This window comes from Sarcophilus harrisii, chromosome 4 (assembly GCF_902635505.1).
Source record: "Sarcophilus harrisii chromosome 4, mSarHar1.11, whole genome shotgun sequence".
NCBI classification, from domain to species: Eukaryota; Metazoa; Chordata; class Mammalia; order Dasyuromorphia; family Dasyuridae; genus Sarcophilus; species Sarcophilus harrisii.
Genome location: NC_045429.1, coordinates 261,787,427 through 261,859,515, shown reverse-complemented (window position 1 = coordinate 261,859,515; position 72,089 = coordinate 261,787,427). Strand labels below are relative to the sequence as shown.

Below are 72,089 nucleotides of genomic sequence, written 5' to 3'. Positions count from 1 at the left end.
TACAATGATATTCTGTAATCTACAGTGATAATACATAATATCAATATGACTAATATGAAAAGAGGTTATTTGGTCTTATCCTTACAGCATTGACATACATAACTAACTTCTACTTCATCCTATTTGACTTAATTCACCAATACAATCACCATTAAATCACAATAAACTGAGTAATTGCTGATAATTTGATTAGGGAGTATCAAAATTATCATCAGATGATTTACTATGGCTTTAGGTAAGTTGTTTCACTTTTTCAGATTGAAATGAGTTGGACTAGATAAACTTTAGCTTCTTTTCTACTTCCATCATTTCTTGGGGGTTTTTCATTCCTTCTAATTCAAGGTTTTCAGGATACTTCTGCTTCACTATGTCCCTTGAACTGTATTTTTTTTAATATGATACACACTTTATGATCAAATGCAACAACAAATCAGAGATGTTTTAAACTGAGGTTTTATTTTCTTGTTTTCTGAATTGATGGGTAGAGGCAAGGAAGTAGAAAGGAAAGAACACAGATCTAAAACTAATTATGGCTTTTTTAAAGAGAAGAAATAAGAACTCCAAGACATTTTTGTATCTAATACTAGTCTATTTAGAAGACTTGAAATTCAACTGAAATTAACCAAAACAATTAATTATTTCAGCAAAGTAGCAGGACACAAAATAAGCATATGTAAATCACTAGTTTTTCTATATTTAATTGGGACATTATTGGGTTTATATTCTTAAAAGGTTCTGCCAAAGTGTTAATATTGGGCTTATATACCAAATTGATCATAAAGGAGGGAAAGGGACCTGTATGTGCACGAATGTTTGTGGCAGCCCTCTTTGTAGTGGCCAGAAACTGGAAACTCAGTAGATGCCCGTCAATTGGAGAATGGCTGAATAAATTGTGTTATATGAATATTATGGAATATTATTGTTTGGTAAGAAATGACCAACAGGATGATTTCAGAAAGGCCTGGAGAGACTTACACAAACTGATGCTGAGTGAAATGAGCAGGGCCAGGAGATCATTATATACTTCAACAACAATACTATATGATGATCAATTCTGATGGACTTGGCCATCCTCAGCAATGAGATCAACCAAATCAGTTCCAATGGAGCAGTAATGAACTGAACCAGCTACACCCAGTGAAAGAACTCTGGGAGATGACTAAGAACCATTACATTGAATCCCCAATCCCTATATTTTTGCCTGCCTGCTTTTTGGATTTCCTTCATAGGCTAATTGTATAATATTTCAGAGTCCGATTCTTTTTGTACAGCAAAATAACGGTTTGGTCATGTATACTTATTGTGTATCTAATTGATACTTTAATATATTTAACATCTACTGGTCATCCTGCCATCTAGGGGAGGGGGTGGGTGGAAGGAGGGGAAAATTGGAACAAAAGGTTTGGCAATTGTCAATGCTGTAAAATCACCCATACATATAACTTGTAAATAAAAAACTATTAAAAAAAAAAAAAGGTTCTGCCAATTGCAAACCAGTTGGAGGTGTACTTTTCTTGATTTAGATCACTTATATGACTGTTAGACTATTTGCTATCTGCTTATTGCAAGGCAAAGAAAAGCTTTTGAATTGTCTACCAGTCCAGAACTATGAGTATAAAGGGCTCTGATGAAAAAATTTGATCTTTCTCTTTTTTTCATTCACAGTGGCTATTAATGGGAAAAATTAAACCAAAGTTGCCAAACTCCCACCCCATTCCCAAGATTAGAGCAGAAACAAATTAAAATATAATTAGAAGATATTTATCAAAATAAATAAAACTACAATATAACATGCATAATAATATTTTGTGGTTTTCCAAGTCAATATGCAGTTCAGAGGGATCTGTTTCTATTTGAATTTGACATCATACTGTAAATTACAGAATGGGGAGAGAAGCCTTCAGCTTTGATCTAGCCTAACCTCCCAAGGGGGTTGTCAACATTTGACCCTGTAAGTTTCTTCTTTTCCTGCTGTGTTTGTTCTCTCCTATGTTAGGTGAAGTGTTGGAGATTAAATGACTGTGAGTTGTTAAATTTTGGGAAAATCAGCAGTTTTTTAGCAACCAAACTCTATGAAAATCTAGACCTTAGAACTGACCTGTTTAATCCAAACCAGAAGTAGATGGAACCAGGGACAAAAGCATCATGCCCTGTAAGCAAGGGAAAAGTTCATCTATCAGCTATTCTGAACTAAGAGAACTTGCATGGCATGCCATCCTTTCCCTCCTTTCAATATTTCATTCATCATTTAAAGACCAATTCAAAGCCCATGTCTCCCATGAAATTTTTCCTGATCTAACCTGTCATTGATGACATTTCCTTCATAAACGCTTGATTTCTACCTCTTTTAGACCTAGTGCCTTATTTTCTAGTATAGTCTTTTTTTTTTTTTTTTCTTTTTTGTTTGTTTGGTTTTTTTGCTGCTGAGGCAATTGAGGTTAAATGATTTGCCCAGGGTCACAGTGTTAAGTGTCTGAGGTCAGATTTGAACTCAGGACCTCCTGACTTCAGGGCTTGGGATAGTCATTTTCTAAAAAGGTAGGGAACACAATAAATACATGGTGAGATTTGAAATTTGGGGCAGCCAGATGTGCAATGGATAGAGGCTGGCCTTAGAATCAGGAAGACTCATCTTCCTGAGTCCAAATCTGACCTCAGACATTTACTGTGATCGTAGGCAAGATGTGCCTCAGTGTCCTCATCTGTAAATATTATAGAGAAGACAATGGCAAACTGCTCCAGGATCTCTGACAAGAAAACTATAAATGGGGTCATTTAGAATTGGACACAAAACTGAAAATTATTGAACATCAATTTGAAATCAGGAAGAAGTTCAAGTACTCTAGATGCATGCTAGCTGTGTGATCCCAGGTAGTTCAAAGTCTCAGACAACCGTAAATTTATAAGGTACAGAAGAGATGGATATTTGCAATTTGACTTTGAAATAACTTTCATCTAAGAATTCCCAACTTGGGTAGGAATTTTGTTTCTCTCTCCTTCCACTAAGCAAAAAAAAAGTTTGTCAACATTTTACAATTCCTACTACTCTATAAGAGCTACTAGGGAGGAAAATTAATCTTACTTGATCTTCATCTATCTCTCAAAGCACAGTACTTTGCCTGTTGTAGGTGCCTAACAGATATAGATTTGAATACATGCAGATTTTGGAAAGTTTACTTTATTTTGCTCAAGACTGCACAGTTGTCCACTAGATGGCAGTCCTGAAACCTAAATGCAGTTCCACTGAATAGAAACGGAATTTGGATACTAAGAGAGACATTGTAGCATCTTTAACAACCAGAAATAGGGGTTTGGATTTGGAGGTTGGAGGTTGGTGGGAAAGGCCATCAGGTACTTGACAGTCATATAATCATTGAGTTGCGCCAAGGAGATGTTGTGAATAAAGTGAAATTTTCTTTTTAGGCCCCCTCACATCATCCTTTTCAACTCACTTCTATTGTAGGTTGTTCTTCCTCCAATTCTTGTAAACTACTTTATGTTCTGTTTCTGTTGGCTTTGCTTTCAATAAGCTCTCAGTAATCTACTACAAGGATCTGATAAAAAGAAGCTGGATGAGGTATTAGTTAATAATGACAAGGTATTGCTATTTCAATTTCTAGGAAGTATTTGAATTTTAAGGAGGTTACAATAGTACTAACAGCTCTCATTTGCTTCCTTAAAGGGCCTTTTTCTTACCCAATATTGTAAGGTACATAATACAAATATAGTTGAGGATGTTAGAGTATAGGTTGGATAACTTATACAAGGTCACTCAGCTAGTGAATGAAGAATGAAAAAAGTTGAAATCTGAAAGACGGAGCTCAATTATCACATAAATTTTTACTCATAGAGTTCACAAATATTGACAAGCTAGGGAATGAGATTTATTGGCTAGGTGACAGCACCTCTCAAATCATACATAAATTCTACCTACTCAAAGTCCTTTTCAACACTATTACATTATCAAGGGGAGGTTGGTTGGGAACTTTGTCTGATATTAAAAAATGGAAGGAGGTATGAAAAATTGCTTTCTCATAAATAAATGAGCATTAACACTATTTTATTTAATAATAAATAATATAGCAGGGACAGCTGGATGGTGCATTGAATAGAGCACTGAACTTAGAGTCAGGAAACCTTATTTCAAATCCAGCCTCAGACAGTTGCTAGTCATGTGAAACTGAACAAGTCATTTAACTTGTGTTTGGCTCAGTTTGCTCATCTGCAAAATGGCACCTACCTCCCAAAGTTATTATGAGTGTCAAATACAAAAATAATTATTAAGTGTTTAGCATAGTTCCAGACACATAGCTTACTTTATGATACTATGCTATATGAATGTTGTGGTTTAGTTTTTTTTTTTTTTTTTCAGTTGTGTCCAACTTTTTGTGATCCTTTTTAGGGATTTTCTTGGCAAAGATACCACACAACAGTTTGCCATTTCTTTCTCTAGTTCGTTTTCAGAAAAAGAACAGGGTTAAGTGATTTACTCAGAACTTCACAGTTAGTAGTATTGAGGCCAGATTCAAATTCTGGAAGATATGAGTTTTTCTGATTCTTAACCCAGTGCTCTCTCTCTCCACTGTACTAACTAGCTGCCTAATTTCTCATAGCTATTTTTATTATTGTTATTAATATACTTATGCTACTATTGAAGAGACATTCAAATTTCCATAGCCTCTGGCCATTATCCTAGGTTGTAGAAAGAAGTAAATTTAAGTTAGACAAAAAGAAAAAAACTTCCCTTATATTGAGCAATAATAATTGATCTGCTTTTCCATTGATGGCTTCTCTTCATTTAATTTTGATTTTTAAAAGATGTCATGCCTTGTTCAACAGAAGATATAGAAACAATGTGGATATAGTATTCAGGTGCCAGTTTATTATGTGTGTTCTAATTGGTTGCCTCAGTCTTCTAGTAAAGCTGGGTGAGTGGTAAATAAAAGTTAAAACTGCAAAAAGGAAAAAAAAAAAAGAAATAAAAGATGAAAAAAATGATGAAAAGATGAATTTCAAATGGACTTATATGAACTTATGCTTAATGAACTAAGTAGAATCAAGAGAACAATATACACAGTAACAGCAACACTGTGCAATAATCAACTGAGAATAATTTAGGTCTTTTCATCAATACAAAAATCCAAGAAAATCCCTAAAGACTTATGATGGAAAATGCTATCTACATTCAGAGAAAGAATTATGGAGTCTGAATGCAGGCGAACACATAATATTTTCACTTTTTTTTTTTTGTTTTTTCTTTTTCATTGCTTTTCTCTTTTATTCTGATCCTTCTTTTGGTACATGACTAATGTAGAACTATGTTTAGCTTAGGGACACCTGAATCAGCAACAACAGTGATGGTTTCCAGACCTCTCAGCTCCACAATGCCAAAAACAATTTAAAAGGTTGACAGGAAAGAGTTGATGCACCTCAGTGAGAATGGAGCACAGTCCAGCTCAGACTGGGCCAGCACAGCCCTAGCCTCAGCAAACCAAGAGTGTACCTTAAAGGCCCCTGAATTAAGTAGCAGCAGTGGTTGCTTCCAGAGCTCTCAGCCCACAGACAATAAAGGATTTGAACAATTGGTGAGAAGATTACAGGGATTTCTTTATTATACTTGAGGCCCATATTTGGATCTGGATCACAGTTCTGGGATGCAGATTGTGGCCACAGTGGAACAGAGACTCTCTTCACAGTTTCAGGGTAGAAAAAGCTGCTCATGGGGGACAGAGCCAAGATGGCAGAGAGGACACATACTTCTTTCTGAATTCTCCTACTACCCTCACATTAAGTACAAAATTCAGCCTCTGAAATACTGCTGGACCAGCAGAACCCACAAATATTGGGAGTGCAGCAAATTACGAGCAGAAGATAATTTCAAAGATCACCAAAAAAAGGTCTGTTTTGGTGGCAGGGGAGGAAGAGGCCAGGTGCAGACAGGGAGGCAGAGCTCAGAGGCCAGCGCAGGCCACTGGGTGCAGTCTCCATGGTCTGGTACAGACTCCATGCTGCTGAGAATCATGCAAGCCAGTAGATCAGCAGAGGAGTTATAAAACTTCCAACACAAACGCAAGTGAAAAAGAGTGAACCCCCAAGTGCTGGAGTCTCACAGGACCTGGCCATGCCCATCCAGCACTGGGAGTGATTCAGTGCAATCTCAGAACAGCCTCTGCCACTTCCTGGTGCCTATAGAGAAGGCCTGGAAAGCCTTCCTTGCCCTAAAAGCAGATCCCAAATTTTTAAACAAATAGCTTCTATAGTGAAAGAGAAGAACAGATTTCAAACCCTGAGGAGATTAAAAGTAGACTGTCTCCAAATGAAGCCCCAAAGGGGGATATGATCTGATCCCCACCACACAAGGCTCTCCTAGAAGAAAATAAAAAGGATCTTAAAAGAGAGTTAGAAGAAGAATGGGGAAAGGAAAGGAAAAGTTTGCAAGAAGGTTTGGAAAAGGCATATGACTCATTAAAAGACAGAGTGGAAAAAGAAAACAACTCCCTGAAAAAGAACTCCCAGGAAAACAGAATTTGTGAATTGGAAAAAGAAAATAACTCCTCAGGGGAAAAAAATTTTGGGAAATGGAAAAAAAATTCATAGAAAAAAACAAGTCATTTAAAAACTCAATTGGACAAATATGAAAAGAAGTAAAAAAAAAGTAAATAAAGGAAATAATTCATTAAAAATCAGAACTGAACAAATGGTAATGAATGATTCGATAAGACATCAAGAAGCAGTTAAGCAAAACAAAAACAAAAACACAAACAAACCAAAAGAAAAAAACCCAGAAAACAATGTAAAATACCTACTTGGGAAAACAACAGACCTGAAGATTATTGGAAAATTTAAACTCCAGGGAATATTGTGACTAAATTTCAGAACTATCAGACTAAGGACAAATACTCTGAGTATTCTCATCAGATTTGGCTCAAAGAGAAAATATTAGACATTTTGGTTTACAGAGAAACTTTTCTCACCTTATTGCAAAGTGAAAGGGGAAAATGAAAAGAGAAAGAGTAGGTTAAATAGAGGGGTTACAGAACTACTAGGGGGAAAGTATAATAAAGGGGGAGGGCTGTTTGAGGCAAATATATGCATCAAGTGGTATTCCATGGAAATTCATAAAGGAGAATTTAAGAGAGTTGCAAGAAGAAATAGGAACCAAAACTCTAATAGTAGGAGAACTCAACCTTACACTCTCAGAACTAAATAAATCAAACCACAAAATAAATAAGAAAGAAGTTAAAGAGGTGAAGAGACTACTAGAAAAGTTAGGTATGATAGATTTTTGGAGAAAATTGAATGGAGACAGAAAGGAGTACACATTCTTCTTGGAAGTTCATGGAACCTATACAAAAATTGACCATATATTAGGACATAATGACCTCAAAATCAAATGCAGAAAGGAAGAAATAGTAAATTTTCAGATCACAATGCAATAAAAATTACATTCAATAAAAAGCCAGGGGAAAATAGACCAAAAGGTAATTTGAAACTAAATATTCTCATCCTAAAGAACGAATGGGTGAAACAGCAAATCATAGATACAATTAATAATTTTATCCAAGAAAATGACAATAATGAGACAACATACCAAAATTTGTGGGATGCAGCCAAAGCGGTAATAAGGGGAAATTTTATATCTCTATAGGCTTACTTGCATAAAAGAGAGAAAGAGAAGATCAATGAATTGGGATTGAAACTAAAAAAGCTAGAAAAAGAGTAAATTTGAAATCCCCAATCAAATACTAAACTTGAAATTCTAAAATTAAAAGGAGAGATTAATAAAATTGAAAGTAAAACTATTGAATTGATAAATAAAACTAAGAGTTGGTTTTATGAAAAAAACAACAAAATAGATAAACCTTTGGTAAATTTGATTAGAAAAAGGAAAGAGGAAAATCAAATTGTTAGTCTTAAAAATGAAAAGGGAGAACTTTCCACTAATGAAGAGGAAATTAGAGCAATAATCAGGAGTTACTTTCCCCAACTTTATGCCAATAAATTTGATAACCTAAGTGAAATGGAGCAATACCTATAACAATAGGGAATGAAGGACTCCTACAAAATTCCTTTTATGACACAGACATGGTACTAATACTTAAACTAGGTAGGATGAAAACAGATAAAGAAAATTATAGATTAATGTCCCTAATGAATATTGATGCAAAAATATTAAATAAAATATTAATAAAGAGATTACAGAAAATCATCCCCAGGATAATACACCATGACCAAGTAGGATTTACACCTAGGAATGCAGGGCTGGTTCAATATTAGGAAAACAATTAACATAATTGACTATATCAATAACCAAATGAACAAAAACCATATAATTATATCAATAGATGCAGAAAAAGCATTTGATAAAATTCAACACCCATTCCTATTAAAAACACTAGATAATATAGGAATAAATAGACTCTTCTTTAAAATAGTAAGTAACATCTATTTAAAACTATCAGTAAACATTATATGTAATGGGGATAAACTGGAACCATTCCCAATAAGATCAGGAGTAAAACAAGGTTCCCCACTATCACCATTACTATTCAAGATTGTATTAGAAATGCTAGCTTTGGCAGTAAGAGATGAAAAGGAGATTAAAGGAATTAGAATAAGTAATGAAGAAACCAAAGTATCACTTTTTGCAGATTATATGATGGTATACTTACAGAACCCCAGAGAATCAACTAAAAAAGCTTTAGAAATAATCCCCAATTTTAGCAAAGTCGCAGGATACAAAATAAATCCACATAAATCATCAGCATTTTTATACATCACTAACCAAATCGAATAGCAATAGATACAAAGAAAAATTCCATTTAAAATAGCCATTGATAGTATAAAATATTTGGGAATATCTGCCAAGGGAAAGTCAGAAACTATATGAGCAAAACTACAAAACACTTTCCACACAAATAAAATCAGATCTAAACAAGTGGGAAAATATCAAGTGCTCTTGGATAGGTCAAGTGAATATAATAAAAATGACAATACTACTAAACCAATATAATTTAATGATATACCAATCAGACTCCCAAGAAACTATTTTACTGACCTTGAAAAAATAACAACAAAATTCATCTAGATGAACAAAAGATCAATAATTTCAAGGGAACTAATGAAAAAAAAAATCAAATGAAGGTTACCTAGCTGTACCAGATCTAAAACTATCTGTAAAATGGTATTAACAATAACATATAGTCTACAGAGAAGGTTATATGAGCATCAAACAAATATTTTGTAAGCCTTAAAGTTATCTAAAATTTTTGCTATCATTATTCATTAAGGTCTCTTTTGTACTGTAAAATATCAAGGATAGTATTGAACTTTTAATTTCATTGGTATAGGGCAGAGCTTCTTAAACTTTTTCCATTTATGACCCCTTTTTGCCAGAGAAATTTTTATGTGACTACAGGTATATAGGGACACAAAATTTACTGAGTTTTATGTTTTCATGACCCCCAGCACTCAGTTATAAAACCCCATATGGAAATGCAAACTACAGTTTAAGAGGTTGTGGTACTAATTTCCTTCCTGAGGAAAATCCTTCTTTCTATGCAGATTGGCTCCTTCTTTGAAACTCTTAGCTAGTTGCTAAATTGCCCAAGATTGTACAAACAGTACATGTGAAAGACAAAACTTGAAAGCAAATCTTTTTGACTTCTAAACCACCTTTCTATCATTATGCCACACTGCCTTTCAAGTATTACATAATATTTAAAATATTGAGAAAAATATGACAGTGACTTGATTTAAAGTCCTTAGTTTCACTGAAATCAAAAGACACAGTTTTTATAATAGAAAACCTAAAGTTCAAAGAGAGACCTTAATATCTTCTTGAAATTAAAGTTAGAGTGAACGTCCCTCTGTTAAATAGAAGTATTGTTCAGTTTATTGAAAACCAAATCTAAAAGGTAATCTGCACACCTTTTACCTAAAAAAAGAATGAAAGTGTCTTTGTTTAATTCAATTAAAAAAAGTAAACTTATGAGTTCACCTTTGACCAGATTGAAAGAAGAATATTTATAGGAAGTGGTTAAACAGGGAATAGAAGGAGGGGGGAGGGAAAGATATTTTTTCAAGGAGTGTGCCCAACATGAACATTTTTATAGTTCTGTTTTGTAAATCAAAAACCATTATCAAAGCTTAGTAATCTTGTATAAATATTTCTGTGGAAATTTGCTTTTTATCTCTTGATTACTATAAAATGTTATTGTTTGTCACTAGCCTCACTTTCTCCTCTGGAGCCATCTGGGTCCAGTGGACATCAGATATAGATTATCATGACTGGAGATGGCTTTGGATGCAGTAGGAGATGATGGGACAACTAGGGTGTAATAGATAGTGCACCAGGCCTGGAGTCAGGAAGATCTCAGTTCAAATCTGATCTCAGGGAAAAACAAGTTGAACATGACTGAAAATGACTCACAACAAAAACAACTACAACAAATATAGGAAATTGCTGGGATCTATTGCAATTCCACTTAGCTACATCAAACTGCACAGACTGTTATTATTAAATTGTCAGAATTTGACTAAAAAAATAACCAGAGAAAAGAGTTTTTTTCTTCTATAGTTAGTACCCTGAAAGTAAAAAAATAACAGTCCCTGAATCATACAACAGAAGGCATTCTGAATAGTGAGAGAAATAATTCATTTGGACCCCCTACTCTATTCCAATTAGTATTAATCAATTTGATAAAATCATATCAAAGTTCTGTTCCAGAACTGTGAGCTGCAGATTATAAATTCACTTACTTAATTATAGGAAGTTAGTTAAAGGCCCTCCATCCTTGTTTTGTTTTGCCATGACCAAGCCCAATATGGCAGAGATGACAACTATATGGAAAGTCCCCCAAAGTTTATTTTTATGTCCAGACCAATCCCTTGTCCAATAAGAGCAGATTACCATTTTATGACCACTTGGGTCATTGATAGCTTGTACCATTTCCTCCTACCTAACCTAAAGAGAAACCTGTTCATTTTGCTTCATCCAGCTGTAATCCTGCTGATATATTATTTTGCTTATTCAGTGGAATTATTCTGTATTTGGTATAGCTGTTCCAGAATCTCCATAATTGAGTGCTAGATTGAGATTCAGGAAGGCTTAAATCCAAATTCTAGTATGAATACTCCCAAATTGTGAGATCTTGGTTGATCATTACTCTGATATGATTCAACACAATAATATTCTGTATATCACATTTATATATCACAATCTGTTCATTCATTTCCCAATTTATGGACATTCTCTCAGATTCCCATTCTTTGCTACCTATACAAAAGGTACCATGCTTTTGTGTATTCTTAAGAATTTGCTTTGCTTAGAATTAATCCTTTCCTTAATCTACCTTCTCTCTAATTCCTCCTCCCTCTTAAACCCTTTTTCTCCTATTTTCTGTTGAGTGAAATGGATTTCTGTAACCAATTTTTATTAAACAGTCCAAATGAGATTGAAGTTCAAGTATTAAAAATTTCTTCCATTCCTTCCTTGTTTGTTTAGATGTCTGCTACTACAACCAGATTATGGAAGATAATTTTCCCTTCTCCTCAGTATATTCTTTTCTCTCTTTCCATTCCTTGAAATCACTGACATAACAAAGTCATTCTCAGCCTTCCCAGTTGATACATGTATCATCTTCCAATATTATAATATAAGAAATTTATTCTTATTTAATTCTTTACCATATTTTTCTACATTCCTTTTTTTTTTTGAAATTCAAATTTTCTAGTAACTCTGGTCTTTTCATAAGGATACTTGGAAGTATTCTATTTCACTTTTTTTTCCTCTGAAGTAATAAACTCTATACTTTTTCTTCTGGAATATCATATTCTAAGGTCTCTTTTCTTTTAAAGTGGTGGCTACTAAACCATGTGTGTGATTCTGATTATGGTTTCTCATAATTGCATTCTTTTTTCCCTCTATCATCTTGCAGTATTTTTTCTTTGACCCGAAAGCTCTGAATTTTGATTATAATGTTTGTAAGAGTTTTAAGAAATTTGGACTGTTGTAAGATATCATGAAATATGACGTCTAAACTCTTTCTTACGGCTTTCAGATAATCCAGTGATTCTTATTTTTTTTCCCTCTTCAATATGTTTTCCAGATCAATCATCATTTCCATGAGATAGCTTATTGAATTCTTTTATTTCATTTTCTAGTCTTTAGACTTTGTATTTCTTGTTGCTTCATGAAATCTTGGGTTTCTATTTGATACATTTTAATTTTCAGAGAGTTTTTTGGTTGGACCAAATACTTTTTTTTTTTTTTACTTCTTATGCCAAGTTCTTAATTCCCTTTCCAATTCTTTCTTTAACAATTTAATTTTTTCCAATTTTTTTCTCATGTGTGTGTGTGTATATATATATAAAATATATATATATAATGTGTATGTAAATGTACGTATGTATATATTTCTTAAAGAAAAAAAACCCAAATACTTCATCTCTTCTAAAAATTCTAGTTTGAGTTTTTGTCTAAGATGTCTTTTTCTCTGAAACATAGTTTATAATTGTTTCGGAATTATTCTCTTCTATTTTTGTGTCTTGAGCATCCCTGCCACCCAAATAGCTCTTTATGGTAGGTTTTTGTTATTTTGTTTGTTGGCATTCTTGTTTTTACTGCTGCTATTGGTTTGCTTCTTCATTCTTCCAGTCTACTTCAGATTTAACATTAGAAATAATTTGCCATACTTCTGGAGGGAAACTGGTTCTGTTGCTGCCTTTTTGCGTATTTTGAATGTTATTCTAGGATCTGGGATAGGTTAGAAACATGTAAACTTTCAGTGCTCCCACTGTTGCATAATCCAGTGCAAAGTTTGATGGTTACCCTCTGGTCTGAACTCTGCAAGTTCCTCAACTGGATTTGGGTATGTGCCAGAATAGACAGCTTCTGGATTCTACTTTTATGAGCTAATTAAAAAACTTTGTTCATTCAAAGTGACAGAACTGTAAACTCCCCTTTGATCTAGAATTCTTGTCTTACTGCTCTGCAGTTTAGCTAGATGCTTTAGTGAGACCCACCTCTGCTCTGCTCTGAACTGCTGTTGCTGCCTTCTGAACTTCCTTCTTTCTTCAAAGGAATTATTTCCCCTACTTAGAAACACCATCCCAGTGTGAAGATCCCTGTCTTATTCCACTTGATTCTGTGACCCAGAACTAGATAGTGGGTGACTAAGATGACAATTTGTATCCATTTCCCATCACAATATCCTGGTTTTGGTCTGGTAGTGCTTTAGTACCAGTTTGGAACCTTTTCTTGTCTTAGTGCACAACTTCTCCCAGGGCTCTGGAGTATTTCCACAGTATTCCTAACCACCCAGTTACCAGTTTCTCATCTCTCCATCCATCTCCTTTGGTGAACTAGAAAGGACAAAGGACTCAATTTGTCAGGATTTTCACACCAAGATTCAATGTTGGGGATTTCTCTAATTTAATTAGGAGTTTGTAGATAGAAACTCAGTGAACAATTGGCTTTCACACTGCTATTTTGCTCTACCCTCATCCCAGAGTTTCAGTTTAAATGGGTTTTATACTGATATTTACTGTATTAGAAATTAAAGCACAAATTTTTAAATATTTATTTGTTAAAAATAATCATACCAAACTCATTATTTAACATACTTTTATGAAAACAAATTTCCAAAACAAAAACATGTTATTATTGATTTACACATTTTTTGCAAATCTTTATAATGTCTGGCTTAATAGAAGATTACTAGATTTTCATATCTGTTCCTTCAATCTATGGTGACGTTATTTTGATTGAAATCTATGAAAAAAACAGCCTCATAGAAATAGTTGTAAAAGAGAATAATATTTTAATGAGCAAATGAGGTCTTAGGGCTATTATGAAAATAGTGTCAACCTCATGGTCCCCCTGAAAAATTCTTAGGGACTCCTATGGATTAGTAGTTTCAACTCTAAAAACTGCTGCTCTAAGAAATTCAGACTTAGAAAATGAGACTATGCATCAAAATTGCCATGAGATTTTCTTTAGTATGAAAACAAGGTTCTGCAAGAAAAAGAATTGGTTGTTAAATTTTCAGTGTAAACATTTTGCATCTGAAAAATTGACAAATTCTATAAATCAGGATTTGATTTATTGTTTTCTTAATTATCTAAACCAAAAAAAAGTGACTGAGAAAATATTAATGATTCAGATTAAACTTTAAAAATTATTTTGAATATATATGTATATTTTTAAACATTTACCAACACATTCCTGCATGAGGAATGGAGATGATGGGACAATAAAGACTAGTCTTATCAACTCTGCCTAATTCATCATATCACCTTAAGACACAGCATTTATGATACCTGATTTAATTGATTTAATAAGTCTGTAATATTTGGAATATCCATGTAATATCCATGAACTCTGCAAACCATTATTAAGACTCTCTCCTTTTTTTATAAGGTGATATAACAAAATGTTATCAAGACTCTCATTTTATAAAGAAATATCTTTTTATTTTCAAAACACATGCATAGATAATTTTCAACATTCAACCTTGCAAAACCTTCCATTCCAATTTTTTCTCCTTCCCCTCCTCCCGCTCTCTCCCCTAAAAGTAAATAAGCCAATATATGTTAAAACATGTGCAATTCTTCTATGCATATTTTCACAATTAACATGTTGCAGAAGAAAAATAGATAATTTTGATTATATTAAGTTTAAAAGGTTTTGCATAAACAAAACTAATACAGACAAGATCAGAGGGGAAGCAATAAACTGGGAAAACATTTTTACATTCAAAGGTTCTGATAAATGCCTTATTTCTAAAATATATAGAAAATTGACTCAAATTTATAAGAATTCAAGCCTTTCTCCAGTTGATAAATGGTCAAAGGATATGAACAATGTTCAGACAAAGAAATTGAAACTATTTCTAGCCAGATGAAAAGATGTTCCAAGTCATTATTAATCAGAAAAATGCAAATTAAGACAACTCTGAGATACCTCTATACATCTGTCAGATTGGCTAGAATGACAGGGAAAAATAATGCGCAATGTTGGAGGGGATGTGGGAAAACAAGGACACTGATACATTGTTGATGGAATTGTGAATACATTCAGCCATTCTGGAGAGTGATTTGGAACTATGCCCAAAACGTTATCAAACTGTGCATACCCTTTGATCCAGCAGTGTTACTACTGGGCTTATATCCCAAAGACATTTTAAAGAAGGGAAAAGGACCTGTATGTGTAAGAATGTTTGTGGCAGCCTTCTTTGTAGTGGCCAGAAACTGGAAACTGAGTGGATGCCCATCAATTGGAGAATGGCTGAATAAATTGTGGTATATGAATATTATGGAATATTATTGTCCTGTAAGAAATGCCCAGCAGGATGATTTCAGAAAGGCCTGGAAAGAAGTACATGAAGTGATGCTGAGTGAAATGAGCAGGACCAGGAGATCATTATATACTTCAACAACAGTACTATATGATGATCAATTCTGATAGACGTGGCCCTTTTCAACAATGAGATGAACCAAATCAGTCCCAATAGAACAGTAATGAACTGAACCAGCTACACCCAGGGAAAGAACTCTGGGGGATGACTATGAACCACTACATAGAATTCCCAATCCCTCTATTTATGTCCACTTGCATTTTTTGATTTCCTTCACAGGCTAATTGTACACTATTTCGAAGTCTGATTCTTTTTGTACAGCAAAATAACTGTTTGGACATGAATAAATATATGGTATTTAACTTATATTTTAACATATAACATGTATTGCTCAACCTGCCATCTGGGGGAAGGGGTAGGGAGAAGGAGGTGAAAAGTTGGAACAAAAGGTTTTACAATTGTCAATGCTGAAAAATTACCTATGCATATATCTTGTAAATAAAAAGCTATAATAAAAAAATTAATTTTTACAGTCATGAGGTCAGTAAATATTTGTTTAATACTCTATTCCAGGTCTTACTATAAACATTTTGGGTTATTAATCCATTTTGGATTATACAATAATCAATTCTGCTCGATGTGGTTCTTTTCAACAATGTGGTGATTCAGGCCAATTCCAATAGTCTTGTCATGAAGAAAGTCATCTGCATCCAGAGAGAGAACTGTGGGGACTGAGTGTGGATCACAACATAGTATTTTCACTCTTTTTGTTGTTGTTTTTTTGATTTTTGATTTTTTTTCATTATTTTTCCTTTTTGATATGATTTTTCTTATGCAGCACAATAATTGTGGAAATATGTAGAGAAGAATTCTACATGTTTAACATTGCTATCTAGGGGAGGGAATAGGGGTAATGGAGGGAGAAACATTTGGAACACAAGGTTTTGCAAGATGAATGTTGAAAATCATCTATGCATATATTTTGAAAATAAAAATCTTTAATTAAAAAAGAAAAAACAGATCAAAAAGGGAAAAATGAGAAAGAAAACAAACTGCAAGAAAACAACAAAAAAGTGAAAATACAATATTGTGATCCATACTCAGTTCTAACAGTCCTCTCTCTGGGTTCTGCATTTCTTTATAAAGAAATAACTCTCCATTTCTTCAGGAAGAACTATCTGTTTTTAAAAGTTGTTAATAGGATTTTATTTTTCCAAATACATGAAAAGATACTTTCCAACATTTACCTTTGTAAAACCTAGTGTTCCAAAAACTTTCCCTCTCTCCTTCCTTTCCCCTTCCCAAAACAGCAAGCAATCTGATATAGATTAAATGTGCAATTCTTCTAAACATATTTCTATATTCATCATGCTGCACAAGAAAAAAGATTAAAAGAGAAAAAAGCATGAGAAAGAAAAAAACAAACAACAATAATAATAAAAAGTGAAAATACTATGCTTTGATCCATATTCAGTCTCACTCGTTATTTCTCTGGATGTAAATGACACATTTCATCACAGTCTATTGGAATTGCCTTGAATCACCACACTGAAAAATTGAAAATTGACGAGACCAAGTCCATTCCAGTTGATCATCACATAATCTTGTTACAGTGTACAATATTCTCTTGGTTCTGTCATTTCACTCAGCATCAGTTCATGCAACTCTTTCCAGGCTTTTCTAAAATCAACTTGCACATCTTTTCTTATAGAATTATAATATTCCATTACATTCATATACCATAATTTAGTCAGTCATTTCCTAACTAAGGGGCATCTACTCAACTTCCAATTCGTTGCCATTACAAAAAGGGCAGCTATATACATTTTTGCACATGTGGCTCTTTTTTCTTCTATTATGATCTCTTTGGGATACCAAGAAAAACTATTGGATCAAAGGGTATGGTCAGTTTTATAGTCCTTTGGGAATAGTTCCAAATTATTCTTTGGAATGGTTGGATCAAGAAATATCTACTCTTTACAGAAGTATTTCTTTATTTAAAAGAAAAAAAGAATGCTAACAGTTTTCTAGATCTCTTTATAAAAACAGGTCTTAAATTTTCTACAATTCATGGACATCCCAGATATTTGCAGGCTTATTGAATATAGGGATTGATCAAGGGTTGACCATGTATAGCTTGATCATTAGTATAACATATTCATATTTTACTTTGTAAATTTCTTGAAGGAGTTAAATACCTTTGGAGAAATGGGCTTGTATATCTTGGAAACACATTTTTTTTTTTTTTTTTTTTTTTTTTTGAGGCAGTATCCTATTATTGTATTCTCTGTGTGTATTGCTGGGAAAGCCCCAAAGCCAGCAGGAGTCCTGTGGTAAGTATGTGGGACAGGTCAGGTGCAAGATCCCCTTCCCAATTAACTAATCAGAGACATCATCGGGTACAAAGAAAAAGCATTTATTTAATCCCTGCAGGGAGAGGCCCAGACATGCCCGAGAGCCATCCCAATTCCCACCATGTGCTCCTGGAACCTAACCAGCTTCTGGCTGTCCAAGGTTTAAAAGCAAGACTCGAGCCTTCTCATTGGATGGACCAAAAGGACTTAATCATCCTTGGCCAATGGTCACAAATGCTGGCTGCCTCCCACAGATCATTTCACTACCTGCAACTTCCTGTATCTCCAGGTTCAAAATTCGTTCTTCCAGAGAGCAAATGACCTTCTCAAGATCCCAGTCTGGGAACAGGGATCATGTAACTCAATATGAGAAATACTTTATCCAATCAGTCCCATTCATAGGTGAGGATTGAGAAGGGAGGATTTAGCAGGAAGGATGAAGAAAGGAGTCCACTTTATTGATCAACTCCAAGCATTTATATACCATTGGGTTACATAAGCAAAGGTATACACAGAGAAGTCCTCAGGAATTTCTTTGTTCTAGAGATACAACACATGGTGATCTATACCTTAAGTCTCTGGTTTATGACCAGTGGTCCTTGACAAGATCTTAGCATGTTTATGGTTCCAAGGACATCCTGTAACTGCAATTATTCAAACATTCTGGTGGCAACTTTCAAACTTATCCTGTCATTAAATATGTTCATATTGACCTCAGGATATAGGTAGGGGTTATCTAATAATATTCAAAGATACTTTCACTGTTCCAAAGGCACTTTTGGTGTTTATAAATCCAGGAGACAGCAAAGGCTGTCATGTCCCCTAACTTTTCAGAAAACTGCCAGCCCACAAAGGGGATGGGGAGCTAGCCAGGACATAGTTAGCAGGGTTTCCAGGAGGACAAAAGGATTTTCTCTTCAGTCCTCCCACTATCCATGGCCCTCAACATCCTATAAGACAAAAAAATAGACTGTCAACCAACATGTTTATATGTTCTAGTTCTGTCTCTATTTGTGACACTAATTTGCTACAAAATAGGCATATTATTATTTTTCTTTCTTTTTTTGTAATTTTTAAAATTTTAAACAAATATAAAATTAGAAAAGAGAAAAAAATCTTTACCATGTTGCAGAACATGAGAGGATTCAATATAAAGCAACAAATTTCCATTTCAAGAAAACCTATATAATAAACATTACAAAGTGTTTTCCGTTACCCAGCTTTTTTTCTTTGTAGATTTTTTGTTCTCTGCTGTGAACTTTTTACTTCATTTTTCCTGTTCCTTCTCCCTTCTTCCACCCTAAAGAAATCTACAATTAAACGCTTATATATAAATATACATAAATTATAAACATACATATATATATATACACATATATACACATATAACTCATATATATGTAAGACTGTACTATGTATATTTCCTCTTGTCATTTCTTTCTTTGGAAGTGGATAGTAGCTTCCTTTATAGGTTCAAATCTTTCCATATTTTTCTAAATAAACCAGTTCATCATTTCCTAACCCATAGCAATGTTCCAATATAATCACATCTTAGCTGAGAGATTGTTTATGAAAATTTTCTCCCAGTGCGTTCCTTCTATTCTTGACTACATTGGTTTCACTTATTTAAATCAACCAGCTCATCATTTCCTATCCCATAGAAATGTTCCAACATAATCAATGCATTCTTTTTATTCTTGACTACATTAGTTTTACTTATACAAGAAAAAAATTTAGTTTAAAATAATAAAAATTATCCATTTTATACTTAAATAATGCTCTTACCTTATTGCTGATATTACTGAGTCTTTTATACCTTTTTTCCTTTATTTTTTTAATTCCTTTTTACTTTTCCAAATAAACTTTTCTAACTCAATAAAATAATCTTATTTATTTAATTGGAATGGCATTGAATAAATAGATTAGTTAGGTAAAAATAACATTTAAAAATTATTTTGTCTTTATCTATCCATGAATAATAAATATTATTCCATGATAGGGAAAATTATTTTGCCTCTCAAGATCTCAGTTTCCTTATCTAGAAAATGAATAGGTTGAGGTGAAGTTGATAGAATGCCAGACCTGAAGTTAGAAGGATCTGAGTTTGAAGTTGATCTGAGTTCAAATTTGACTCCCTAGCTGTGTGACCCTGGGCAAGTCATTTAAGATCAATTGCTTCAGTTCCCATTCCCCCCCCCAAAAAAAAACAACTGAATAGGTTGAGCTAGATTATCTCAGGATAAGTTTTTTCTAGTTTTAACATTCTGATTCTGAACTTTAGAGGTAATACCTGAGGGGATAATTATAATTTTAACTTGGTCCCCATAGAGCATTGATTTAATATTATAATTTGATAGGAAAATAATTCATTTTTTAAAATTGTAATTATACCATCTGAGCCCTCCTTCACAGGTTTGAGGTATCTTATGGATCAGTATCCACCCAAATCATAGATTATGAGCCCCCACCATATGCCTACTTTTACCAGTTAACATGGAGACATAAAAGCAAAGGCATAGCAAATGAAACAGCACAGCAAATAAATAACAAGAAAATAAAACATCTCTTCCCCTTCTCCTCGACCTTTTACACATAAAGACTATACAATAATTTTTGCTGATGGTTGAATTAGAATTGGTTTTAGTCACAATTGATATCTGACTAATTATACAGATGATTTTACTTGAAAATTCCCCTTATTAAGTTCTAACTGGCTTCATAGTTTTCCTGTGTATTCTTTCCTTTTTTTCTATTGAGCATTGTGAAAAATGCTAAGGGTTTTCTCCTGAATCAGACCTCTGTCTATGTTCTGGATGAGTAAAGGCAGAAGCACAGAGCTGTCATGGAGCTGCATGGTGAGGGAAGAGGGAAATCTGGTTCTCTCATTATCATCATTTAATTGTGATGCAACTTCCTGTTGCACATGTTGCTGACTAATAGAAATCTGCAAGCCTCACCTGAAATCTTGCCTGAAGCCAGGATGAAACAGTTGATTGTATAAGGGATGAGCCTATGAAAATAACCTCTAATCATGGATCTATTTAATTCTAAAGTAAAATCTGAATGAAATCTTATTTAAGTAAGGGTTCTTACAAGGCAATAGTAAGGGCCTAATGAGAATGTCAGATCCAAGAATTTGACAGGCAAATTTATTCTTTGATTCAGTTTAAACAATTTTCAAATGCCTACCAGGCACTGTGCTAAGCACAGATACAAAGATGTAAATAAAACAATGCATCCAAAATTTAATTATTCTACTGGAGGGAGAGGAGAAAAAATCTTATAACATCAATCATTCATGCATAAATTAAGAAATTACTATGTCAAATTCTGGGATTCAAAGACATAAAAGAAACAATCCTTATGGTCAAGAACCTTACATCCTATCTTGGGATACACACATACAAAATAACTACAAGATATGAGATGGAGCATTAGCAGGGAAAAGAAAAAGTGAAATAGGAAATGACCTTAAGTGGGTAGTAGTCACTTAATTAATGTTTGAAGGAAATTAGACATTTCAAGATATGAAAAGAAACTGCATTCCAGGTATGCATGATAGCCCTTATAAAAGCATAGGGGCAGCTAGATACCACAATGGATAGAGCATCTTGCCTGAAATGAGGAGGATCTGTATTCAAATGCAACTTCAGATACTTACTAGCTGTGTCTTCCTGGGCAAATCACTTAACCCTGATTACTAAAGAAAATAATAGAGACATGGAGATGGAAGATTTTCAGTGATTAATGAGAAGAAAATCTTTTGATTGGATTGAAGAATGAATAAATAAATAAATATAGCATTTATTAAGTGCTTATTATGTGTAAAATACTAATCTAAGCATTGAAGAGTATAAATTTAAAAAATTTTAGTAAGAGATCCTGTTCTCAAGAAGCTTACATGGAAAAAAAATAAATGAAAATTGTGTATAATAAGTAATGTAAAGGTACTTCAGAACCATTTGTAAAGAGATCTAAATGTCAATCAGAGAAGATTTTATTTTATCCTATAAGTCAGAGACAGTCCTAGAGTTATTGGGCAAGGAGAGATGTAGAGATTTGTTTTAGGCATATCATTTTGGCGATTGTGGAGATACTGGAAAAAGTAAAAGACGACATGTAAAAAGACCAGTAAGGGAACTATTAAATTAGTCAAGAGGAAAAGTTACAAGAGTGTAGAGGTTGAGGTTTGCTGGTAAATGCTTGACAACTATTTTTCTGGAAAAAGAAAATTATATAATGACACAATTTTACAGTTAATTTGTATTATTAACATTTTTCCATCACTTTCTTAATAAAATAGAGGATAGCATTTAAAGCAGCAAAGAAAGAAATTAGGCAAAAATTATAGAATTATTCAAGATGGAAGGGAATACAGATTGATGAGATTATTAGGGAAGTTTTCACAGACTTAAACTTGAATTGAGTCTTGAAGGTAACTAAGTAATTTGACAGGTGGAGATGAATGAAGAGAGAGTACATTCCAAGTAAGGGATGGGAAGGACAGATTGGGGAGGAACACATGAAAGCAGTAGATAGAATGCTAAATTTAAGAATCAGCACCCAGTTTGGCTGGAATGTAGAGTTTGTGAGGAAAAGTAATGTGAAATAAAACTAGAGAGGCAGATTGGAGTAAAACTGTAGGTTTAAATGCTTGACTGGGGAGTTTATATTTTGGCATAGAGGCAACAAAGTTCTAATGAAAGGTTTGAGCAGATATATGTGGGATATGGTCAGATCTATGCCTTAGAAGCCCATTTTAGCAGCTCTTTTGAGAATGGGAGAAGAAAGAAAGTCTGTTGGCAGAGAGCCTTACCTTTAAATCTCTCTCTCTCTCTCTCTCTCTCTCTCTCTCTCTTTCTCTCTCTTTTTTAATTAAAGCTTTTTATTTTCAAAACATATTCATGGATAATTTTTCAACAATAACCCTTGCTAAACTTTGTTCTAATTTTTCTACCTCTTTCCCCCACCTCCTCCCTTAGATGGCAAGTAATCCTTACGCCAAAGTTCCCTTTTAATGGGGTGACCAGTTCCTCCAATTGTCCTATTTCGTAATTCTGCCTTAGGTTATGACCGTCCCCTCTTAATGGTTGAGATAAAGGTTTTATAGACATTCCTTAATGTCATTAGAATATCAGTAACCTCCCTCTATCAGATTATCCCCACCTAGGTCCCTCCCTTCTGTCATTGTTCTTGTTATTCCATAAAAGGCTCGCTGCCCCAATACTCAGGGCTAGATTCTTTGATATGATAGTCTAGTCTAGCCCTAGGATCAACATGGATGCATTGGTCCCAGTATTTCTCTCCATTTAATAAATTATTGAATTGGTCTCTAATCTCTGTCTTGCTTAGTTTCTTCGGCATTACAATCCAATATATGTTAAACATGGTAAAATATATATATGTTAAATCCAATATATGCATACATATTTATACAATTATCTTTCTGCACACGTAAAATAAGATCAAAAAGGAAAAAATAAGAAAGAAAATAAAATGCAAGCATACAACAACAAAAAGAGTGAAAATGCTATATTGTGATTCATATTCAGTTCCCACAGTTCTCTCTCTGAGTGCACAAGGCTGTCTTCCTCACAAGACCAATGGCACTGTCCTGAATCACGTCATTGTTGAAGAGAGCCACGTCCACCAGAATTGATCATCGTTCTTTTTGTACAGCAAAATAACTGTTTGGACATGTATACTTATTTTGTATTTAATTTATACTTTAACACATTTAACATGTATTGGTCAACCTGCCATCTGGGGGAGGGGGTGGGAGGAAGGAGGGGAAAAATTGGACAAAAGGTTTGGCAATTGTCAATGTTATAAAATTATCCATGCATATAATTTCTAAATAAAAAGCTATAATAATAATAAAAAAGAATTGATCATCGTATAATCTTGCTGTTGCTGTGTACAGCGATCTCCTGGTTCTGCTCATTTCACTTAGCATCATTTCATGTAAGTCTCACCAGGGCTCTCTGAAATCATCCTTCTAATCATTTCTTCTTTTTTTTTTTAATCATTTCTTATAGAACAATAATATTCCATAACATTCATATACTATAATTTATTCAGCCATTCTCCAGTTGATGGGTTTCCACACAGTTTCCAGTTTCTTGTCACTACAAAAAGGGCTGCCACAAACATTTTTTGCACATGTGGGTTATAGGGTAAATATTCTTATTCTCACTTTACATATGAGGAAAATGGAATTATAAGAAGTTAATTAATTCATCCAAACTCATACAGGTTGTTAGTAAAAGAATTGAGTTTCAAATCTCAATCCTTCAACTTCAAATCTAACCTTTCCATTGTAACTCACTGATTCTGTTTCCCCTTAGTTACATAGTATCCATAGTAGGACAACCTACATACTACACTGCTCCTCCAAAAGAAGACTTTTAGCTGGTTAGCTACATCATTCATAAAAAATCTGTGTGAAGATATCAATCCTAGTCTCCTTGCTGGTCCTCTAATAAGGCATTCCATATTTTAACTTCATTCTTCTATATTTAGAATTCTCTGTCTTCTCACCTGTACCTCCTAGATTTTCTGGCTTTCTTCAAAGTTCAGCTAAAATTCCACTTTCTACTTGAAACTACTACCTCCTCTCTATTGATTATCTCTAATTTATTCTAAATAATCTTTTTTTTTTTTTTAAATTAAAGCTTTTTATTTATAAAACATATACATGGGTAATTTTTCAATATTGATGCTTTCAAAGTTTTCTATTCCAAATTATCATCTCTTTCCCCCATGCCCTCTCCTAGATGGCAGGTAGTCCAATACATGTTAAATATGTTAAAATCTTATGTTAAATCCAATATCTACATACATATTTATACAGTTATCTTGCTGCACAAGAAAAATCAGATCCAAAAGGAAAAAAAAAACCTCAGAAAGAGAACAAAATGCAAGCAAACAACAATAGAAAGAATGAGAATGCTATGTTTAGTCCATACTCAACTCCCATAGTCCTCTCTTTGGGTATAGATGGCTCTCTTCATCACAATTGGAATTGATTTGAATCATCTCATTGTTGAAAAGAGCCACATCCATATTCTGAATAATCTTTTTTGTACATTTGTTTGTTGTCTTCCCCATTAGACCTTGAGAACCTTGGGACTTGGAGAACAGTGACCATCATTTGCCTATCTTCATATCCCCAGAACTTAGCTCAGTGCTTGGCACATAGTTAGTACTTAATAAGTGTTTATTAAGTGACAGGATGATAAAATATTTAGGGCTTTCTCTCTGAGCACTAGTGACATAACACAAGTAACAGAAAAAAAATTAACTTTTTCCTCTGTAATATCAGGAAGTTGGACTTTGTGATTTCTAGGTTGTCTTCTAGCCAACTCAGTCTTACAACTTCCAAATCATTTTGAATTCCTCATGTTCTTTTACCCACTGCTCCCCAAATCCAAGTTATTTCCAAGGCCTGCTAGTTTCACCTTTGCCATATCTCTGGAATATGAACCTTTCTTTCCCCTAGTACTGCCACCATTCTAGTGCAGGCTCTCAAATCCTCATACCTCAATTACTACAATGACCTGTTGCTGAGTCTCCTCCTCATATCTTTTCTCATCCCAATATATTCTATATTATTCAGCCACTAAAGTGATTTTCCTAAAACAAAAGTCTGATCATGATGATGTTGTCCTTGGTCCTTAGTAGCCAGATGGGCCATAGGGAGAAGCATTGACAGGAAAAGGCCTTTGTTGAATTTAAGTGGATGTTCCTTATCATGGGCCCTAGTTGAATTTCCAGTTACTTTTTGAGGCAAGAACGCAGAGGTGTTGATAGGACTGTTTTATCCTTAAGTGGGTCTTTGTTGCAGTGGGACGTCATTATTTTAACCCCCTAGATAATGTATCCAATCTGCAGGCCAAGTATAGATGTCAACTCTAACGGTTATTCTTTTCCTTTTTGAGACCTTTTCTTCCTTCTTTTTATTTTTTTATTTTATTAAAAACTGCCCACCTTATGGCAGCAAGTTCCCTAGGAACTTAACTGCTTTATGGCATTTTCCCCCTTGTTAATTGTGAGTCCCACTAGGGAACTTAGCTCATGAATTATCCCTTTTTAATGGCTAAATTCTCTTTTGAAACTTAACCTGCTGCCAACAGCATGATTTAGAGATGAGAACCTACAGATTCTTCTGAGACACCTTGTGACACTGGCCTGAAACTCCAATATATTTTTAGGGTTCAACCCTGTACTCCATCAAAGTCACCTCTTTACTCAATAAACTCTAGTTGCTTCATATTGCCTCCAGGTGCAAATACAAAAATTGCTCTCTTTGGCACACAGAGATCTTCATAGTTTGGGCCCTCTTACCTTTCCAGTCGTTTCACACTTTACTGCCTAACATGTACTATTTGATTCAATGACACTGGTCTCCTGGCAGTTGCCCAAACAAGACACTCTTGGCTCTGAGCATTTTCTCTAGCTTTCCTGCTTCTCTGGAATGCTCTCCTTCTTACACCCAAACTATTCCTACCTAGTTTTCTTTAAGTTCCAACTAAAATCCCATCTCCTACATAAAGTTTTTCTCAACCACTCAAGTTCACTGTCTTTCCTGTTAATTATTTCATATTTATCCTATATATAGGTTGCTTTGTATATGATGTTTATATGCTGTCTCCCCCACTGGATTATAAAATATTTCAAGACAGTGGCTATCTTTTGCCTCTTTTTGTATCTATAGTGGTTAGCAAAATATTATTTAATAAATGTAGGTGCTTAATAAATATTTAATCAATGAATAAATTTAATTTCTGTTTCACAAATCAAAAATGAAATTGTTTCACATATATTATTTTTCCCTGTCCAAATAGATAGTAAATCTTTGAAGATAAAAATCATATACCCAGCCTCCTTCTCTACTACTCTGTCCATAGTGAATGCTCAATAATGATTATAAAATGACTAATTGAATCTGAAAAGAAAGTATCTAGGTAAATGAGCATCACCTCTTTAAAGAACTCAGGTCCATTTGACTTCAGTGATAGAAAAGTATTAATAAGCTATTCAATGAGTCTAGTTAAAAGAGTAGGTAGACTAAGAAGTTTATTCTGAATGAATAACTGAATGGCCCATTCTTTTGCCAGAGTAAACAGACAGTTCATCAATATGGTATATCAGGGTATATCAGCTTAACCCACAATTCTATGTGGGTTCTATGTAGTGTACCTAGACCTCAGGAGTTCCTGCTGCCAAACACCTTCCTCAGTCAAAATGATCATTTAAGGCATAGTGCTAGTAAATGTTTAACAAACTTCCCCTCATTCACATCAAAAAAAAAAAGTTTGTTTAACATACTTTTAAATTTAATCTTCCTTCTTAACATTTTCTCCATCACTTTTTAAAGTGATGAAAACCAGAACAATACCAGAACAAGAAGTTTAAGTTTGAAGAAAACCAGAACAATAAATAAAGTCCAGAATGGTAGTATTTGCTGATATTTGAGGTGTAAATGTTGAAGCTGAAAATTTAACTAGAATTAACTGGTTCAATTTGGCTCCAGGAAATCCGTGAGTAATGGTAATGAGTGTCTTTGCTAAAGCAATTTTCTAAACCTCTTGATACAATGCTTGATACAAATCTGGGCATATTTAAGCAGGAAAAATACTCACAAAATGCTTTATCATGGTCTTATTTTTAGTATTTAATTAGACAAAAGAAGCTTCAAACACCTGGCATTTACTACATTTACCCCATACCCCACTTTTGAAAAGCATACTGATCCCTCATGATTAGGTCCTCAGACATTTATCAAGTGACAACTATCTGCTTGAACAGACAAGTCAATTTATTCTCTAACTGTAATACTGGAGAAACTGAGGCAAGATAGAGATTAGAGAGTTTTTAATGTTTTATTTGTAAGGGAGAGATTTACTAGTACCAAATGGATCTATGGCTTGGTCCCAGGGCTGAATGAGACTATCGTCTCCAAGAATCCAACACCAATGTGAGTTCTCAATGACATGTATATGCAGGTGGCTCAGCTACAGGGGTAGACTGAAGCAGGGGCAGAGGCAGAACGCTGAGAGTGGGATCGAGACTATCAGTCTGGACATTCTGATAAATTGGGATTACAGAATGGGGAGAAGCACCTGATATTCTAAAATATAAGATCTTTATCCTATCAAACATTCTGATGATGGCATGATTAGGAGGGAGGAGTGATGTTGCAGGATTGAGCATTATAATTAGGAACTGAGACAGAACTATTTAGGGAAACTAAATCAGAACAATTAGGGAAACTGATTCAGGACAATAAAAGGGAACTGTGGCACAATATAACCAAGCAAATTACTTTAAAGTGAGAAATTCTGACTAGCCAGGAGAGGAAGGAATGCCACAGGAACTGTGGCACAATATAACCATGCAAATTACTTTAAAGTGAGAAATTCTGACTAGCCAAGAGAGTATTTGGGAAGTCTGTTCAAGGCCTTTAGTATGAAATGGTTCTTTAAAATTAATTCTAGGGAGCAGAAGTTAGCACAGTGGACAGGGCATTCACACTGGAGTCAGGAGGACCTGAGTGAAAATCTAGCTTTAGACACTAGCTGTGTGAGACCCCAGGCAAGTATTTTAATCCTGACTGTCTCCAAGAAGATAATAAAAAAAAAAAAAATAATAATAATTCTAGAGTAGATAAGCAACACTGGGAGCCTGCCCAGCCAAACTAATGGGGATAATGGAGGATGTGGGCAGGGTTTTTATAGATCTGAGAGAGAAAATTATAGTCACTATAAGGTAGTGGGATTGACATCTTTTCTATCTTCTCCAGAGTTTCTGGAGTCAGATATATCTCCTTCAACATAACTACTTTGCATCTTCACTTCAAGTGGGCAAGACATAGAAGCAGGAAGTACACTTTAGAACTACTTATCTGCAAGTTTTATAAAACATTCGGTAAGTGTTCCAGCCTTGAATAATAAAAGCTCTTACAACCCTATCAGTGCCCCCTCCTGTTCCTAACTAACCCTACGGAGACCTGTTAAAGCTTCTCCAGGTTTGCCTAGAAAATAAAGGGGAATTCAGCTAAGGCCAATGGCAAAAAAGGTCCACTTAAATTGCACTTCAGCAAAGGCCTTCTCCTGTCAGTGTTCCTTCCTCCCTGTAACCCACCTAGATTCCAAGGACTGCCTTCAGACTTCCTTCAGAAGATTTACTTTGATTTTTCTGTCAATTTTCTATGAATTTTTGTTGCAAGGGACCTCTCTCATACTACAACTTTTGTATAGGACAGAGATAAAGATAAGAATTATACCTCTGATTTCATTGATATAGGATAATCCCAAGGAAGAAAATTCTCTCTACCAATGCAGGTTGGAATGCTCTCTGTGACTTATAAATTTTAGATATTTATCCTGAGCACTGCAAAAATTGTCCATTGTCTCCTTTGATCCAATAGTACCCTTACTGGGTCTGTATCCCAAGGAAATCATAAAGAAGGAAAAAGGACCCACATGTACAAAAATGTTTGTAGCTATTCTTTTTGTGGTAACAAAGAATTGGAAAAGAAGTGAATGCCCATCAATTGGGAGATGGTTAAAGAAACACTGGTATATGAAGATAATGAAATATAAAAAATGATGAATCTTAGGGGGGGCTTCTGTTCTAACAATAAATCAGTAATACTAAATCTTCTGGCTTTGGTTCTGGCTTTAGGGTCTGTCTCAGGAAATTCCTATGCCCAATCTGTCTGATTCTGAATAGACCACTCTTCAATCATTGCAGACTGATAATCTAATCAGTGATAACCAAATTTCAGAGACCACTCCTCTAGGCCATAGATTTAGCATGTCAATAATAGAAAGCTGGATAAATGTCTCCTTGCTTCTGTTTCTCTGCTGAATTCTCTTAGAATTTAATCGGCTTGTAATTGGTATTACAATTACAGTAAATTTTGCCCCTTGACAAGGAAATGGGTTCAAGCTTGCAAATTCTTTTGAGCCACCTCTAGACACTGGTTTGTGACTTCAAACTTTTGGGGCTTTCTTCCCAACCTCAACAAACTGATGCCGAGGGAAACAAGCAGAACCAGGAATACATTGTACACACTAACAGGAAGAATATACTAAGATCAACTATGAAAGACTTGGTTCTTCTTAGCGATTCAGTGATCCAAAGCTATCCCAAAAGACTTTGGACAGAAAATGCCATCTGCATCCAGAAAAAGATCTAAGGAGACTGAATGTTAAATCAACACATGCTATGTTCATTTTTTTTTTTTGCTTTTTTTCTTTTTCTTTTTTTCTTTCCCATGTTTCCCCCTTTTGCTCTGATTTTTCCCTCCCAAAATGATTCATAAAGCAATATGTATTAAAAATAAATAAACTTGCTACAATTAAACAAAAAAAGAATTGTCCATTGTCACACAATTCTTTTATGTATCAGAAGTGAGCTAGGGAGTTCAGGTTTTCCTTTCTTCAAAGCCCATTCTTTCCTATGTCTCTCTGCCTCTCAAAACAGGAGTGAGGGAGGGTAGATAACAGGGAAAAGGACAGAGAAAGAGAGCCAGAGAGCAGAGTCATAGTGAAGAGGGGTTCCTCTCACCCTAAGCACACCATAGGTTCCCTGGAAACCTGATTCTAAATAATTCTGAGATAATCTGCTTTAGGTTGCATTCTCCTCTAATTGCCATTGTGGTCAATGAAAAACCACTTATATTTAAGCAGATCCCTCAATCCAAGCCCACCAGAGATTTTATTATCTCAGGAATCCTCACAACATTCCTAGGGGTGGAGGTGGAGGAGAAAGAGTCTGAATTGCATTTTACAGATAAGAAAATATAATCACATCTCACACTGAGTCTTGAGCAATGTTTCTGCATTAGCTCACTTTAGTCCAAATTTCTACTATTTAAGTCTTATATTTCTAGATAGTGTCTTTGCTGCAAAATATTTCCTGTACAATGAAATTAATCCAAAGCACAGTCTTCCTCCCAATATGTCCCTTCTCTCTAGTCCTTTGTATTCATCAGGTTTGAAATTCCTCCCATTACATTTGTTTTGAGTTTGATGTGTCTCTTTCAGAAGATAATCTTTAAACTATATACAAAGGAAGGGAGTATAGGTCTCTGGTTATCTCTAAAGCCTTCTCTGAGACTAGTTAATGTTCCACCAGCACATTAGTTGAGATTAGTTTGTCAGAACAGCAAAAAGGTTAAAAAGCTTTGAACTAAGGGAATGATATATAAGGGGGATCTTGGGATAGGGGGAAAAAAAAAAAACAAAAACAAACCAGCAAGGATAAATTTTAAGTAGAGAATGTGGGTTTCACTTAAGTAGGACTTTTTAGACTAAGTGCCAAGGCAGTCTACCCAGCCTTAGAATGCTCAGGTACAAGAAATAAACCTAGCATCATAGTGAATGGGACAATACTTAGCCAGATAATAGCTCAAGGGAGATTAATTTTTTCCTTCTAAACATTTCTGCCTAGTCAAAACCTTTCCTGGATTACTATAGACAAGTCATTTGGTTCTTTAGATTTCAACTTCTTTTCATATGTAAACAGATGTCCCTTCCCACTCTAAAAGGAAATCTTAGGATTCTCCTCTCTTTCTTCACCTCTTCTATTGCCACTGTTAGAAAATAAGAGGGGAAAAAATGCCACTGGAAGAATTAGTTTATAATTTACTTTAAAACGTTAATCCATACATGTCACCTCTATAAAGAATGGATTCAGTATAGATTTTATAATAATAAACACCACCCAACTAAAATGAGCATGAGATTCTAAAGAAAATTTAAATGGTTGAGTTTTTTACCTAGAAATTCCAGAAGCAGGGCAAATAGAAATATAATGATGAAAAAAAAATAATTTGCTAAAAAGTTTTAACATTTTATCTTGGTGATTCAAGGTGTAGAAGTGGAAGGACAGTTAGGCAAGAGAAGTAGAAAAGAGCAAAAAAACCGTTTGTGAGTTTTTCGGCTTTTCTTTGTTCTTTCATTTTTAAGGTTAACTAGCAAAGAATTGCTTTGACTTGAGGAAATTCTAGTCCTGGTGTTCCTTATGGTTCAGAGGTCCTAAGTAATTCTTTCATGAAACTTTTTTAGGGCATTTTGTCTGTGTTCGATGCAGAGAGAGGCAAAAGTTCACTCTTGTGCTTTGGAGAACTATTGAAGTAACAGACTAGGAATAGTTTCGGGAGGTTGGGAGAGAAATGAGAGTTGAGAGGAAAGGGAGAAAGGGGAGGGAAGAGATAAGAAAAGAGAGGGATGGGTGGGAAAAGGAGGGGCGAAGGAAGGATGGGCCAGAGAATCAGAGGACTGGGAAGATAAAGAATAATGGACAAAGAAAAAAAAAGGCATTGAAAAGGAATACCCGGAAACTAGAATGAATTATCTATGATCTGTTAAATACATATATATATATATATGTATTTATATATACATTCATTGCATATATACACATACATACATACATATACACACGAGTTTATTAGAGGATTTTTTTCTTGAAAAGAGTTGGGGAGGGGAAGATGATGATAGAGGTGTTTCAGAGGGCGGGGCAGGGAGGAGGCGGGGAGAACAAAGGTAAATTTGTGCCAGTTTCAACATTTTGCCCAAGGCTCCTCTGCCTAAATACAGACCTGTAATATATTCACCTCTATTAGCGCCGTTAAACTGTTTAAATATTTGGTGAATGAATTAGAATACCCCTCCCCCAAGTGTGGCTAAAAGTCATTTGGAGCCAGGTTGATTCACCTAATCCACTGACTTGTGATGATGAGGTGGAAGTCAGGACTGTGGAACCCACTTGAATTTCAGAACAAGTTGAGTCTTGAGACTTCCTTTGCTTTTGTCCAACTCAGTTCACCCTTCAGAGTCATTCAGCAGAAGCGGAAGCCCGTTGAAACTCCAGCATAAGTTCGGACTCAAGAAGGGAAAGATGCAACCTCAGCAGCTAAAGAATAAAGAAGAGGAGAAATCATGGACCATCATTCCAAGGTCAGAGAAAAGGTGCTCTTTCTTCTCGACCCGGAGCGGTGGCTCGGGATTCACAGAGACTACGGGACCAGAGAGAATGTGAGCGGTGGGGACGGGAAAAATGGAGAAATTGAGCAGGAGCTGCACTGCCCTCCTCCCGATTCTGAGAGAGAGCCAGTCCCGGAGAGCAGTTTAGAAGGCCCATTAGGAACAGAAGTCAGGAACTTGCCGCCCAAACCCCCCAAATCTGTGCTTGTGCGGGTTTTAGATTACCAAGTAAAGCAGGAGATTTGCCAAACCGCGTGGCTGAAAGGGAAAATGACTCTGAAAACAGAGGAGCGCTCCGTGACTTCTGTTAGTTTCTGGACCTACAAGCCATAGAGACAATTCCCTAAAACTACCTGAAAAAAGATAAGGGGGGAACTATGGAATCTACCGTATGTTTGGGTTTCAAAGAAAGTCATATTGTTTCAATATGTTTCAAAGAAAGTCATATTGTGCCTAAACCCTGGAAGGAGAGACTCCTAAAGTCGTTATTCCTTGAGGAAAAAGAAAACGGGGACTGTGTGGTGATGAAAATTTCCTAGAAAAAAGACTTTGTATTTTGGAAACCTAACACTCATCAGCTCCCAATTAACTGACCAAAAGGTTCGTTTTACAATGCTAAAACTACACAGCCGGAAGACGGAAGAGGTTATAGAAATCTTTATAATACTGTAATCAAAATGTTCTCTTCCTTTTGTGACTATGATATTTGATACTGTGACAACCTTGGGAAGTTAAAGTATTACTGAGGAAGGAATTAGCTTCCCTGTGCTTAGCGGTAAGTGGAAGTTCTGATTAAAAAAAAAAAAAGAAGAAAAGAAAAAACTTGTTACTCTTTCTAATTAAAAGCTTCCCACTGATCTCTTGCGCTCCTTTCTCTGCGAAATTAAATTAACGAAGAAATGACAAGGTTTTCCGTTGCTCATAACTGATGCAGTTCCATACAAAAACGAAAGACTTGCTTGAGAAAGTGCCAAAGAATTGAATGGAAGAGAGAGGACAAAGACAGAGCAGTAAGTATTATTCTTTCCTGTCACTCTCCAATTTCTGGGTACGCAAGTTTTCTGTTCCTTTGTCACTTCTGAGCGTCGTGGAAAAAAAAAAAAAAGGAAATCAAATGACAGCATTTTGGTAGAAGCAATCCCCTCCATGAGGGCTTCCCCAAAGAATTGTCAACGACTTTTTTTTTTTTTTTTAATGAGTACCTATTATGTGGCAGGTACTATAATAGGTCCTGGAGATTCAAAAACAAAAATAAAACGACTCCCTTAAAGAAGCTTATCTTCTCTCAGAGGAGAAAACATGTACACACAAAATTTTTAAAAGGTGATTTGAGGGGATTTAGCGGTGAGTAAATAGGGCATTTACAGCTGAGGGGTCCCACTTAGTCTAGTCATCTTTGGAGGAGGTGAAAGTAATCCTTCTAGAACACTCCCATCCAAAGATTTTTATATTGATGTTAAAACACAGTACAAATACACTTATAAAGGAAATGTAATGTGCAATTTAATAAAATGAGTGGCTTATGTAGCTATTTTTTAAAAATACAGTGAACAGCCAAAAGTGAATTGATGGTATTTTCTTTCCTTTGCTTGGTGTTGAAATGATTGAATTTCATTTAATAGCTTTTGTTTTTAGATATTGTGTTTATTTTAGTAGGTGATTAAATGTCCTATTTATTGACTATTATCATGAATATAATTAAATCTGGTTTTCTGAATACCTTAAGAATAACTAATCTTTTCTAGCTAAAAACTGATCTCAATTTAACCAGCATTTTTAAAGTGCCTTACTTGTGTAGACTTGTGTTTAAGTGCTGGAATAGATAAGGAATGTAAATGTTCTTATCCTTTCCAAAACCTCTCTTGATGTTCAAATGTTCTCATTTATAACTTAAGTAGGCTGAACTAGATATGTCAGACATAACATTTTGTGAGTTAAAATATTAAATAAACCAAATGTAATCTTAGTTTTAAAAAGAACTGATTTATATACTGCTTCAAAATTTACAAAGTATTTTACATGCCCCTATGAGATAGAGAGGTACTGTTATTTCTATTTTATAAAGATGAGGCACAGAAAGATTGTCATTTATTAATATTTACAATGCTTGTAATTATTAAATTTGGGCTATGAACCCTGATCTTCCTGACTCCAAACTAAGCATTATACATTATACTTTTATAGACCTTTGAGGCACTTCACTTCTGGAACCTCAGGTTCATTTGTAAAATAAATTGTTCAGATTAGATTTTCTTTGTCTTCCTTTTAGTTTTGAACTATAATCCTAAATAAGCAGTTGAGCAATGTTTTATTTTAAATTATTTATATGCATTTGATGTTCATGAACACGTAGAACTATTATTGACTGTAGAACTGGAGGAGGCCTTAAAAATCACCTAATCCAGGCCTCTTTAGTCTGGTAAGGCATGACTACAATCCTATGTTAAAGGTGAGGCAAGAGAGGCCCTGAGAGATTAAATGACGTAAAGTTATACAACTAATAAAGTGGCTATTTATGGAACCTATAGTACATTGTGTCTTTGTAGCCAGAGCCTAAACACAAACATGATTTAAGAATGATGGGGTGGTGATGTGATAGCATTAAGATTTAATGTACAGTGCTTAATTTTTAAGCTGAGTACCTGGTTTCAAATCACAATTCCACCATTTAGTGCCTTTGTGAGAATGATCTTGGGCAAATCATTTCCTTTCTCCAGTCCTCTTTCTTCATCTGTAAAATAGGGGAATTGGATGACTATAAGTTCCTTCCAGCTTGAAATCTATGATTCCAAGATAATATGCTATATAAATCTAAAATGACTAACAATTGGTAGTCTAACACACCTTTAGGTTTTTTATCCCAAGCTAATACAGTGAACAAGAAAACTGCCAACATTTTCTAGTACAAGTAGCTCAAAATAAGCTAATGAGTTAGCAGTCCTCTACTTAAACAGAAGTCAATCCCTTCCTTTTGCTAATGATGGACTTTCTATCACTTTGCTCCTTATGCACTTTCCAGGTTTTTCTACCACTAGACCTTCTATCTTTGTTTCCCTTCTCATCCATATCTCATTTTTATGTGTGGTCTTCCCTTTTTAGAGTTTAATATCCTTGATTGCCATCATTATAAATTTATCCTTGATTGCTTACTTTTGTATCCCAGGCACATAGCCCAGTTCCTGGCACATAATAAGTACTTAATAAATACTTTTTTATCCATTCATATATCAGAAGTCTAAAACCCTCAAATCCTCTAGAAACCAAAGGCTTTCATAGAGGTTTCATCCTCATTTCTTGAAAGGTTTTTGCATTGATTCTAAATGGTTCTCCCAAAGGATTTCTAAAGCCTGAAGAGATGATGAAGTTAAAACTATTTAAACAATCCCTAAATGTTTTAATTTTGAATATTGTAAAAATTGATATATCTAACCCAAACAAACCAAAGTTCTTTGAGGGGAGACTCTTAAATAAATTTTGATAATTTAAAGGAGTCTTCAGTCCAAAAAGTCTGAAAACTAATGTTCTGAATCGAACCCCAGATATATAGGTTTATAAAATAGGTATACAAATCAAACATTTACTTTTTGATAATGTATCATACTTTTGTTACCCCCACGTTCAATTGTGAGATCCTATATGAGGTCTCAAACCACCTAGCTCTAAATTATAGATATATAGATCAGTGGTGTAGAAATAGGCAGCATATTGACTTAGTAAGGCCTTCTAAATTCCCATTCTCAAGTGTTTCCAGTGCTATATCCAAAATGTGTACCTCAGTTATCTTTTCTGTTGAAGCCTCATATTGACTGTCTCTGGATCATTCTAAGGAATTTAGCTCTACTTTTCAGACTTTTCATTATGTGGGGGGAAAAAAATTATTTATTTCATTCTGCTTCTTTTCATCCAGCAAGTATCTATCTGACTAATCCATCTGGGCTTCTTAATTAGATCCAACTAGACCTTTTTATTCGTTTAAATATTTCCTTCACATGTGCACTTAAAAGACCTTCTACTATACAGTGTGCTGCAAGATAGACAAATAATTTAGTTAGATTTGATACTTTCACAAAACTAGACATTTTGGGAAAATCCTTTTGTTTCAGTAGGGTTCAGCCTATAACTGATGTGAGTGATGCAGACACCAAATAATGGTTGGGGTTTGGTCATGTGAAGAATTCCCAATAGCCATTTTTTTGGCAAAAGGTAGATTTATTTAAGGAAGAGATTACAGACAAAATGAAAGGATGCAATAGACAACTGAAGGATAAGTATGAAATAGATTGGGAGAGCATAGAAATAAAAGTTCCTCAGCACTCCATGAGGTTGGAGCAGACCCTTAGCTGGCAGGCTGATTAGTTAGTTGTAAGGGCTTAATTAGTTAGTTGTAAAGAGAAGTGAATTGAGAAGCATAGTGGAGTTAGAGGAGATACCACAGTGACAAGGGGAAAGGGGCAGAGTGCCAGTGACCCAAAGGAAGGCAGCAACCATAGGATGGCCCATAAGTAGATTTTATAGGAAAAAATTGAACTTCAGGTACATGCTGGGATTTCCGATAGGGGGAGGCATATTCAAGATCCCTAGAGAGGTTGGGTCTTAGGAGTCTGACATAGCTTGGATTTCTGTCTAGATAAACCTTCTCAAAGGGTGGGACCATGAGTGTAAATTATTCTCTATCAGAGCCTTCTCCCTGCCTGTCTCTGAGATCAATTCTTCAGTTTCTCTTTGACCAAAACACCATTCAGGACCTAGTTTCAGCCAGAGTGGGGAAATTTAAAAATGTCCTTTTGCCTTTCTTCTCCCTCCCCTACCAGTAATTCTGGTTGAATGGCAGATTTGGACTTCTGTCTTGGGTTTGGTGACTATTTGTCATGCCTATGGGTTATAGGACATGGAGACTTACACTCAACCTTTGTTGAGGTGATAAAAAGAGGTGATAAAAGAGTGATAAAAAAGGTGATAAAAGAGTTCAGATCTTTTATTGTGTCCTTCAATATATCCTGGTTAGCCCAGAGGCCTATCTCTCTGCTTGGTTCCAAGAGATCTTGCAGCTTTGTCATTTATCGCCTCCAGCTCTACTCTGACTCGTGGCTTCTCAATCTCCAAGTGAGGTGAGTAGGCTTCTGTATCTCCCAGAGTGCTCTGGGGGAACTTGCAAAAATACCTAATTTATAAGACTGTATACAAAGCTTTACTAGAGATGTTATTATTCTCCAATTTAACTATAACCATTTCTTAGGGAATCTTTACTGAAATCTTAGAGAATATTAACTTCCTAAGAACTATCACTTTTGTCCTTTTTCTTCAATGTCTTATACCTGGTAGGTACATTAATCATCTTTTGTTGCGTTAAAATCCATATAAATCTTGGGCTCAATACCTGCCAAACTTCAGAAACCAGTTTGCTTTTCTTGAGGCCTTTATAATTAAGGGATGAACCATATCTGGGCTTGATAGATTAGATCAATAGTGTAGACATGGGTAACACATTGACTTAGTAAACTATAAATTAACATGATTTGTATTATTTTATGTTAAATTTATATATTTTATAATTATATTTGTATTTTATATCTTTTATAATACCATAATTTTATTTTATTTTTATTTTGTAATTTTTTTTTTGTTGTTAAATATTTCACAGTTCATTTTTGGCCCCTTGTACCAGAAGTTTGACATCTTTAGACCTTTTTGTGGTCCAGTGTTTATTTGAACATTAGATGTGACAGAAATAATACTGTATTGTTGAATCTTATTCCTTTCTTTATCTTTTTATTGACTGACTGACTGTGTTGCCACATTCTCTGTAATATAATGAGGATACATACATACACATATGTATATATATATATAATATATGTATATGCATACATACACATACATAAAAAGATACCATACAGTTTAAAGTACTATACAAACTATAAAGTATATGTAAAAAGTTAATAGAACTAAGAAAAAGAAGAGATTAGAAAACACTTGGTGATATTATTGATGTGGTGTAACTCCTAGGGAGGAGGTTCCATTAACTCTAAGGCCACCTGACTTTGGGAATACTGTAGTTCCACAAACAATGCTGATTGTCTGACAACAATCTGTTGGGCAGTAATAACAAAGTCTGAGACGATAATTAGGTGTGTCCCAGACCACTCCCCAATTGTACCTCTAAAACATAAGATTAGCATATCAGTGACTTGAAGTACCTGATCTCTAACTTTTTCCTATAAATTTATCTTCTTGCTCCTGGTTCTTTGCTAAATTCTTTTGGAACTTAGCCTACTTTAACTGGTATTTTAATTATAGTAAACTTTGGTCTATCACTTGAAGATGGCTCTGATCCTGCAAATTCTTTTGAGCCACCTTGTATCACTGGCCTGGAATCACAACTTTTTTGAGATCTCCTTGAACCCCAACAATTAATTAGTGAAAAAGCCTATAAAAAAAAAAAAAAAGATTGACAACCTCTTAAAGCAAAATAACTTTTGGAATTTTAAGATAAAATACAAATGTAAGGATTATGTCAGTCTAGAGGTGAACCTATCTCATAAATAATAGTTTATGATTAACTAAAGTATAGTGCCCCAGAGCTTGGAGATGAGGAAATGAAAGCATAATGCCACAGACTTTAATACAGTGTTCGGCACATTGAAGGTGCTACTCCTTGACTGATAACTGCATAGAATGGCACAGACTCAGAAACTTTGGTCAGGGAAAAGTTGCAAGTTTATTGAAGAAAGAAAATTTCCATATACCTTCCCACAGGTGAGTCATATCTTGCCAGAGCAGCACTGGGGATTTTGGGGAAAAGAAAATAGGTGAGGTGTAGTAGTCATTTGAATTTTTAGATAAGAAACAAATGCTTATAACTGTTAAACACCTTGTTATCTTTGTAATTACATTTCATTGAACAGTGTACAAAGGAACAAACTACACAGGCACATTAATTTTTGTAGGTGAAGAAAGTAGTAGTAAACCATTTGAATGACTTTGGAAAGAGGAAGAATTTAAGAGTGTCTAAGTTTGGATTTGAAGGATTTAAGATATAGCCAAAATGATCTCCAATGAAATCTTACATTCAGATACTTACTTGCAAAATAGACTATTAATGGAAATTTAATCTCCAATTCTCAAGGTTGAATGTAAAAACTATACTTATTCCATCTTCAAAGTTGTATTTTGGAGCATCTGCACTATTTTCAAGAGAATCATTATTGGCAATTTGTACAAAGGCAAAGACTGAGTTATAAACTAGAAAATCCAGTCTGGGGCTTAATCAGATTCTTCATCAGACATTCAGTTCTAGAGCCACCTGCAAGTTATTTAAACTCTTTGAATCTCAGTTTCTTATCTATCAACAAATAATGATCATTAAACACCTACTTCTAAGGTTGGTATGAGGAACAAATAAGAGAATACCTGTAAAGTGCTTTGGCACTATAAAAATGTCATTATAATTATGATCACCAGTTTATATCCTTTAAGAAAAATAGTGAGTCAAAATATCTGCCTGATAAGTAAATGGTAATTGGGGGTGGAGGGACAGAAGCATTTTGGGGTGGTATAGCTTCTGGTTAATCATCTTAATTTCATATTTTTAGGGCTCAAATGATACCTGATCAAAATTTAAATGATTTAATAACACTATAATAATTGTGATGAGTGGAGACATGTTGAATTTTGTATGTATGTAGAAAAAACAAAAAGAAATGGATTTTGAAAGTGTCCAAAAAAAGGAGTTGAGCAACTCATAGTGATGAGTTCAGATTACATGCCTATAGCAAATGCTAAGGATCTGGTTTTTGTTCTCTAAAGAGATTATCTTTGAAAAGAGGTTAGCTTATTTCTCTCTCCCTCTCCCCCACCTCTCTCTCTATCTCTGTCTCTGTCTGTCTCTTTGCCTTCCCCACCCCACTCCCCTTTTTATTTCTTCATGCAGTTTTACTTAATTAAATTGGAAGTCAAGAAAGATAATTTTTTGCTTATTGACATTATTTCAAAATTTTTCTTGGACTACGCTGGATTTGAAGTAATATATAAGTAGAGAAATTTAGTTGGAAGGTAGATAGAAATTTGGGACATGTTAAGTGATTCAATACACCTCTTGTATGTAGTAATAATAATTATTGGTGTTTGTATAATTAGTAAATTTTGCAGATCAAGGCAATACTTTCATCACAAAGACTGATAGTTCTTTATCCTTCATTACTTATAGTAATAAGTCCAATGAGCTGTGTCTAATGAATGGTATAATCCACATTTGAAAGTGGATTTCTTTCAACAACGTATATTTGGAGATGTTTGTGGGTCTATCAAGGGCAGAGTGTGATTCAGTTATCTTTGTGTGACCATCGAAGGATTTGATTCCAGGAAACTTTTCTGATATTTGGGAGTAATTTGAAAACTTCTATCTTTGAAACAAACCAAAAAAATCTGAAGCAATAAGTGACTACTTGAACAGCTAATGCTCTGGGCTTTTGCTTTTACTGCTTTGCCTCTGATATGAACCTCAGAGACAGATGCATCAGAAAAGTTTCATCATACCTCAACTAGAAAGAGATGACTAGATGAGAAAATCCTTTTGGTGGACCAAAAGGAGTGTCTAAACCAGATGATGCTATAGACAAATGAGATTCAAAGGTCATTTGACCCATCACTCACTATAGCAGAAGAAGGGAAGGCAGCACAGAGAAGAAAAAACAAAACAAAACAAAACAAAACAAAAAAAACCAGGAGCCATTTGAAGGAGTCCAAGAAAGACTCCTAGGAATATGGCACAGCACAGATCTTGTGGGGTTTTGGCCGTGATGTGAATCCACTGTCTGCAGTGATATCCAGATCCATAGTAGAGACTCCAGGAGATGGGTGGAAAGTGAATTTTTGAAGGAGACTGGTAAAAAACAGGAATAGCTCCATTTTGACTAGGGACTCTCCTGCACACATCCTTTGACCTACAAGAACAAATGTGGCTTATAGCAAAATTAGCATTCATTTAAAAAACCAAAACAGAATAAAGTAACATAAAATGCTTCCTATATACCATATGACCTTAAGGAAGGAGGTACTTTATCTTGATCCTTACTTTCCCATAAGTAAATAATCTAGAGAGATGGTCAAACTTCTTGGAAGATACTGAGATTCTAAAGAAAGAGGGGAAATCCATGTCATCATGGAAGTAACTATAAGTTTTTACTCAAGGCCTGGTCTTTGACAGCAGGAGGACAGTGGTAGATGTCTCTGCTGCACATAGACCAGACCAGATATTATATTGAAACAAAACAAAAAAAAGGCTTAAGTATCAAGAAACAGCTCATAGTTCCATGGGTGGGTATATGTAAATTTTCCCATGGTTACTATATTACTGTTTATAATAACTAATGACATATGTCAAGTTCTCTTGTTTTCAGCATATAGTAAATATTTGTACATATCTGCCTATTTCTGGTTCAGTTTACGTACCATTTCTTACAGGAAGCCTTTCTTGATCTTCTTGTAACACTCTCTCTCTTAAAATTACTTTTGCTGCTTTTTTTTCATATACTGTATATTTTCTTACTTTTGTCCATGCTGAATCTTCACCAACCTCCATATTCCTGAATTCCAGCCTTCTGAACTATTGGACCTACTCTCCATTCGTTATATCATTTTTTTGAGTTAAAATAATAAAATAAATGAAAAGATCTCTGGGAGTTGTGGAAATCGAAGGCCTAAAACAGTACATTTAAATACAAAGCTGAAACAATGAAAAGCACTAAGAAAACTCAACCAACCAAAAATGTGAGAGAGTAATAGAAATTAATGAACAACTACTCCATGGAATACGATAGAGAAGACTATAATATAAGGTATCATCATTTTAAGATATCATTTTATACATAACAGGAGAAAAGAAAGCATAAGAAATAATTTTCCATCAAGAAAAATAATTAAATGATTGGTAAAGAATGTAAATTATTGAGAATGTAAGGTATTGACTATCACAATTATTAATCAGTTATTTGATAAGTATTAAGTGCTTTCTGTTCCAGGCATTATGCTAAATATTGGGTATAAACCGAGAGGCAAAAGACAAAAGCTCCAAAAACAATTAAGTACAAACTTACTATATATAGAATAAATTGGTAATAATTAACAGAAGGCTAGCACTATAATTAAAGAAGATTAGAAAAGGCTTCCTGCAGATGAGATTTAGTTGAGACTTGAAGGAAGTCAGGCAATTCAAAAGGCAGAAATGAGAGGAGAAAAATACTTTCAGTTATGCGGGACAGCCAGTGATATAGGTTATAGGGTGATGTTTCATTTGTACGTGATGAGCTTGATGCTTTAAGTGCACAGAGGAAAAAAAAAACAACCACACCTTATTTAATAACAAAGCAAAAAAAAAATTGATAAAATATGACTCAGTTTTCAAGCACACAAATTGATATATAGAATTGATAGATGGCTGGAACTTCAGGTCCTTCAGTTTATTAGTCTGTGTTTTAAAACTTAAAGAGAGTAAAATTAAAAAAAAAATACACCTGTTTGGAAATTAAGGGATGATTAAATAAAGATCTGATTTCATATAAGAAAGATTTATTGAGTTTTTACTTCATAAGTGAACGATTAGTTATAAAATACCAGAAGACTGATTTAAATAACTAAAAATGAGTAGTGAGATTATTGGGTCACATGAACCACAATATAAAAGACTAGGCATTTTCTTTGATCTCCGAGACCTCTCAAACCCATTTTAAAACACATTATCCACCAAAGATAAAATAACTATCTATTTCTATGATGTAGGATGTGCAGAATCCCCAAATCCATGATATAGGATACTCAAAAAAGGGTTTTTAAAAATCCCCCTTAACTCAGGAATCGATGGCCCTGAGCTTACTCATTATCCCTCCCTTAGTTCCTGTACTATTTTTATTGGTTGTAAGGCTGCATTTGCACACTCAAGTGTACAACACAAGCTTATCTTCTTTTCCTTTTTGTAGTGCCCTTAGAAACCTGGTTCCATGTTGTGGAAATTTGCTCTGGTCTCAACAGTCATCTTGGCTAAGCCTTCAGGAGCAAAAGTCAGATGGTTTTGCAAACCAGGAAGCACTTTCCCCAGCTCTGCTTTCATCCAGTCCACCAGAGAACTGAGGAAGATGGAGTGGGAACAGATCACTAGGACAATATACAGTATATGTTGGAAGCTGTGTAATATTCCACAAATCTTAAGGGAAGAGCACAGCATCCAGCCTGGGGCCAGTTCTGAGCATCCAAAAGTTCCTTGGACCAGAGATTTAGGCTGGTGAACATGAAATGTTCACCATAAGAAGAAGCTGAGACATTTTGAGATCTAGCCCCAAAGGAAATCACAATCAGAGGGGAGGAAGGGAGTGATAAGGAAAATAGGAAGGTGAAAGAGATTGGAAAGTACCAAAAATTTCATAAGGAAAAAAATGCAAAGACCTTGGACCTAAACAGATGAATCAACAGGAAAACAGTAGCAGAGCGAAATATTGAGTCCAGATCTCGTAAATAATTTCAGGCATCTATGCCTGCAACATGAAGGAAAATTAGCCAACTCTTAATGAGACAAAGGATCCTGTGGAATTTGAGGAGAACATAAAGCTACAATATACTTTTCCTGAATGATTTAAAAGAGCAATTAGAATTATGAGAGGAAAATATGAACAGCACAGTAAAAATAATAAGAATAAAATAATTTGTCTGTAGTGGCAAGTCTCAACAAAGAAACAAAAGAGAGACCAATATATTGGAGATGCAAATATATAGAAGTCAGGCAGTTCCTCAGGCTATTTGGAGAAAGACTTCTAATTACAAAGAAAAAGACATTCCAATAAGGCAAGACTGTTGCATCCACCAGGAAAATTTGACAATGGAAAAATGTGTTCCAAAGAGTAAGAGAGTTCAGGATACACTTCAGGATGATCAATGAAAGGTTAAGTGCCTTGCCTAGAGTCCCATAGCTAGTTTGTATCTTGAAGTCAGATTTGAACTCTTGTCTTCCTGATTCCAGGCCTAGCACTTTATCCACTTTCACAGATTAGCCCAGCCACATGGTAGGACCCTCTCCTATCACTTTTCCAAATACCTTTTGAGGATGATTCTAAGTTAAAGGAACTTAGTAAATCCTTTGTCCTCTGAGACTAGAAGAGTATTTGTCTAGCTAGAGAATTCTAATGATCAGCAGGGGATGAGAAGTGGCTTTATGGGGTGCAGATGTTCCTGAATGAAAAGTTTTACTATAACTTTAGGACAGTGGTCCTTTTTTTATTTTTTAATCCTCATTTCTTTCTTTCTTTCTTTTTTTTTTTTTTTAAATAATAGCTTTTTATTTTTCAAATACATGCAAAGATAGTTTTCAACATTTACCCTTGCAAAACCTTATGTTCCATATTTTTCTCCCCCCTAGGTGGTGGTTGTTCTTTGGGAAAGTGATATTTTTGGGGCTGTATGGAGTGAGTGAACCAGCCCAGATGGTTGGGTGGTTGATTGGCTGTTGTCCTTTGTTCTCTAAGTTGACCAAAATGACATCATTATGTTAGAGTTGAGTTACAGTGTGTCCAACTGTGGCTGATCAGACCAATACAAGCTTGAAATGCTCTGCCACAGATTGGACAGAAATAGTCCCTAGGAACATTAAGAGTGATGTCTCACTTTGTGCATCTTGCTTTTCTTCTGAGCTAATTCAATTTTCTGCTTTGCTCATAGAGCACTGCATCTTTTCTGGGGGCATGCTATGCTGGGAAGTTTTGTGCCAGTGTCTCCCATGTCAAACAATCCAGCCCAGATAATGAATAGGTGTCCACATACCCCATGAGAGAAGTGTGGAGTGACATAAAACATAAGAAATGGATAAAAATGTTGATCTGTCTCTGAGTTTTTAGAATGTACCTTATTATAGATAAAATGTGACAAATATAGTACATTTGTTTCTTAAGCTTTACAGTTATAATAATTTGTCCATCATACACTTCTGAAACATGATTGGCACAACAGAAGTAGCTTGGTATAATGAAGAGGTCTGGACTTGAAGTCAAGATGGTTTCATCTTTGGATGCTAGTGGCTTTGGATAAATTGTAGAACTACTTTTGGTACTCAAATTCAAGACAATGTTGTACAAAGTACTTTTGTAATCATCAAAGTGATTTTTTTCCCCAGCTCATATTTTCATAATTTTTCTTGATTAATAAAAACACTTTTCTTTTCCCCTTAATTCTCCCATTGAAATAATTTAATATCTTTTTTCAGACCATGCAGAAATCACCATGGAAAGTAGGAAGACAAACAAGGCTTCTTCACTCCTGCTTCCAGACTCTGTAAACTCTGATCTACTCTATGTGTGGTGATCATTGCTGTAGCCAGCACTGTTCTCTGAGGATGGGAAGGAACCCAGAGCAAACTCAGCTGCTGCCATCATCTGACTGCTATGCTTGATTTCACAACCTTATTATAATTATAATTTATTTTTCTTGGTATATGCTCTCTGTGAACATAATAGCAATACAAGCCTGACCTGGATCTACACAGTCACCTGTGAACATCTCCGTACACCAAATATATATTCTATACACCAAATTGGGGGCTTCCTAGCAGCTAATGTCTCTGTGTACTTACTCCACTAAAGCCTAGGACATAAAATGAAATTCCAATGAAAGGAATTTAGTGATCTTTATCACATGAAACAATGAACTCTCCACTACTGCATTCCTGCCTTACTTGTTCTGAAAAAGAATAGAAACAACCCAGGATATAGTCAGAGGCTAAAGGTTTACTCCTGGCTCTTTTGTGATCAAAGAACAGCTAATTGCTGCATCTATCAAACTTCTATTCACCCACCAATGTTCTTCTTTTGTATTTAGTTAGTATCCCAACTCTTCTACAAGAAATTCCCATGCTAATAGTGTTCTTGTCACTCAGTTATTCATGAAAATATCCAAGAAGAGCTCGCTGGGTCATTGTCTATCTTCCTAGTCTTGTAGTTTCGCATCACCTTATATCTACTTGTTACCTAAATTATCTATGGGTCCTAAATGGAAATCTTCTAATTCTAAAATCTCCACTTCTACCTGTTTTATATATTTGTTTCAGTCAGAGACTGACCTATACACATTCTCCAACCTAGGGTTAGAGGTGTGTATGTAGAGGGGGTGACAGGTACACTTGGATAATTTCACTAATGATCAAGGAGAGGATGAAAATATTTCTAATCATCACTTATCTGAAACTTCCAAACAGGGAATATAATTTTTTCCCCGTGAAAGTGGCAAATATCCCGATACTGAGATGGTAGGAAATAACTAGGGATGCTTTGTCAAAAGCAGTTGATATCTTGATTTTGTTAAAAAAAAAAATGTCCTTTAAAATTTTTTTATTACAAAGCAAGATTCACTGGGTAGAAGAAAGGGGAGGAACTATTTGAAAATGAATGTGATGTAAAAATAAAAATCAACAAAAAATATTTAAAACTTAGTTTCTTGGTATTGGATAGACGTTACCTTCACATAGCATGGATTTGTAACAGAGCAGGTTATCTCCATAAATTTCATTGATGATGTCTATTTAGCATCTTGGATTTCTGGGATTTCAAGTTAAGTGATATTCTCTCAAGCACTGAGCATAGTACCTCTTATTAAATGTTTGTTCCCACTTCTTTCTCACCTCCCAGTAGACAGATGCATGATTATGTCTGGAGTTGTCTGATTCTGATGTCATTAAAGGAGTTTTAGTACTTAAGGTGTTTATTGGTAGTTTAGCTTCATCTAGTTCTCATTTCAATTTAGACTCCAACTCTTAGTTTGGGGCTTCCACTGAAGAGAGGCATTTCATTAATCAGTGAATTTATCAATAACTGGAGGAGACTAATCTCATGGACAAATAAATTCTCTGAAGAAGATCAAATCAGAATTCTGGCAGATCCAATTAAAAAACATGATTTAGACTGAGTAACCTCACCCCTAGTCCCCTCCCCACCTTAGAAAATAATACTTATCTTAATTCAATACGTGATAAGCTAAATGGGACTACTTGTTCAAAAATAGAGAACTGAACTAACAGAAAGTAGGAAATCTGAAAATTTGGAGAGTTTCCAGTTCATACCACAGGTGTGGTATGAAATTAGTTTGGTAAGATTGTTCTTTGGGCACCTTCATTCCTGTTTTATTTGTACTGTGATAGTGCTATTAACTCAGAATAGACATAACTACCATTTTTGTATCCACCCATTTTTCATTCAGAAATTAGCTTTACAATGCTTGCTGCCTCAGGTCAACTTTTTAAAACATTTTCAATAGACAGCAAAGCTGCCCAGCTGTGGGAGATGGGAAAAAGAACTCATGGGGTGTCATAGGCAAGTGTAATCCATTTCATTAAGGTGTAAAGTGTTCACCCACAGAATTATTTTTTAAAATGGAAAATTTATTAACTATTAAAACATAAAGGACACTTTTATTTATATCTAATATTATTTTTAATTAATTAAAATTTTCTTTTAAATTTCTTTTAAAAGAAAGACAAAAATTCTCCATTTTTAAAAGATTTAAATATATGAAAAGCCTATGCTTGTTCTGCATAGGTAGTGATGAGACTTGGGAAATCTACCTTCTGATATCTTAATTTATTTGCTGACAAGGAATTAAAATCAGTTGGTTTTTTTTGTGACTGAACAATGAATGATAATAACTACCTTAGTTTATCTCATACATTTGTTTTGTGGGATCAAATTAAATAAAATATGTAAAGTATGTAAATGGACATGACTATAATTATAATTAATCACTAATCCTACACTTTCCCAAACTTAATTCATCAATCTGTCTTCTGATCTCATTATCCAACTGAAATTGCTCTTTCCAAAGTTGCCAATGACTTCTTGATTGTCAAATGCAATGGTCTTTTCTTGGTCTACCTCTTTCCTTAAATTCTTTATGGCATTTGACACAATTGATCACCTCTTGTATATTCTCTCCTTTTGGGATTTTTATTACACCCTTTCTGTTCCTATTTGTTTAATCATTCCTTAGTCTCCTTTACTATTTCTGCATTTGTGTCATGTCTATTATCTATGGTTCCCCCTACCCCCAAAGTGGCTGTCCTAGGTCTCTTCTCTTTTTTGTCCTATATGTACTATTGGTCATCTTGTTATCTTCCATGGGCTGGGTTATTTATGCAGATGTTTCCCAGATCAATATATGCAGATTAAATCTTTTTCCTGGACTACAATACCATACTGACAACTTTTTGAACTTCTCAAATTGAATGTCCCATAGATGTCTCAAACTCAACATGTCCAAAACAACTCATTTTCTTTCCTTCTTCACAATTTCCTTATTATTGCATATATATCCAATTAGTTGCCAAGATTTGTCAATTGTATACTCACAGCATCTCTCACTTACATTCTCTTCTCTCCACTCATACAGCCACAATATTAATTCTTTCCCTCAGAGCCTGTTGCTTGGACTATTGTAAAAATAGCTCTCCAACTGTCCCTTCTACCTCTCCCCATTCTAATTTACCCTTCAGTCAATTGCCAAATTACTTTTCCTAAATCACTGGTCAAATCATGTCTCCACTTGTTCACCTTTTGCCTCCAGAATCAAACCTTCTTTATAAAATGATCCTTTCTTATATTGTCCCAGTGTTTTAAACACTTTACTCCTTTCCAGGCAGTCTATGATCCAGTTACCTTGGCCTAGTTGATCCTTGCACAAAACATTCCATTTTATGTCTATAATCCCTTTGCAATGACTGTTTCAAGTTCCTGGTATATTCTCAACTCTGCCTTTGTTTCCCTCTCTATTTAGGACCCAACACAAATCCTTTTATAGGTCTTTTTCTCTGAGATTGCCTTTTATTTTTCCTGAATACATATTTTGTGTACTGAATTATTTACATGTTGTTTGCCTTATTTGTAGGTGAACCTTTTGAGGAAAAGGCCTATTCTTAGCACCAAATAATAAATTTTTGTTGATGGATTGATACTACAGGAAGGTGAAGGATAGATAATGGCTTTCCTGTTAGGTTCAAGAAAACGTTTAAATCAGTGCAATTTAAATTGGTTAAATAGGAAATAGGCAATTCATTTTGCCTATAAATATTTATATTTCCTTTAACCTTTACACTAATTACAATTTTAAAAAATTAGTAGTTATAATCGCACAGTTTTCACAAACGAATTGTAATCACAATTGCATGTGATTAATCCTAAGCACAAGGAATGGATCAATATATGTTTCTGTTTTTTTTTTTGTTTGTTTGTTTGACTCTGAGCTGCATTCCAATTGTAAATTTGTGACCATTTGTGACTCGGTGATAACTCTGAAAAAAGGAATAATATTTAAGAGTATAAGCTTCCTATTTTAACCAGTCTATTGTGTGAAAGTAATATCACTGATTCTAAAAAATAAATATGAAGAATAAAACCTCGATTAGCATATTTCAAAATGAGTATCCATTGAGAGACAAATATCACATTGTTCTATTGACATAGCAAATACACTCAAGGTGTGTTTAAAACACCTGGAGGATTAGAACCATGACTCCTTCCAGCTATAACATTATGAGCTAGGAATTGTATTGGCTGCCTCACAAGACTGAGTGAATCTGTGCTTTGTCTCTACTGCTGCTACCAATTAGGAAAGAAGAAAGAAAGGAAGATGGAATTGAGGACTCTGCCAAGAATGATGGCCAAAGGAAGCCTAAGAATGTGGTTTACAATGTTTTGTTTTGTTTTGTTTTTCCCCCACCTCATCTTCTGAGTAGTGAAGGCTAATTATGATTCGATCAAATTACAGTTTTTGATTTTCCTCTTTCATTTTGCAAATATTTGTAGAAGATACATCATGTGTCAAGCACTAAAGCTATGTGGGTACAAAGATGAAAACTGATATAGTCCCTGATATCAGGAAAGATTAAAGAATAATTGGAGACATATCACATAAAAATAAAATAGTACAAATAGAATGTGATGAGTGAGAAGCACTGTGGTGTACTAGAAAGTACATCAGATTAGGAATCAGAAAATCTAAATTTCAATATTGGTTAATATACTTAATTAGTTTTGTGACTTTATCCTCAGTTTCCACATTTAGAAAATTAAGGGGTTGTCCTGAATCAGGGGTTCTTAACATAAGGCTTATAAACTCTCTAACATACATATGTGTATGTGTTTGTGTGTGTATAATATACACACACACACACATATATATATATTTGATAAAATTTACTTCAGTATAATTATTTCATAATCCTAAGGAATCCATAAGCTTCACTAGATAGCTGAAAGCATCCATGACACACAAAAAAATTAAGAAGTCTGTCCCAGTTGATTATAGGTTCCTTTCATTTTAAAAAAATGAAGAATCTAAGTAGCTTAATGGAGATACAAAGTTGTAGGGCATTGAGAAATGCAACTTCTGTCTTGGGAGAGGAATAAGGCAATGGTTGGTGATATGAACTAGGCCTTACAGGAAGGAAAGATTTCAATACAGTAAGATAGGATTTATACAGCTGGAGTTATGATGAACAATTAGAATTAGTTTTGGCACTATGTACATTTCTGATGAAGGAAAGAAAAGGTTTTCCTAATAAAATATCTTTTTTCAGGTATAGAAAAAGAAAGGAAATATTAAAATCATGAAGAACTCAGGATTAACCCTATGTACAGGCAAGAATTGGCTTCCACCTGCCCAGGCTTATTTAACCCTCATTTATTTTCTAAGTATGGCTTTGCTATCCATCCACTTGACACCGTGTCTACTGTACAATTTAGCTATCCCTTAATACCAAAATAGAAGAAAAAAGTGGAAAGTGTATGATAAACTTTGTTCACATTTAATTATTGCTAGCACCAACTTTAGCTTGATTATGTAATTATCAAGTTAAATAATAGATAGCATAATACAAAAAAAGTAAATTGTTGGAAAGTCCAATGACCAAATGGTTTCCAAATTTCCCAACTCTGATGTTACTTTGGCTTCCCCACTGAATCCTAGAAATGAAGGATTATATGTTACCTGCTGAAAAAGGAAGGAAGGCACCTCTCTTGACAAATTTTCCTTCCACATTGAGGAAATGCTGGGGATTGAAGGTGTGAGGTTTTTCCCACTGGGTTTGGTCTTGAAGTACTGAGGTTAATAAGATAATGGTCTCAGTTCCCTAGAAATAAAATAGTCATTAATAATAATCATGAAGAAGTAGTAAAAAGCTTCTACATGTTCTTTCCTAGAATGTGACTCTTGATGGTTCATATCAGGGCTCATGACCTTTGAGAAGTAGCATACCAAATTTCTCTTTATTCATCTCTAAGCACTCTTCTACCTTGTGCCCCAAAGTAGGTATCTCTATCTCTTTTCAACTTCTTTTAATATGTTACCTCCCATTATAATGTAAATTTCTTGAGGACAAGCATTGTCTTTCCTAGTATTTGTATTTGTATTCCCAGAGATTAGCACAGTGCCTGGCACATAGAAAGTGTTTCATAAATGTTCGTTGAGTGACCTAGAGGAAATGGCAACAGAACCATGGTAACTTTTTGTCATCTTTTCAGTAAACCATTCATTGAAAACAAATTGTTTTTTGAAAAAAGACAAATATTGGATTTTACTTTCTTGCATCTTTTAATAGATTAAAAAAAAATCATATCAGTCTACCTATTTGGAATCCTCATGGGCATATGCAATAAGATATGGGTCTAAATCACTTTCCTGGAAATAAAAAAAAAATTAATTGTGAATTGAATAATCAGCAACAATCATTGACCCTCTAAGATATGAAGAATAGGAAAGAGAAATGTAGGGAAAGTTATCAATTTTGAGTTCAGTTTCTTTACCAAAAAATGTATATAAGCTTAACTAGATATTAACAAATTGCTGTTTGAAACTCCATCTGCATCTCCCTAATTTTCCCTTTAAGTACCTTTTAAAAGTGTTTTATTGATGTTCTTTCAAAAAAGATTTTTTAAAGTATATATCATGTTGAGAACATTGTCCAGGCATATGAAGCTTTGATAAGATTACAGAATTTGAGCCTTTTTTAAAATTTTTTTTTATTTTATTTTTTTTGAGCCTTTTTCATATATATATATATATGTGTGTGTGTGTGTGTGTGTGTGTATGTATGTATGTATATATATGTATATATATTTATACATATATGTATATATCTATATGTATGTAGCCATTTAGTCCAAAGATTCATTTTACAGATGAGAAAATTAAAATGTATCAATTAGCCTTTATTAAGTTCCTATTATGTATGTGCAAGCAGATGTACAGTTAAGTGGTGTAGTAGCTAGAATATTGGGCTTGGAAGCAGAAAGACTCATCTTCATGAGTTTTAAAAAATGAGCTGGAGAAAGAAATGGCAAACCATTCTAGTATCAAGAAAACCCCAAACAGAGTCAAGAAGAGTCAGATAAAACTGAAATGATTAAATAATAATAAAAATATGTATGCATTATGGAGATATAGAAAAGATAAAAAAGGTTGTAACAAGTACTTACTATATGCTAAGCATTTTCACATTTTTTTCCCCACTTAATTCTTACATCAATCCTGGAAGATATTTTGTTAGATTATATAATTAATTATTATATAGATATAGATTATTAGGTTATTATTATAGATGATTATCCCCATTTTACAATTGAGGCAGACAGAAGTTAAAAACAACAGCAACAAATTACCCAGATTCACATAGCTAATAAGTGTCTAAGGTTGGATTTGTATTCAGATCTTGGCTACTATTGTCCACATTTTACAAATGGGAAAACAAGCATACAGTGATTGTTACTGGTCCAAGGTCACACAGCTAGGGTGTCTGAGGTAGAATTTGAACTCGTCTTTCTGACTCCAGTTAATTAGCAGAGGCAGGATTATATGGATAGTAAACAACATCCAAGTATGTCTGTTTGGGATGCTCAGATGAAAATCTGAGCTCAGACTGGAACAGAAGGATGAAAGTAGACTGGATTGCCTTCAGGAAATTTCAAAGCTTCTTGGTGAGTGTAGGCAGACTGTAACATATAACCAGTGAGGAACTCTGCAATATATGATAGGGAGAAGATATGGGCTGGTCATAGGCAAAGGCAAGAAATGAGCAGTGGGTAGCCAGAGTGCTCCATTGTTACCCCACATTACAGGGAGAAATTAAAGAAAGTTTTCAGTGCATTGACTGTGCTCCTGTGACAAAATTGTGAGATGAATTAATAATCATATGAGATATTGGACACAAATAGGCAATCTGTAATAGGGGAAGGAACAGATCTATTTTAGTATTCAAATTGTAATTCGAAGACTCCATAGTCTTGCATCATTGAAAAAATTTGAATTTTTTTTATCGTGAAAATACATGAGCTGATATGGATGAAATAATTTAATCTCAGGAAAAAGAAGCCAAGAAATTTCGAAGTGTTATTAGAGCCAGGTGCACTAATGCAAATAAATCTACTAAGTATGCATATTGTCATGGATTAGCCCAAAGAGATATCTCCCATCCAGTGAGTTATTTCAAAGCCATGTGGCATGACAAGTGGGTAAAGGCAACAGGAGAGGCTGGATGTCAGGGAATGTGTTAAAGTTTTAGACATGTCATTCCTGTTGCTGTTTTAACAGCAATTTCATTGTAGGAGCCATTTTGCTACAATTCCTCTGTTTGTCCATGGGAATAAGGGAGAGGAAAAAACAAAAACAAAGACAAAATTCTGAATGTAAGGAATCGAAAGTGGCTCTGTTTCCATGGATCAGGTTGAAAATAAACATGGAGATGGACAGACTTGAATGAATATTATGATATAGACTTAAGTGGAAAAGAGAAGTAGAATAAATAACATTATTAGAGTAATGTAAATGGAAACAATTCCTAAATACAGCCAAACCAATTTTAGTCCCAAAGAACATATAACAAAGCATATTTCTCTCCCCACATAGAAGAAGTAGGAAGTTATGAATGTTGAATGTGGTCACTATTTTGCTTATTAGTTTTCTTTGTTATATAGAAGTGTTCATTTGGGAGGTATATTAAGGAATGTAACTGTTATGTAAAAAAAAAAAAATACAACAAAATCATCAATAAACACTTTCAAAAAATAAAATTGAGAAAAGGGGAAGAAAATTGCCATAAAGAACTCAGAGGAGCTAAAGGAAAAAATGCTGAGTCAACATATATCTTCTGATACTTAGTATTTGTATGATTTTGTACATGTCACTCAATCTCTTTTAGCCCCATTACCTCATCTCCAAAATAAGGAGATTGAACTAGATGGTCCCTGAGAAGCCTTCCAAGTGTAGATTTATTATTATATATTTTAATCTGACGACATGTTCCTCCAATGAGCTCCTTTCCTTTTCTTGTATTATTTTTCTTGTAAAGATCACATCATAATGATGGCATTGTTTCTCTAATTTTTGTTTGTTGGAGTACCTTTATCCTCTTCACACATTTTATATTTTGATTCTCTTACCTTTGGAATGTAATAATTTTTAAAGATGACATCTGTGGTAGTTTCACGGGACACACTCATTGGCAGTATACTAGAAAATCTCTGAATTTCATGGATGACAGCATCTGTATATGGCATTTGAGCTCGATGTTCCATTCTAGGCTGGGCTGATCCTATAACTTTGATGATCTCATTTTGGACTTTTTCTTATAGAGTGAATGTGGAATGGAGAAGTAGAATAATTAGAATATACATGGGCATATATGTGTATATATGCATATAATTGAAATGGGCTATTTCATGTCTGGTGAAGACACCAAAAGTATACTCAAACTGAGGACTCCATTCAATGCTGTTTAAATTCCCACATACTGTTAGCATATAAAGAACAAAAGAAATTATATAAAATTCTCTTAATAGTTTCCTCAACTGTTCTTAAGAAATTCATGCATGTTCATCAAGCCAATGTTAATTCAAGGTTTAGTATAAAAAGATTTACTCTATTATAATCTGAGTGGTCTAGAAAAATCATCCATAGTCAAATCATTATGACAGTGGATAGAAGGGAGACATCAGAAGATGAGAAGCAGTAGTATAATAGACTGCAATATTAGAATTTAAGACTTGGTTACAGTTTGATCTTTGATACTGAGTAGCTATATGACCCTATGTAAGTCACAACCTCTCGGTGTTCTAGACAGAAAAGGTACAGACCTCCATTGGTAAAGAGAATTCCTTTATCTGAGAATTCTCTTTATAAATAAAATTACAGGTTCAGCCCCCACCCCTATTCTAATTTATGCAAACTATAGGGGAAAATAATAAGATATAAGGCTTACATTTCTTATAAAATGTTCAAGATTGTAAAAAATAATCATTAAAAAGCAATAAAAAATGATGATTAGTTTTCACAAAGTCCAAATATTGGAACAACACTGTCAGAGGAAGTTTAATCCAGCAATAAGGCTCATTTTTAACAATATCAAAATTATATATTAAAAAAAATGAGGAAAAATGGGAAGAAGTGAGAAGAGGAAAGGGGAAGAGTAAATAAATCTAGGAGATATAAAATCAAAAGACATAAATACAAAATTAATTTTGAAAAGCAATACAGGTCTAGGTCCTTACTCTGGATCTCAGGATATTTCATCATGAGTAGAATTCCCCAACGTAGGGTAGTGGAGGTAGTCTCTGTTCCCGCAACAAACAGGTTAGTAACAAGGGCCACCAAGTTATCATTGCTGAAGCAGTCATCAGATTTATTTTTTTCCTGAACAGTAAAATGGGTAATGAAGGATAAAAAAACAGCAACAACAAAAAACCCGAAGTTCATTCCCAGATAGAATGATGACAGGCAGGCACATTTACCCAGATTTCAGACTAAGCATTTCATTCATCTTGACTCTTATGGAATTCTAGATAATAATGATTCAGTGGAAAGTTTCAGGAGAGAGACAGAGAGAGACAGAGGCAGAGAGTTAGAAAATGAGAGAGAGCTTGAAATTTATTTATAGATGAAATTATCTATTAACTATTAGTTCAGGAAAGAATATCTTAAACCTTCAAAAGAAAATGGTAAGAAATATCAGATATCTTCTATGCTTTTGGTTTTGACTGAGAATAAAAAAATCTAATAACATATAGCTAGGAGTTGCTTAAAGCAGTTTTATATATAAAAGTATATATATATATATATATATATATATATATATATATATACATATAAATCAGAATCTCAGAGATGGAAAGGAACATAAGGATAATGCAGTTCAATAATTCATAGAATCATAGACTTAGAAATGGAATAGATCTTAGAAGTCATTAAGTTCAATCTAATTTTACAGACAAAAACAAATTCAGAGAGGTTAAGTAACTTGACAGACATACTGCTAGAAAAAAATATGAGGCAGAATTTGAACTCAGGACATCCTATTTAGATAAGATTTTCTTACAATACTGCCAGATTACATGCAACTAATATTTGTTTAAACATCTATATTCAAAGAACTGTGCTAGTATGTTATAGGAACTCAAACACAAACAAACAAATGAGCCAATAAATGAATACCTAGCTAGATGGATGGATAGATAGATTAGAAGAATAAGGAAAATAGCTTCAAGGAGCTTGTGTTCTACTGGGGGAAACAATCGAAACACAAGTGAATAGAATAAATCCAAAATAACTTCAACCAGACAGAGCATTAATAATTGCTTAATTAATAATTATTAATTGGGTTGGGGGGGTGAGGAGGAATCTACAAGAACTCTTAGAGGAGGTTGCACCTGACTTATGCTTTGAAGAAAATACAGATTCTAAGAACCAGGAATGAAGGGAGTGAGGAAGGTCTTGCATCTCAGGCATGAGGGATCATTTATGTAAAGATAAAGAAACAGAATATGAAAATGGAGGTCTAAGTAAATGTAATAATAGGAAATAAGCCTGAAAAAGTAGATTGATATTAACTTATAACATCTTTAAATATCAAAAAGAAGATCTTTTAAATTTATGGTATCACTTAATCCAATCTTCTCCCTAATTGATGTGATTACTATATTATCTCATTTCATCTCTGAGCACAAATAAGCAAATGGGGGAAAGACAAAGAAAGGCCCATAAGAATTAATTGTACCAGGTATTAACATTGTTAGTCTGGTCAACTGGCTATCTGAAAGATCTTTATGAAAATACTTTTGATTAAGGCAAGCCCCAAAGCAAAACTTTAGTACCTCCTGTCGTCTGATAAGAAAGGCATCGATGAAACTTCTTTGGTCATTTTTATCCAGTTTTTGAAGATGGTCTAAGAAAGTCATCCTTACAAAAGAAAACAATTCATCTCTATTCTTGAGTACTGTTTTATGATCTTGTAGAACAAACCCCAAGGCTGGGAACATATTGAAAAGCTAAAGGAATAAAAACAGCAAGATAAAATAGACATAGAATTTTGGAGCTGTAATAACCTAACCCTACCTCTAGCATGAATCTCCCCTACTAAATCCCCAAGAAGACTCCAATCAATCAATAATTTTTTTTGTTTGTTAATTTATTTTTTTGAACATTAACTGTATAACAACTGTACTAGTTGCTGGATATAAAAAGGCAAAGAACTTTGTAAGGAGCTCCTTTTCTGTAGTAGAAATAACGAGTATACACACAAAAATAAATGTCAAATAATTTAGAGTGGGGATGAAAGGGTCTGGAAAGGCTTCATATAGGAGATGGAATTTGAGCTAAGCTTTGAAAAAAACTAGGGATTTAAGGAGGCAAAGGAAAAGAGGAAGAATATTCAAGGAATGGGGAACAATCCATGAAGGCTCAGACACAGAGAATGGAATGTGTGTATGAGAAAAAGCAGGAAGGACCAGTTTAGTCAATCTGGGCAGCATAAAGGAGAGTAATATGTACCCAGTAATAGTAGGCCAGAGCCAAATTATGAAGTTTTAAACATTTTTAAAGCTTTTTTAAAAATTTAATTTATGGAATAGGGAGTTAGTAAAGCTATTTGATTAGGAAGTTACATTGTCAGAGCTGAGTTTTAGAAATATAACTATCAGCTATATAGAAAATGGATTAGAGAGGGGAGAGATTTTAGTCAGGATGACCACTTTTAGGACACTATTGAAATAATCTAGACTAGAGGCAATGAGGGCCTGAACAAGGCCATGTGACTGAAAGGAGAGACATGGACAGATTTGATGAGTATTGTGGAAGAAGAAATGACCATAATTCAATTTTTTATGAAATGCTTCCAGTAACAGGGAAAATATGTGGTGTTAGGTCCATGTTGTTGTTAGATGATCCCTTTTTTTTTTTTTTTTTTTGCTGAGGCAATTGGGGTTAAGTGACTTGCCCAGGGTCACACAGCTAGGAAATATTAAGTGTCTGAGGGCAGATTTGAACCCAGGTCCTCTTGACTTCAGGGCTGTTGCCCTATCCACTGCACTATTGAGAATCTGTCTTCCTGTAATTTACAATTATAAAATGATTGAATCTCAGAACCATAAGAAATCTCAGAGACCATCTAGTCCAACTTGTGTCTAAATCTTCTATCATTTTAGGTTTTTTTATACTTATGTTGTTATTGTATTTCAGGCATATAAGTCATAAAATATTCATAAAATGGAAAGTCAAAATTTGGAGCACGTCTCAATACATACTAAAATCATCAAAGAAAAAGGATAGACATACAAAAGAACTGTAGGATTATCTGATAGTTACACATTGTGTTTGTATATCTCATTGTCCTCAGTAATCTGTCTTTATAGTTAATGAAGTTGACATTTCCTAAAGAGAGGAGTGTTTTATAGTGACTTTCATATTATGAACTGCTAACAGGACCTATTCTTTTATTCTTCTATGATACAAGAAGACATTTTGTCTATCTATCCCAATCTGAGAACCTAGACATCAGCAAGTGTGACATTTGAACACCCTCTTGAGAAAACATTATGAGCTTCTCTTAACGATCTTATGTTAGCTATCAATAATTTTCTTCATATCATTCCAGTTTTTCAAAGAATTTACTCTAATGAATCAATTTCTGAACTGAGATTCCCTTTTCTTACATTGGGAAAAGATGGGTCAAAAAGAGCTACTATAGAACAACTGAGGGGAGCTTATATAAAGTTTTATTACAAAGTACTCATTTGTATTAAATAGGAGGGCTGAACCAGAAATAAGCATTTTTGGAAAGGATAAGAGTCAGTTGATTCAGAGGAAATACTACTAGATTTAGAGCTAGTGGAGTCAGGGTTAAAATTCCAGCTTTACCACTTGCTATGTAACCCTCAGGCAGATCACAATTTCTATGAGCCTGAGCTTCCCAATCTGTAAAATGAAAAGATTGAACTAAACTATTTCTGAGGTCCTGTCCGTTTCTATCTCCGGGATCCTGAAGAAGCACCTACTTTTATTCTTTTGATTATTTAAGTGTACTACATGAGGAATGACATTTGACAAAAAATAGAGACAATTACCATAATGCTAGGACCTCCTATAAGTCTCACATTTTCGCCAATCAAATATAGAAGTCTCAGGAACTGAGGATCTTGGTAGTCAAACCTCTTCCCAAGCAGGACTGACACAATGATATTCGCTACAGAAGCATTCATGATTGTCTTGGTCTCAAATGGCTTCCCTGGAAAATAATTTGTTAGTTGGGTCATACAGATTCACCTATATTTTTTCTGCATAACTAAGTGCTGAAATGTATTTATAGATCCTACAGAATTAATGATAGACTGAATCAAACCTTAAAGGATAGGGAGAATTTTCTTGGAGAATTTAAACAACATAATGCAATTAACCAATAAGCATTTATTAACAGCTTAGTAAAATATGGGCTTTGGGACTATCATCTATTTCAACTTTCTATTTTATAGTTAAAGAAGAAATGACTTATCTACATTTGTGCAAATAGTAATAAGTCAAGGGTTCTATTATATCATGAATAAAAGTAACCTTTTTTGATTATCTATGGTTTCATTATGCTCTAAATGACAGAGAATAATGAAATGATGATATATTATTTGTAAGGAGAAAAAAACCTGGATTTTATAAATGTGCGTAGTATATAGATGGGTATATTGACACACTCTAGGTAAGTATTCCCATTAATCCTTCCCCTCATAAGATAGAAGTGGTCCAGTGGGAATGTTGTAGTAGGGTATATTGAGCACACTAGGACCATATTCCATGCATGACTATTCTTGTTATTTTATTTTGTTCAAAAACCCTGCTTTTTGATCAATCAACTCACTTTGATAGGACTCAATGACTTGTATTAGATGTTGACATTCTTCCATAATTCTCTCCTCTATGACTCTCTTGCCCATGCCAAAGTTTCTCAGAGTCGTCAAGCTGAATCTCCTAATGATTTTCCAGTTTTCACCATGAGAAAAGACGATTCCTAAAAGTAGGGAAAAATCTTTTCCAATGTTTACTTGTTCAAAATGCAATTTATTGGATTAAACTCAAATATTATAAAATTCTTACTGTATGCCCAGAAAATAATAGGTTTTGTGGGGCATATTGGAAAGCAATATTAACTAGTATTTATATAGCACATTAAATTTTGAAATATATAATATCTCATTTGAACCAAAATGTTAGAGACTGCGTTTTTGATTTCATTGTTCCTGGAAATGTCTAGGCAAACAAAGTCTTTCTTTTTATGTGACATCTCTGAAACTTACAGTCTTAGAAAGTTGGCTAGGATACTGAGAGAATAAGTCAGTTGACCAGCATCACACAATATATGTTAGATGTGGGATCTGAACCCAGGTTTTCCTGGCTTCAAGGATATCCATCCACTATGCCATGATGTCTTAGAGATGAGAAAATTGAGGCTGAGAGAGTAGTGACTTACTCAGGATCACAAAATTAGTAAATATCTGAGGTAGGATACAAACCCTGCTCTTATGTGTCAGGATGCCCCTGAGAAGTATAAGATCTAGTCCCTACCCTTAATGACCCTGTACTAGTGCTTGTCCCAGGGCATCAGAATGCAAAAGGTATAAACTTTCATGTTAGAACAATTTTTTGTCATGCTCTTCCATGGTTATAAAGAAAATAAAAGTAGTAGAAATAGGGCTTATACTGAAGCCTTCTGACTGCAAATTCAGTGTTCTTTCCACAAGATCTTTCTAAGAAACCTCATCACATTTGAGTCATAGCCCCACCTAATGGTTTGATAATAGACTGGCAAAATCATTTCGTGGAATGAGTGTGAGCAAAGCGAAATTATTTCATGCTTCTCAGACTAAAGATATTGCATTTCCCATCTATTTTGTTCATGTTAAAGTGTCCTAGAACATTCATTTCAATTCCTTTTTGGGGGGTTTGTGTAATTACCTTGATATATGTGGAAGTTGCAATTGAATTAGTGGAGTCAATAGTTTTGTTTTGATTTTCTTTAACTTTAATTTTATTGCTGAATCATTCACCTTGAGGTGAATGCCTTGGGTGTTTGCTTCTCAAGAATCAACTTCCAAAGCTTTCCCCCCATTTCAGAGATTAGGAGGGTGTATACCACTGACTCTGGCCCTGACTCCACTTGACAGATAGGTTGATCCAAATAGATAAATCACCTACTCCTGCAGGGAACAAGTTTATTGACATCTATGAGAGGCAATATGATTTAGTAGTTTGAACATTGGAATGATAAACAAGAGACTTGAATTTTAATCCTACCTCAGACTTAAAACAGTTAATTTTTCTGAACCTCAGTATTTTCTGTGAAATGAAGGGTCTGGGCTTGATGAATTATAAGGTTCTTTCTCCCTCTAAATCTACAAATCTGAAGATGACCAAAAATTTGTTATTTTACTGTCTATTTCAAATGATTGAGAACCAATAAATCCTAGATAGAATGTACATTCTCTTAATTATTTCTTGATAGTAAATTATATTTGAAGGGACAGATAGGTGGATAGAGTTCTGGGCCTGTAGTCAGCAAGACTCATCTTCCTCACTTCAAATCTACCCTCAGGCTATTTACTACTGTGTTACCCTGGGCAAGTTACTTAACCCTGTTTACCTCAGTTTTCTAATCTGTAAAATGAGGTGAAGGAAATGGCAAAACTACTTTTGTAACCTTTGCCAAGAAAACCTCAAGTGGGGTAGTAAAAGATTAGACATAACTGAAAAATAACTGAACAATAAAAGTAAATTATTTAATCAATCAGAAATAGAAATTTAATTAGTTGAGGGTTAACTAAGAAATTTTATTACGTACTCTAATGGCTTCCCTGAAGAAAGAAATCACATCAATCCACATCAAAATCCACATCAAAAAAGCTATATACATTGTGTGTGTGTGTGTGTATGTGCATGTGTGTGTGTGTGTATTTAAGTAAGTAACTTGCCTGAAGAAGTTAAAAGTGAGAGGAGTTTCAAGATAATCTAGAAGCAACTGGGTGTAGTAAATGGAACACTGGACCAGGATGACCTGGGTTCAAATCCTGCCTTAGACATTAACTATTCACTCTGGATAAGTTACTTAATCTTTTGTGCCTCAGTTTCCTCATCTATAAAATAAGGGGTTTGGACTTGATGGCCTGTAATTCCTTTTCCAGCTGCACATCTATCAAACTCTGAACCAAATTTAACTCTCTCATTTTTAAGAAAAGGAAATTAAGGAACACAACATTAAATGACTTGTCCAAAATTACACAGGAATAACTTGCATTCAAAATCAAGTCCTTTGACTCCAAATCCAGGATTCTTTCTTCTGCTGCATCTTTTTCTTTCTTTCTTTCTTTCTTTCTTTCTTTCTTTCTTTCTTTCTTTCTTTCTTTCTTTCTTTCTTTCTTTCTTTCTTCCTTCCTTCCTTCCTTCCTTCCTTCTTCCTTTCTTTCTTTCTTTCTTTCTTTCTTTCTTTCTTTCTTTCTTTCTTTCTTTCTTTCTTTCTTTCTTTCTTTCTTTCTTTCTTTCTTTCTTTCTTTCTTTCTTTCTGCAATTGGGATTAAGTGATTTGCCAAGGGTCACACAGTTAGGAAGTGATCAGTGTCTGAGGTCAGATTTAAACTCAGGTTCTCATGACTTCAGGGATGGTGCTCTATCCACTACAACACAGAGCTACTACAGTCTTTTTGATTTTCACTGTAAGCATCCCATCAAGTAACTCCTTTGTTCACTGACACAACTAGTGATGTCAAAGTAATGTCATGTAGGTTGTTGAAAGGAAAATAAAAACACAAAGGTGTGAAAAGGCAGAAGGACACACAGAGCCTACAAGGAAGTAGAAAAGTGAATATCCTAGGAAATATTTTAATTATAGCCTGATTACCTTTTCCTTCAAAAATTTTTTCAAAAATAGGCACATGGGCCCTCTCTCCAAACTCCTCAGAGTGGTTTACCAGTGCATCTTTTACTGTCTCATATCCAGATAGCACCACTACCTTCTTGGGACCCATCCTCAAGCTGAAGATGTTGCCATATTTTTGGGAGAGCTTTAATACAGGAAAAAAAAAAAAAAAAAAAAAAAAGAAAGCATTTTAGAATGTGCAATGCAGTGCAAAGAGGGCTGGAGACAGAGGTAGGATATCTGGGTTCTAGTCCTGTCTCTGCCAAATCATGAGCTGGTGTAAATGATAGCTTAGATTCTTCCCAAGTCTAAGATTATATGATCAAATCCCCAGTAGTGCTTTAATTCTCCACTTTGTCTTTAGGACAGCAACTGCCAGTTCTTCCTTCTCTGCCTCCCTCCTGCCCTCAGCATACATAGAATTGGGAAGCCTCCTCACTCCCTTTTAAACAGGCCTATACTTGATTTTCCAGTGTATCTGACAAACAAATCTGTCAAAGAATAACATGAGTTTATATATACAAAACAATGCACATATGTATACATATACTCTTATTTTTGTACAATGTATTATGCAACAGGCATATTATCATTATTATTATATAACATGAGATCATATTGTAATGCTGGAGAAACTGAGGCAAGATAGAGATTAGAGAGTTTTTAATATTTTATATTGGATCTCTGAAAGGGAGAGATTTACTGGGACCAAAAGGAATCCATTTTAGATCCCAGAGCTGAATGAGACTTTTGTCTCCAAGAATACAGCAGCTTTCCTTTCTCTAGGTTTTTTGCTAAATTCTCCTAGATTTACAGGGGTTCTCAAACTACGAGCCTCGGGCCAGATGCGGCAGCTGAGGACGTTTATCCCCCTCACCCAGGGCTATGGAGTTTCTTTATTTAAAGGCCCACAAAACAAAGTTTTTGTTTTTACTATAGTCCGGCCCTCCAACGGTCTGAGGGACAGTGAACTGGCTCCCTGTTTAAAAAGTTTGAGGAATTGAGACTTCAATTGGCATTATAATTACAATAAACTTTGCCCCTTGACTTGGATATGGGTTCAAGTCTGCAAATTCTTTGAGATACCTCACAACACTGGTCTGCAACCCCCAACCTTTTGGAGTTTCTTCCCAACCTCAACAATTTCACTTACATTTTTCCAGAGCTGTGTGGTAGAATTGCCCTGTGTAGATTTTCTGGGAGATGAGTGACCCTTCCTAAGTATGATTATTCCCACTGTTCTTTTTGTTCTAACTCTACTCCCTCACCAAATGCTGTACAATAATACCATCAACTAATAACCAATGACATGCAAGCAGAAACAATTAAGTAACACTGAATTTGTTCAAGACCCAATTTCATTTAGTTTAGTATCTGTTATTCCATGTTCTTGGGCCATGATTTTGAAAGTAAACTTTCAATGTTTAAATTGCTAATTTTTACCTGTTGCATGGTTTGGTAAGGCTTCTTCAGATTAAGTATGTGCAGGTTTCCAATGATTGGCAAAGGTCTCGGTCCTGGAGGAGAATATCTCTTGAAACTCTTAGTCAGAGTGAGTTTTATATTTAGAATTAAAATCAAAATCAGACTCAGCCCTGAAAGTATGGAAAGCAAATCAAATTCACTCATTTTCTATGAATAGTTGCTGGGTTACCACACCAATGGATATGGCAAGATGGCAATGGAACAGAGTTGGCAGTTGATGGTATTGCCTGGAAGCAAGAAGAAGCCCTGCATACTGCTAGCTGTTCCCTGTCAGCCCTCCTTATTTATAGGGAGCAAATAAGTAAGCAAGTGAGTTTTAGTGATCATGGTAAACGTTTGCCTCCTGGGTTGGTCTCTGTTTCCTGTCTCACTTTCTTAATCCCCCGATTTACTTATTTTCATACATAGATATAGAGTTTTAAGTCATTTATAACAAGGATTAGTCTTTAAAATAAAAATTTCAGAGATAAAATGAATAAATTTAATCTTAATTTAGACTATAAACTTAGAGTGAAATGTTTTGTGCCAGCCTTTGCTAGCACAGAATTTGCTACTGAAGGTACAGTGGAAAGAGGGATGAAAGTAGAAGACCCCAGTTCAAAATTTGGCTCTCTTAATTTGCTACTTGTATGATCTTGGACATGTTAATTAATCTTTCTAGCCTTCAGTTTTTTTTTTTTTTTTTAACTTTTAAAGAAGGGAATTGGATTAGATGATCTTGAAGAGTTCTTCTAGATCTGAGTCTATGATCTATGATTTTTATTTTTCAGAGTTCTTAGGAATATGGGTACAATTTTCCCCTTTATGGTTCATACTTTCCTTTGACTTTAAAGAAAGCTATTAGTAGAAATAATTTATAGTAAAAGATAGTGCACAGAAATTTATGAGAATTAGTTGACCCGAATGATATATTTAAGAATTTCCAGTGTTGTTACTAATAGTTATAGGATAAAGCTATTGGCTAAGTGTCAGTTACAAAGTTATAGGCAAAATCCATGGATAGTGCTTTGTCATGTCTTTGTTAGTCTTCAAGTCACTTGGCGGGTCACTTAAGGACCAAGTTCTTCACAGGTGGGGATGCTGCATCTTCAGATCTTTGGATCATCACAAAGTATATCCTAGGACTAGGCTACTATACTCTCTATACAATGGTAATTAGATGGCTTGGAGAAAATTCTGATTAGCAAACATTTCACAGACCTGAATGTGACCTTAAAAGTAATCTAACCCAAATTTCTCATTTTACAGATAAGGAAATACAAATTATAGGGGTGAAGTCTGAGATTACACAGGTGACACTGGCATAGCCCACATTCAAAAAAGCCCAAGGTCACAAAGCTGTTTAATGTTAGAGTAAGAACCAGACTCCATATTGTCTAATTTTTCATAGTAAGAAAAGTTTCCTGAAATTCAGCACTCCTGAAGCAGTCTGTAGTGCAATGGTTAGAATACTGTCCCTGGAGCCAGCAAGACCTGATTTCAAATACAGTCTCAAGTACTTAGCTGAGTAAATCTGAGTGTATTTGGGTAAATCTCTTGGTCTCTCTTTACCTTAGGTTCTTCAACTGTAAAATGAAGATAATAATGGCACTTACTTTTGGGGACTGTCATGAGGATCAAATGAGAAAATATTTGCCAAAAAAACACAACAACAAAACAATCCCAAACAGAGCACATTAACTGTTATCTAGTTAGCAGCCACTCCATAAATGCTTATTTCCTTCCCTTATCCGACTTGAATAGACAATGTTAAGCAATGTGTGTGTGTGTGTGTGTGTGTGTGTGTGTTTGTACATGTGATGTGGTAGGGGAGAGCATGAGTTCAATAAAAGAGATGGGGAAAATGATCATTTTAATAATTTCTTGTTTGTTTGGTATTATTACTTACATGTATTTGTTGTTGAATTGTGTCCTACTCTTATTGACCCTATTTGGGGTTTTCTTGACAAAGATACTATAGCAATTTGCTGTTTCCTTCTCCAGCTCATTTTACAGATGAAGAAACTGAATCAAAGTGATTATCCCAGGATCGCCCAGCTAATAAATATCTCAGGCCAGATTTGAACTCAGGATGATGAGTTTTCGTGGCTCCAGGTCCAACATTTTGTCCACTGAGCCACATAACTGCATAGTGGTTGTAGTTTGTAGTTATATAATTTTAATCTAATTATTCTGTAATACATACACACACACATATATACACACAGTTTTTTTCTTTGCTATCCTTCTGCCTTTTATACCTTTTCACTGCTTTACTAATAAGTTTTTGTGCAAAAGAAAGGTGACCTAGCTGTACCAGATCTAAAATTATATTATAAAGTGGTGGTCATCAAAACTATTTAGTACTGGTTAAGAAGTAGGAGTTCATATGCTCAAAAAATTATCAAACTGTGCACACCCTTTGATCCAGCAGTGTTTCTACTGGGCTTATATCCCAAAGAAATCTTAAAGAAGGGAAAGGGACCTGTATGTGCACGAATGTTTGTGGCAGCCCTCTTTGTAGTGGCTAGAAGCTGGAAAATGAATGGATGCCCATCAGTTGGAGAATGGCTGAATAAATTGTGGTATATGAATGTTATGGAATATTATTGTTCAGTAAGAAATGACCAGCAGGATGAATACAGAGAGGCTTGGAGAGACTTACATGAACTGATGCTGAGTGAAATGAGCAGGATCAGAAGATCATTATATACTTCAACAACAATACTATATGATCAGTTCTGATGGACCTGGCCATCTTCAGCAGTGAGATGAACCAAATCAGTTCCAATAGAGCATTAATGAACCAAACCAGCTATATTCAGTGCAAGAACTCTGGGAGATGACTAAGAACCATTACATAGAATTCCCTAATCGGGGGGAGGGGATGGAGGGAAGAAGGGAAAAAATTGGAACAGAAGGTTTGGCAATTGTCAATGCTGTAAAATTACCCATGCATATAACTTGTAAATAAAAAGCTATAATAATTTAAAAAAATGTAGACACACAAAAAAAAAAAAAAAAAAAAGAGGAAAAAGAAAGAAAGAAAAAAAAAGAACTAGGAGTTCATAAAACACAACAATCGATGACTATAGTAATCTAGTGTTTGATAAATCCAGACTCAAGCTTTTGGAATAAAAGCTCACTATTTGACAAAAATTTTTGGGAAAGTTGGAAAATAATATGGCAGAAATTAAGCATTTAGATCAACACCCAACACTCCATTACCAAGATAAGGTCAAAATGGGTTCATGATTAAACATAAAGGGTGATATTAGAAGTAAATTAGAAGAAGAAGGGATTGTCTATCTTTCAGATCCATGGAGAAGGAAGGAATTTATGGCCAAAGAAGAACTAAAGAACATTATGAAATGCAAAATATATAATTTTGATTAAATTTTAAAAGTTTTGTACAAACTGACAAGTATTTGTATGTGTTTCAGGGGTTCTGTTCTTTGGGAAGGATATCTCTCGTAGTATTCTTTACTTTAACTCTTTGCAAGTCAAGGCATCATTCTCCTGATGTCACTGCTTGTTCCTCTTCAAGAATGAAAGACAAACAATGATCAGGGTATACTTACTATCTTTCCTGCCCCTCTACATACATTCCCACCTATTTCTCTGGGGAACTTCTCTGATAGGCTTGCTGATAACCTAACAAGAGCGATTAGAACTCTTGGTTTTCTTCTAGCCTTTTGTTGATACTTTTTTTTTTTAATTGAACTATTTAAATAAAATATAAGAAAAAAATAGAATAGAAAAAAGAAAGACAGAAAAGGAAAACTGAAAACAAAAGAAAACATTGTCATGTGCCCAGGAGAACATCAGGAAGGATTCAAAATATATAACAATAAATTAATCATGGGATGGAAGGATGATGCCTTAACTTCATTAAAGTTCTCCCTTCTGACCTGGAACCTTAAACCAAAAACATGTCATTCCCACTTCACAAGTGGCTGAAGCCAGAAGTGTTAATTTCTGTTGTTTTTGAAGAGATTATTCCTTCTTTGGTGAGTTTTTCTTGTTCTTACTGTCTGTCCAACTGCTGCTGCACTCATATGCTGTGCTGGTTCCTTCTCACCCAGGGTTATGTCTCTGTTCCTGATCAGCTGAGATTCACTCAGTCTTCTCGAACTCAGATGCCCTACTCCACAAACAGTTCAGGATACTGGCTCAGTAGAGACACTGCTGAATTAAAGAGTATGCACATTTTGATAGCCATTTGGGTATAATTCCTAATTGCTCTCCAGAGTGGTGGGATCAGTTCACAACTCCACCAACAATGTATTAGTGTCCCAGTTTTCCCACATCTCCCCCAACATTCATCATTATCTTTTCCTGTGATCTTTGTCAATCTAGAGGTATAGTGGTACTTCAGAGTTGCCTTAAGTTGCATTTCTCTAATCCATAGTGATTTAGAACACATTTTTTTCACATGACTAGAAATGGCTTTAACTTCTTCATTTGAAAATTTTCTGAACATATTCTTTGACCATTTATCAATTGGAAAATATCTAGTATTCTTATAAATTTGAGTTAATTCTCTAGATATTTTAGACATGAGACTCTTGGGTGTAAAAATTTACCTTCTAATCTTGGTTTCATTTGGGTATACAAAACCTTGTTAATTTAATATAATCAAAATTATCCATTTTGCATTTTATAATGTTCTTTAGTTCTTCTTTGACCATAAATTTCTTTCTTTTTCACAGATCTGAGAGGTAAACTATCCCTTGTTCTCTTAATTTGCTTATAGTATTTTTACCTTATTTTGGCATAGGGTGTTAGGTGTGAGCCAATACCTAATTTCTGCCATACTATTTTCCAATTTTCACAGCAATTTTTGTCAAATAGTGCATTCTTTTCCCAGAAGCTGGAGCCTTTGGGTTTATCAAACACTTAGATTACTATGGTCATTGACTATTGTATCTTATGAACTGAACCTATTCCATTGATCCACTACTCTATTTCTTAGCCAATATCAAATGGTTTTGAAGACTATTGCTTTATAATATAGTTTTAGGTCTGGTATAGCTAGGGGCCCTTTGCATTTTTTCATTAATTCCCTTGAAATTCTTGATCTTTTGCTCTTTAAGATGAATTTTGCTATTTCTTTTAGTTCTATAAGGTAATTTCTTGGCAGTTTGATTGGCATAATAGTGAATAAATAGATTAATTTAGGTAGAATTGTCATTTTTATTATATTAGCTCGGCCTACCCATAAGCACTTGATATTCTTCCAATAGTTTAGATCTAATTTTATGTGAAAAATGTTTTGTAATTGTGCTCATACAGTTCTTTACTTTGTCTTGGCATATATATCCCCAAATATTTTGTATTTCTACAGTTATTTTCTTTATTTTTCTTTTTCCCTGAGGTAATTGGGATTAATTGGCTTGCCCAGGGTCACACAGCTAGGAAATGTTAAGTGTTTGAGACCAGATTTGAACTATGGTCCTCTGACTTCAGGGCTGGTGCCCTCTCCACTGTGTCACTTAGCTGCCCCTACAGTTATTTTTAATGGAATTTCTCTACTGTTGCTGGACTTTGTTAGTAATATATAGAAATGCTAATGGTTTATGTGAATTTATTTTATATATTGCAAATTTGCTAAAGTTAATTCTTTCCCTTAGCTTTTTTAGTTGATTCTCAAGGATTCTCTGTATATACCATCATATTATCAGCAAAGTGATAATTTTATTTCCTCATTACCTACTCTAATTCCTTTGATGTCTTTTTCTTCTTTTATTGCTAAAACTATTAGTTTTATTCTTTCTTCCATAGTACCTGAAAACCAGTGACAAGACTAAAGTATGGCATGGCATGTGGTGGATGACCTTCGTTTTTGATGTCTGACCAAGTTTTCAGCACTCCACAAAGCCTGCTTCAGCCACCTTCATGACCCTTGCAACAAATAGTCAATATCTGACTATTTCATCAGGGGAAGTTTTCATATAGTATGTCTAAGGTATTCAGGGAGGACTAGCATGTCTGGTGTAAGGGCTTGACAACCCCATTTCAGGGCTACTCATCTACCTTTCTTTTTGCTTTTTATTTTTTTCATAGCTTTTTATTTACAAGTTATATATATGGGCAATTTTAAAGCATTGACAATTGCCAAACCTTTTGTTCTAATTTTTCTCCTCCTTCCCCCTACCTCCTCCCCTAGATGGCAGGATGACCAGTATCATCTACTTTTCTATCTTTCATCTAAACCTCACTTGTGGGTCCAAGAAGCTATAATGTATCCTGTGCTCTGAAAAACTATCTTGAAAAATGGACTAAACCAGGCTGAGGTTAATATACAGGTCTCAAAATAGTAGATGAACTGGAAAAATGTGTATCCCAAACATGTGAAGACACCCTGTTGTGGGATGAGATAGCCCCAGGAAATAACTTTATATTTAATTGTCTACCTATTTATAAAAATGATATCTTCCCAGAATAATGCAAATTCCTTGAGGATAGGAATTTATTTTTTTTTGTCTTTATGTCTCCATTGTATAGGGAATTCTGGGTAATTAATAAATGTATATTATCTATACCATATACATAATATATAATATGTTATATATAATAATATACTATTAATTAGATAACTGAATAATACAAACTGTGTCTTATGAAAAAAACAATTGAAGAAATATTTTTAAATGCCTATTAGATTCCAGACATT

General features: G+C 34.5%; 2 protein-coding genes across 2 annotated transcripts; one reads left to right on the top strand and one right to left on the bottom strand.

The window, feature by feature from the left end:
• The first annotated feature begins 32,367 nt into the window (after nucleotides 1-32,367).
• Nucleotides 32,368-33,559, top strand: C4H6orf141 (chromosome 4 C6orf141 homolog). Its single transcript, XM_031964735.1, has one exon. The coding sequence runs from the start codon at nucleotides 32,668-32,670 to the stop codon at nucleotides 33,043-33,045; it is 378 nt and encodes a 125-aa protein (XP_031820595.1). The 5' UTR covers nucleotides 32,368-32,667; the 3' UTR covers nucleotides 33,046-33,559.
• Nucleotides 33,560-39,209: 5,650 nt separating this feature from the next.
• On the bottom strand, nucleotides 39,210-66,106 carry LOC100919174 (cytochrome P450 2K6-like). Its single transcript, XM_031964736.1, has 9 exons — nucleotides 65,393-66,106; nucleotides 63,932-64,094; nucleotides 60,902-61,051; nucleotides 60,120-60,280; nucleotides 57,873-58,046; nucleotides 56,274-56,415; nucleotides 55,167-55,351; nucleotides 51,721-51,862; nucleotides 39,210-41,654 (listed from the first exon to the last, which is right to left on the bottom strand). The coding sequence occupies exons 1-9, from the start codon at nucleotides 65,576-65,578 to the stop codon at nucleotides 41,467-41,469; spliced, it is 1,491 nt and encodes a 496-aa protein (XP_031820596.1). The 5' UTR covers nucleotides 65,579-66,106; the 3' UTR covers nucleotides 39,210-41,466.
• Between the last annotated feature and the right edge of the window lie 5,983 nt (nucleotides 66,107-72,089).

Coding starts and splice junctions, on each gene's coding strand:
- C4H6orf141 (XM_031964735.1), top strand. CDS start 32,668: ATGGACCATCATTCCAAGGTCAGAGAAAAGGTGCTCTTTCTTCTCGAC.
- LOC100919174 (XM_031964736.1), bottom strand. CDS start 65,578: ATGAGTGAATTTGATTTGCTTTCCATACTTTCAGGGCTGAGTCTGATT. Junction 64,095..65,392: donor CTTACCAAACCATGCAACAG/GTAAAAATTAGC, acceptor CCTGTATTAAAG/CTCTCCCAAAAATATGGCAA. Junction 41,655..51,720: donor CTTCCTTCCTTTTTCAGCAG/GTAACATATAAT, acceptor TTGTTCTTGTAG/GTCAAAGGATGTGTGCAGGA.